This window comes from Coregonus clupeaformis, unplaced genomic scaffold (assembly GCF_020615455.1).
Source record: "Coregonus clupeaformis isolate EN_2021a unplaced genomic scaffold, ASM2061545v1 scaf0726, whole genome shotgun sequence".
Lineage (NCBI taxonomy): Eukaryota > Metazoa > Chordata > Actinopteri > Salmoniformes > Salmonidae > Coregonus > Coregonus clupeaformis.
This window is the reverse complement of record NW_025534181.1, coordinates 88,912-161,000: the sequence shown is the minus strand read 5'-3', so window position 1 is coordinate 161,000 and position 72,089 is coordinate 88,912. Positions and strand designations below refer to the sequence as shown.

Genomic DNA, 72,089 nt, shown 5'->3' with positions numbered 1-72,089 from the left:
GTGCTGGATGTTTAGATTATGCTGTAAACAGAGTGGCTGGCTGTAGTCAATATGAGGTCAGAGCTACAGAGGGAAGAATACAGTTAAGAAGATACATACTCAGTTGTTGGACCTTACAGGATATCCACGGTGGAATGAGGTAAGATTTTTTTCTCTATTTATATTTTGCTACTTCAAAAAGGTTGTTTACTCTACAATAAATTCAAGTCAAGTTCGTTTTTTCGTCATATACACATGATATACTGTAGGCCTACATGGAGTACACAGTGCAATGAAATGCTTACTTGCATGTTCACCTCTCGACAATGCAACAACAATAGAAAAAAATAAGTAAGTGAATACAAAGAGTAGTAAAATAAAAACTCAATGAAGTAAAAATAGAATAGTAATTTAGGAAAAATATAATACATAAGGTACTCATTAATTGAAGTCGGATATTTACACATGTACAGGACTGGGTAATTGTGCAATAGATAAGAAATGTCAATAATAAATAGACATTGTGCAGTAATAATAAATAGTATTCCAGTAGCAGCAGTCATGGAGTGTGTGTGTGTTTGAGTGTGTGTGTGTGTGCGTGTGTGCGTAGCCGTGGGAAGTAGTTTAGGAATAGGGGTGCTGAGATTTCTTTCGTTATTTTTTAAATTCTGATTTTTCAGGGGGTGCTGCAGCACCCTCAGCACGCCTACTTCCCACGGGTATGTATGTGTTTGAGTTTGAGCTTATGTATAAGCATGTGTGGTAAGGTGCAGAGAGTCAGTGCAAGAGACTGTTTGTGTTCCAGCGGTCAGTCCCAGTCACAGTAGAACGAAATACTGTAGCTATCTATGGTAGAAAAAGTACAAAACCATGTAAAGAGTTGGCAAAGAGATCAGTGAGTTCTTTGACTTGCTGGCAATCCTTCACTGTCATCATGTCTGCCAGTAAAAGTGTGAGTGAGGAATTTCCCATACGTACAGTATATTAGTCAGTCATTGGTCAATACAAGGAAGTAATGTTCGTTTAACTTTCTCCTACGGTCATGCCTTACCTACCTACCTTATTATACTGACTTTGATTTGATGCTGGAAGTACATGGAGGGTAAAATAATAAGATATCTTAGTATTAGTTTTTCTTAGCTCAGTTCAGTGCGGACACACTATGATAACTCTCTTGAATGCTTGACCTGAGTAGTGACAGCCTCATGGTAAGGGCTACTCAGTCCCTGGTTGTGGTAGAATGAGTTAAAGCTTTTTCTTAATTGTGAGGTGTTGTGTTTATGACTTCCCTTTGATGATGTCAGAGATTGTTTAATCCATTGTTGACCTATTGGAGATGTTTAAGAACAGGAAATTAAAAGACTGTTGTACTAACTAGAATAATGAATGGTAGCAGCTAGGACCACGCATTACCCGTTTGTGGACATAAGCGCCAATATCTTTACAAGCTGTCCCGTGTTTGTGTGTATAAGAAGAACAGGTGTCCATCCAATGATAAGACAATATTATAAAGACGACACAAGAAGCAATAATGTAGTGTTGAGACAGTTTGTATACAGAACCATGTGCCAGACACACACATCCTGAGTCATCACATTAAACAAAACCCAGATGCTCATAAAATCAAAAGGTATACAGTCAGTTGCCAACAGACACTGACCATATTGCCTTTCCGAGTGTTTGGTTTTATTGTAGTTATGAACTCTATTTCATCTGCTAGTATTGTATTGTCATTATTGAGCACACAAATGTTCTGTTTCAATTACACCCTTCACTTGGCATACTTAAAAGGGGTAAGTAGTGAGTAACAGAAGGCAGAAACCGTAATGTGCCGTGTTGTAATCTCCTTCTATCCTCTCTTGTCAGCAGACTCTTGGAGTCCTTGAAGAGATGATGAGTTGGTTTTATTGTCTGGGACAGGAAAACCACGCTGTCTAACCGGGTTTGTTCCAGGCTGTTGACCCAAAAAGCAGCCTTCGCCTCTGAAGCCTCAGACTGTCTGACAGATCAAGCCCCTTGCGCTGCGACGCTTTCATCCCCCCCCAGACTGCACTGAGATGATGTGACAGATCTTGCTCCCCGTGCCTTCCAGTGACTGTACCCACCGCCGAGGCCACCATGCAGGAGTGCCACACTGCGTTGTGTCTGTCCGTCTACCTCATCACCTTTTTGATGGGCCTCCCGGCCAACGCTGTGGCCTTTTACACATTCAGCAAGAAGGTGAGGCAGAAAGCCAAGCCCATCGACATCCTGCTCCTCAACCTGACCATCTCGGACCTCCTCTTCCTGCTCTTCCTGCCCTTCAAGATGCAGGAAGTCACGGACGATATGACCTGGAGTCTACCCTACATCCTCTGTCCTTTATCTAGCTTCTTCTTCTACATGACCATCTACGTCAGCACCTTATTCCTGACAGCGGTCAGTGTGGAGCGCTACCTGGGCGTGGCCTTCCCCATCCAGCACACGCTGAAGCGCCGGCCCCTGTATGCCGTGTTGGCCAGTGTATTTATCTGGGCCTTCTCCGTCCTCCACCTGAGCATCGTCGTCATCATGCCCTACTACAACCCACCGCAAGACTCCCTCAGTTCCACAACCAACTCTTCCAACGTCTACGAATTCGCCAATGTCTCCAGCACGCCTCTTAGTGACGTTGACAACATTGTGTCTTCCAGGAATGTGTGCTATGAGGACTTCAGCGAGAAGCAACTGGCGATCCTCCTGCCTGTGCGTCTGGAGCTCTGCCTGGTTCTATTCTGTGTACCTTTCCTCATCTGCAGCTTCTGCTACATCAACTTCATCCGCATCCTCTCTGGCCTGCCCCACATCGGGCGCCGCAGACGCCTCCGTGCTATCGGCCTGGCTCTGGGGACACTGCTGGTGTTTGCCTTCTGCTTTGGCCCCTACAACGTCTCCCATATCGTGGGCTTCATAACCAGGAAGAACCCCGACTGGAGGGACATGGCCTTGCTCTGCAGCACCTTCAACGCCTGCATGGACCCCTTCATCTTCTACTTCTCCTCCTCGGCCGTCAGAGGGACCCTTGGTAGTATGCTGCAGGGGGCCAGAATCAGGCTGGCCAAGTATGTGTTCTGTGGCTGTCACATCCACTGGTCCTCTTGGAAGGGAACGAGTGAGCCTCAGAAAGATAAGGGACCCAAACAAGTGGAGATGAATGCTATCTGAAGCTAATTGAATAGGGCCTGTATTAACTGAAATGAGACGTTGTGCTCCTCATGCATAGAGGCAGGATATGAGTACTCTGATGTTTATGTTTTTACATGTGAGACGGGAGAGACTGTCATTTACTGTATCTGCGTCTCTGTTTGATCATTGGCGGGCAAACTTCCTTCTTAGATTAGAGACAGGATATGGGAGATACGGAGCCTGCCTTCCTTCCTCCTGAGAGACACAAAACAAGGGCTCACAATAGGGAGTTACTGCCTTACTGTCTTGCTGCAGTTAGCTGTAATCAAGTGCATCATTACCAATTATGTATTATAAGTACATACCTACTGTGACAGTGCATGAAAGAAGTTTGAGAGTTCATTTGTTGTATTGGGTTGCCTGACAAGATAGGCAAACAGAACAGAAAATGATAATTGATTAGCAGGTCAAATGTTTTTTTCAACATTGTTGAAAATTGTATTTCACAAGGTTGAAACCCGTTTACACAACTAGGAGCAGTTATGGTGATCTCAATTGTAGAGAACAATGACTCTAACATCTGAGAGACACATCAGAACAACATCTCTCAGCACTGAGAGATGAGCACCACAAACAAGTGTCACAGTATGATTGTATATGGTTGAAAAGGAACGATGATACAGTATGCGCTGTGTGTGCTAGCTATTCAACTGAATTTGAGCACTGAGCAGAGTTGGTGTGTGTGTGTGTGTGTGTGTGTGTGTGTGTGTGTGTGTGTGTGTGTGTGTGTGTGTATGCATGAGCACACATGCGTAAATGAGGGATTTTGTGTGTATGTGTGATTCATTGTGTCCACAGATTACTATTATTGGCTTCGTGAAATGAATGTGGACTCACTGTCCCATTTTGTATACAGCTCTAACATGGGACCGTCATTGTTTGATTGTGGAACCAAATAAAGATATTTATGTTGAAATAAAACCATGTTCATTTTGTGAATTACAGGAACAAAAATACTATAATAGTTCAACAGCATTGAATTGGTCACAAAATTACAAGCAAAAAGGTTGGCAATGGAATACTTTAACAGAATCAGGTTGTTGTGGCTCCTTGGTTCTTACTACTGTTTTGGAGTCATAACATGTTTAACATGATGACCATCCCTTCAGACATAATTCCTCATACAGTGTAACTCATGATAATTGATGAGCCTCTCAAATATTTACACAGAGACTATTTTCTCTGATTACGTATCATGGGTGGTGCATGTATACTATACAGCACGCTGCTGTACAGTACCTGTAACACGTGCAAGTAAAGCCCACTCCACCAACATAAACCCATAGATTCAATACTTTCATACCACACAGTAAAAAATGGGGTGTTAATATTTCAGAGTAAAGTTATTTTAACCCAGATAGAGTATTTTCAACATTTTTGAGAGTAAAGTTGCTCTATCAGTGGAGTTAAAAGTGAGTGTAAAAATCTGCAGATACGCAGTGACAATTTCAACTCTACAGCAGTGATGAATACCCGCCACTCTGCTTTGCTGAAGTTTGGCACGTACGTTGGTGGAGGAAGATTGCGAAGGAGTAGCTAGGCCACAGATATTGCTAGGTAAGTTACATCCCCGTTTTTTCAACACCAAACCGGTATTTTTTAACTTTACATAATTTTAGAGTTGTGCTGATGTCAAGGTCATATTTTAAGTTCACGAGTTCCATGCGGCGGTCCCCCTTGCAGTGACCTCGTCATCAGCCAGCTAAATTAGCTTGTAAGTTCAGATGGTTGACAGTAATAACTGTTATATGATATACCCATGGAATATGTTTGATATTTTTGTGAATGGCTTGCTGTTTCATATGGCTAAAAATAGGTAACGTTAACTTAGCTAATTAGTTCGTTTGAAGGACACCACCGTTTGGCATGAGCGCAGATTGTGCTTGTCATGCGGTTAGCTAGCTTGCAATCAGTATCGGTAACTGTCTTTCTTTGTGTTGCAATATTTTCACGAATGAAGTTTGTCAGAATGGTAAATACGTAAAATAACGTTCGCTAACAACAAAACATTTATACAGATAGTATTGTTAGCTAACGTTATTGTATAGCTTCCCAGGCTTCCTTACACTAACGTTAACTGTTTTTTATAAAGCTATATATAACGGTAATGTTAGCATGCTTCTGATAGTTAGCCAGCTAATGTTGGTGTTATAAAAGCGATAACTTAGATCACTGATTTGCATGACGGGTTTGTTTAACATTGCTTAACCATTTTAATGGTTAGCTACTGTTCGAACTAAAATGGCTAATGAGCTAGCTAACTTTGACACATAGCTAGTTATTTGGTAGCTAATGGGACAATGTGCCTCTAAACTTGAACTAGCCTACACCCATTTGCTGCAGAAAATGGCGGCTTAACGTTATATTCAACCAGCACAACTTTGTCTACTTCAGCCTTTGTAATTGCAGTGTAACGTCTAAGTAATGCATAGTGCATTGCGTAGCTAGTACTACTGAGATAAATGGATAGTTAGCTAACGCTTAGTTGAACCAGCACTAAATGATGATTTTGAATATATATTTTCTTTGTTAACAGAGGCAAAATGCTGTTGCGTGTTCAGCTCGGGGAAGAGCAGAAATACGTCAAGCTGTCTGAGCTGACATTCAATGCTTTCTTGAAAGAAGGTAGGTATAATAGGTTAAAGCAATACATATCACCCTAATGACAAAATAATACAGCATTAAGCTATTATCTTATGATATCTATTTAGGTCTATAGTCATTTCTGCTGTGCTTTATATTTTCAGTAACATAAAATCAGGTGCAGATCCTTGTCTTTCATCATTTTGTGAACACATGAGGCAACCTTAAGTATGAACTTGGATTCTTGTGAGAAGGGAATGCATGTTTTTTCTTTTTTTTCTTCTTTTTTTAACAGTGTGTCTAAAATTCAACATACCAGAAAGCAGAAAGCCAGACATTAAGGTGTATGACCAGTCTGACACAGAAGTTGACTCAGATGTTTTTGAAGAATTAGTAAAGGAGTCACCTGGAACTTTCAGAATCATGCTGGGCAATGGACTTGGTATTCATTCATTCAATTAGTTTTTTTAGTTTAAAGGCCAGAATGAGAACCTTTATTGTCTTAAAAATAACAGTTTATTGTAATATGTTTCTATGTTTTGCACAAATTTCATAATGAACAGATACCTCTCATTCATCATCATGCTCGGGTACATCTGATGACACCATCATTCTGAATTTCACTGTGTGTGACGATGTTGAAGAAGTAGCGGCTGGCGAAGGAAGCCAGCCTAAAAGGCCATGCCACATAAACTATGAGGCAAAAGCAGTAAGTGGTGAACATTGCTGTTAAGTCCAATCTGAATGTTGTTTCATCATGTGACAGCATTACATATTGTTTTACAATTACGGAAAGCACATTTCTTTCCACCTATAGCTGATTGAAAAAATCCTAACATCAAAGCCTGGTGGTGAACGCATTATGCAAGAGTACGGAAAAACCAAATCTCTGACAGATGCCACCAGAAGACAGATGATCAACATACTTGCTGCTGAGATGACAGAAACACATGGGTAAGCATTAAGCATATAGATGGGCTGTAAAGAAACATTGTTATTATTTTCCGGTTATTAATTATGTAAAATGTGTTGTGCAATATCAATTCAGTGTGATGTTAACTTTGAATTCATATGCTAGGACATCCCCCCCCAAAAGTGTCAGAGCACAGGGGATAGTAGCTTTGTTTCCCTATCTAGAAGACCCATACTCACAACATGGATATGTAAGTAAATGGGTTATTGCAACATTATGCACATATTCACTCTATGAAATGGGAATAGTACTCCTTTATAATTTATTTATAATAATATAGGATCATTACTACGATCCGGAGAGTGGTTCCGGATACCTTGCATGGCGATTGAAGACCATACAAAGAAAAACAGCAGAGGAAAGAGGTGCCTCAGTCAGCAAATCTCCTAAAGGTATGTTTTCTGATCAGTGACATGTAATTATAATGGTGACCTGTGAATTGTACAGAAAGGATTTCTTAACACTGTATTTTGTCTTAAGTTGGTGGGCCAGGCCGTGATCGTCAGCCCTTCACCTATGACAGAGAGCCATCTGATGAGGATGTGGAAGCAGCTATTGCTGTTTTGAGACACTCTGCTGATGAAAACACTGTCCGTGAGAAGATGAAAATGACCTTCATATATCGGCAAGCAATGGTCAACGATGAAGCCAAATCATCAGATGTCTTCTCGGTCTTCCCAAGATTTCTGGACACACCAGGACTGGTATGACAACTTAATTCACTGCATCACCAAAAATATCCAATGAAGAATAAGGTAACACTCATTATTTCTGTCTTTGTGTGTTACATTGCAGATAGAACAAGATTTCAGACTTCTGTTTGGTGAGGCCACAGCCAACAAATTCTTGGGGAAGTGGCCAACCACTTTCAAAGCAAAAGTAATAAAGGAAAGCCATGGACTTGTATCCACCACAGAACTCTTGGATTTGATGCGCAATGCTGAGTCAGCTGCTGAAGTTGAGAATGGTATGAATGAACTGTTTTACTTTTTATGTGGATAATGTAGGTGTGCATTATATGTCCATAATGGTGCAAGTTGTGAATAAGAATGTTATGCTACGGCACAATGTTAACCAGGTTTTTATTTACTTATTTGTAGGCTGGGACAGTGACATGTCTGCCATCTTGCTGCTGCTACATTTGCTACCACCATCTGCACAAGGTAGAAAGAGGCCGGGAAAGATGTCTGCATATCAAGCTGTAGATCAGCTCATCAGATTTCAAAGGTATGCTTAACAGTTGTTTAAAATATATATTCCATCATCTCAATCTTGTGCACAGTTTGAGGTGATCTTATCTATTGTCAGAGGTTAGTCACCAAAACAATTCTGTTGAATGTGTTTTTTTTGTAGGTTGGAACCAGTGTGCAGCAGCATCTTGACAACATCACCCAAAGCAGTCAGCCCTACCTTCTCGCCCAGGGATCCACACAGAGCAGCATTCACTCCTACTTCATTGTGGTTGACAAGCATGCTCTTCCATGCAAGGCAACAGGTTCAGTAGGAGCTTTTGACGAAGTCTTTAAAGCCCATTACGTATTTGGTACGTCATACAGTTCTTCCTTGAGCAGCTTTTTCACTTTTGTGCAAACAACCATCTATAACATCGACATGGGGGAAACAAAGGAGACTCCTAGAGTTGCTGAGTTGCGAGCAAGAATGGTGCGTTAGTTGAGATAAAACTATGAAGTGTTTTCTTTGCAAAAGTGACCATGGAAGTCCAAACAACCTTGTTAAGCACCTTAAGATAATTCATGGGCTATGTACAGGCAGGACTCTTTTTTCTGAAATGTGGTCAAGAAGGATGCTCACGTTCTTTTGGTAGCTTTTCTGGTTTTAGAAAACATCTTAACAAGTGCCACGGAGAAAGTTTAGTAGATTCTATAGAAGATGATCTTTCAGACCCTCAAAGTACCGTCAACACCAGTAATATTTCTCATGTTGAAGTGTCGACTGAATGTTTAGAGGCTGAGTCAGAGTTATCTTCGCCATACATTGTAAATAGTTGTGCAGCTGTTATTTCTGATCTAAAGGCAGCAGGTGTTGGTCAAAGTACAGTAAATACTGTAGTGATTTCCATGGAAGAGATTGTTCAAGATATTCATCAGCATGCTAAAGAAACAGTGATAAAGCATGTATTTAGTAATGAAAGAGAAACAGAAATGTGCAAGAAAGTTGAGGCGTGTTTTGAGGGTTAGAGAATCCTTTCACAGTTCTAAATTCGGAATACAAGCGATCAAAATTTATGACTGCCAAGTGGGAAATAGTAGAACCAGTTGAATGTGTGATTGGTTCAAGATTTGACACAAGACGAAATAAAAGACTGGAACATATGATCAGGTAGTAGTTCAAGATAAATTCATGTATATTCCAATTTTATCTACACTGCAGTCAATATTTAAAAGTCAGTATTTTGCAGAAATGTTGCAAAGCTCAGCTACCAGCAACTCTAGACTGAGAGATATTTGTGATGGATCTTTTTTTAAAAGTCACCCCCCTGTTCTCAACTGAGAAGCAGACAATACAGGTCCAGATGTTCTATGATGATTTTGAGGTCGCCAACCCATTGGGTTCCAAGCGAGGTATTCATAAATTGGGTGGAGTATATTTTACTTTAAGAAACTTCTCTCCAAAATGGAATTCTTTTTTGGCTAACATACACCTGTGCGCCTTATTTCATACTCAAGATGTTAAACGATATGGTTTTAGTGAAATTTTTGCTCCCATTGTTCGAGACATTAAAGTGTTAGAGAGCGATGGTATTGAGATTCCATTATACAGTGGTTATGTACGTGGCACTGTAGTACAGGTAACAGGTGATAATTTGGGTTTGCATAGTTTGTTTGGTCTGGTGGAGTCTTTCAGTGCAAGGTACTGTTGCAGGTTCTGTTTAGCAGAAAAGGAGGACTTTCAAACAGAATTCTCTGAAGATTCTTCCAAAATAGTTTTACGCACCAAAGATATGCATACTGCTCACTGTCAAGAAATGGCTTGTAATCCATCCCTTCCGTATGTTTTTGGTGTGAAAAGGTCATGCATATTAAATTCATTGAGGTATTTTCACACAACTGAGAACTTCTCAGTTGATGTGATGCATGATGTGTTAGAAGGGGTTGGCCAGTACGAATTGAAGTTATTATTTCTGTATTTGAATGAAAAACATGTTACATCAGGAGAAATACATTCAAGAATACAAAGTTTTGATTATGGTTTCACAGAGAGAAATAACAGGCCTGTGACTGTTAATTTAAGTGAAGGATCTAATGATCTGGGACTGAATGCAATTCAGTCCTGGTGCTACTTAGGAATGTTCCTCTTATCTTTGGAGATTTGGTAACTTCTACTGACCAACACTGGGGCCTGCTTCTTTTATTATTGCAAATAATTAACATTATATTCTCGCCCATGTTATCTCAAGGTCTATGTGTATATTTAAAACATTTGATTGTTGATCACCATACACTGTTTAAGAAGTTGTATCCTCAGAAAAAACTTTTACCAAAGCACCATTTTCTTATCCACTATCCCCGCTGCATCCAGAAAATAGGGCCTGTACTTCATAGTTGGTGTATGAGGTATGAAGGCAAACATAATTTTTTCAAAAAACAGCTTAAATCGTTTAAAAATATTACCAAAACGCTGGCAAAAAAGCATCAGAATCATATGGCATATAGTTGGCGAAGATCAACAACTTTTAGTCGGTTAGATATTGGTCCAGGAAAAATGGTGGCTTTAAATATGGTAAAAGGAGGTTCTGAAATTGCTTTGGCAATGCAAGTGCCCAGTAGCATTCAGGTTATGAAGGTTAATTGGGCTAAACATAATGGGTATGTTTATCGCCCACACTTGGTTATCTGTGGCGAAGTTGACTCTGAAGTGCCCTTGTTTTATCAGATTGAGTCAGTTCTGATAATGTGTGAAAAACTGTTACTACTCACAGTGCCTTTAGTTACAGTAACTTTTCAAGAACATTTCCATGCATATGAGGTGATCAGATCAAAGCATGATTTAGTTTTTTTCATGTCGACAACCTGCACTACCCTAGACCTTTTGACATACAAAGGTCATATGGAGGAAATGACACAGCTCTCCTTGTTGTGCCATATTGCTTTCTCTGGTGAACATTTTTATGATGTTATACTTCTGTCATAGACAAGGCAATGGGTGTACAATGTAAATTCACGGACATTGAAATTATACTTTTTTTTTTCAATAAATGTGGGTGCTCTCATCTTGTATTATTGTGCTTTGTTTTATTTGATAGTATTGATATTTCTATAATTCAGTAACACTACATCATATGATTTAAATTAAAAAAAAAAAACACTGTAGAGAAATGAAAAGTAAATATCATTACACTTTAAAGTGTCATTTTTTGAAGTAAAATTGTAGTTGACTTAACTCTATACAGTGTAATCATATTACTCTCAACAGTGTGATTAAACTACAGTGTTAAATATTTTGACACATTTCATTGTTATTTTTTACACAATATGGAGTAGAATTAACTCTAAAAGTTTTACACTGACCAAAGAGTACATTTTACACTGATTTTGAGTGGGACCAAATGTTATCTGAAACAGAGTTAAATTCAACTCGATAGGAGTTAAATTAACACTTCTGTTTTTACTGTGCAGGAAGTGCCTTCACTTTTTAAAATCTGGTTATTCAAGGATTATGCTCCAACAGAAGTTGAGTTGATTATTGCACATATCTATTTGACAGCCACACCATCCATGAGACATTAATTTTGACAGTAGAGTACAGTATGACTAATAAAAGCATTCAGCAGCACAGTAGCACTTGACACGATTGCAAAATGGTAGAAGAAGGATTCCGTTCAACATGCAACATAGACCTAAAGTTTCACATAGCATCAGTGTTGCATCATGATTGGGGGATATTACAGAATGTGTGAGCAGGGAAGAATATACATCAAGGGGGAAAAGTGAGAGAGAGTAGAGTTAGTTTTTAAAACAGTGCTGTGGCATGTGCTTATAGACAAAACTCCTGGTCCCCAAAGAAAGTCCCTCAGTAAAAACCCAGCATACTCATTGTCCTAAAAAGTGTGCCATCTGATCAGGAAATGTACCATGCAATAAAGATCAGTATAGAAGCTGTTGTGGGTAGCCTATTAATTAAGGAAGTGATTTAGCAGAAAATCGGATGCTCTTGGTGTGTTCAGATCCTTAGTTTTTTCCCTTTATTTGCTGGAAGACATTAATTTGGACAAATATGGATTGTGTGTTAGTGTTGACTTTTTCTCACAATGTTGGATAGCTAAACAGATAGAGCTGTAAACCAGAATGGGTGTATGAATGTGTGTGTGTGTGTGAGAGAGAGACTGAGTGAGTCTCGCTTCCGCATTGTCTCCGTGCTGCTGTGCTGTTTGTTGCTACTTGGCTACCTGCCAAACTATTCACGTTTTACTTTTAATAAACGTTTAATCAATCTCTGTGTTCAACAAATTTACCAACTTTTTAGTTTTGTCCTCACTCATCTTTTTTCGTTAAACTTTTTCACCCCGGACGTTTATCCCGAGGCAGAAGAGTCATTTTCCTGTGCGTTTTAGCTGCCAACTTTACGTTATTTTCCTTTTTTCCATCGCAACTTTTTTCCCTTATTCAACTTTTTCACTCCGGACGCTTTATCTGGACATGGTTCATCAACATCTTCAACAGCCGAAGCTAAGTAGTAACATTAACATGATGTCTTCTAATTGCAGTCGCTGTACTCATAATATACAGGAGAACGATCGCCTTACGGCGAGAATAGCTGTGCTACAAGCCCAGCTTCAGACGCAATCGTTAGGCAAGGGTAATCTCAGTGTAGGAAAGGAAGAAACAGCGTCTGTGCCACCAGTAAGTACAGACAGTAACGTTAGTATAAATCCCCCCGCACAGTCCCCGCAGCCGGACAACTTTCTCATGGCTTCTGGAGGGAAATACTGTTGGAATGCTCAACCGGTGTCGCTCATTCAGCCGACAGAAACCTTCAACCGGTTTTCCCCATTATGTAGCGAGTCGGAGTCTGAGTCTGAGTCTTCTCTAGTCTCTACTCCTCCCGTTACGGGGTTTGAGACGCCGAAGGCTCCCACCATTAGCTCTGACAAATTGAAAACCCTAGTCATTGGCGACTCCATTACCCGCAGTATTAGACTTAAAACGAATCACCCAGCGATCATACACTGTTTACCAGGGGGCAGGGCTACCGACGTTAAGGCTAATCTAAAGATGGTGCTGGCTAAAGCTAAAACTGGCGAGTGTAGAGAGTATAGAGATATTGTTATCCACGTCGGCACCAACGATGTTAGGATGAAACAGTCAGAGGTCACCAAGTGCAACATAGCTTCAGCGTGTAAATCAGCTAGAAAGATGTGTCGGCATCGAGTAATTGTCTCTGGCCCCCTCCCAGTTAGGGGAAGTGACGAGCTCTACAGCAGAGTCTCAGCACTTAATCGCTGGTTGAAAACTGTTTTCTGCCCCTCCCAAAAGATAACATTTGTGGATAATTGGCCCTCTTTCTGGGACTCACCCACAAACAGGACCAAGCCTGACCTGCTGAGGAGTGACGGACTCCATCCTAGCTGGAGGGGTGCTCTCCTCTTATCTACCAACATAGATAGGGCTCTAACTCCTCTAGCCCCACAGTGAAATAGGGTGCAGGCCAGGCAGCAGGCTGTTAGCCAACCTGCCAGCTTAGTGGAGTCTGCCAATAGCACAGTCAGTGTAGTCAGCTCAGCCATACCCATTGAGACTGTGTCTGTGCCTCGACCTAGGTTGGGCAAAACTAAACATGGCGGTGTTCACCCTAGCAATCTTATTAGGATAAAGACCTCCTCCATTCCTGCCATTATTGAAAGAGATCGTGATACCTCACATCTCAAAATAGGGTTACTTAATGTTAGATCCCTCACTTCAAAGGCAGTCATAGTCAATGAACTAATCACTGATCATAATCTTGATGTGATTGGCCTGACTGAAACATGGCTTAAGCCTGATGAATTTGCTGTGTTAAATGAGGCCTCACCTCCTGGTTACACTAGTGACCATATTCCCCGTGCATCCCGCAAAGGCGGAGGTGTTGCTAACATTTACGATAGCAAATTTCAATTTACAAAAAAAAAATGGCGTTTTCATCTTTTGAGCTTCTAGTCATGAAATCTATGCAGCCTACTCAATCACTTTTTATAGCTACTGTTTACAGGCCTCCTGGGCCATATACAGCGTTCCTCTCTGAGTTTCCTGAATTCCTATCAGACCTTGTAGTCATAGCAGATCATATTCTAATTTTTGGTGATTTTAATATTCACATGGAGAAGTCCACAGACCCACTCCAAAAGTCTTTCGGAGCCATTATCGACTCAGTGGGTTTTGTCCAACATGTCTCTGGACCTACTCACTGCCACAGTCATACTCTGGACCTAGTTTTGTCCCATGGAATAAATGTTGTAGATCTTAATGTTTTCCCACAAAATCCTGGACTATCGGACCACCATTTTATTACATTTGCAATCGCAACAAATAATCTGCTCAGACCCCAACCAAGGAGCATCAAAAGTCGTGCTATAAATTCTCAAACAACACAAAAATTCATTGATGCCCTTCCAGACTCCTTCTGCCTACCCAAGGACGTCAGAGGACAAAAATCAGTTAACCACTTAACTGAGGAACTCAATTTAACCTTGCGCAATACCCTAGATGCAGTTGCACCCCTAAAAACGAAAAACATTTGTCATAAGAAACTAGCTCCCTGGTATACAGAAAATACCCGAGCTTTGAAGCAAGCTTCCAGGAAATTGGAACGGAAATGGCGCCACACCAAACTGGAAGTCTTCCGACTAGCTTGGAAAGACAGTACCGTGCAGTACCGAAGAGCCCTCACTGCTGCTCGATCATCCTACTTTTCCAACTTAATCGAGGAAAATAAGAACAATCCAAAATTTCTTTTTGATACTGTTGCAAAGCTAACTAAAAAGCAGCATTCCCCAGAGAGGATGGCTTTCACTTCAGCAGTGATAAATTCATGAACTTCTTTGAGGAAAAGATCATGACCATTAGAAAGCAAATTACGGACTCCTCTTTGAATCTGCGTATTCCTCCAGGGCTTAGCTGTCCTGGATCTGCACAGCTCTGCGAGGGCCTGGGATCGGGAGAGACACTTAAGTGTTTTAGTACTATATCTCTTGACACAATGATGAAAATAATCATGGCCTCTAAACCTTCAAGCTGCATACTGGATCCTATTCCTACTAAACTGCTGAAGGAGCTGCTTCCTGTGCTTGGCCCTCCTATGTTGAACATAATAAACAGCTCTCTATCCACCGGATGTGTACCAAACTCACTAAAAGTGGCAGTGATAAAGCCTCTCTTGAAAAAGCCAAACCTTGACCCGGAAAATATAAAAAACTATCGGCCTATATCGAATCTTCCATTCCTCTCAAAAATTTTAGAAAAAGCTGTTGCGCAGCAACTTCACTGCCTTTCTGAAGACAAACAATGTATACGAAATGCTTCAGTCTGGTTTTAGACCCCATCATAGCACTGAGACTGCACTTGTGAAGGTGGTAAATGACCTTTTAATGGCGTCAGACCGAGGCTCTGCATCTGTCCTCGTGCTACTAGACCTTAGTGCTGCCTTTGACACCATCGATCACCACATTCTTTTGGAGAGACTGGAAACCCAAATTGGTCTACACGGACAAGTTCTGGCCTGGTTTAGATCCTACCTGTCGGAAAGATATCAGTTTGTCTCTGTGAATGGTCTGTCCTCCGACAAATCAACTGTACATTTCGGTGTTCCTCAAGGTTCCGTTTTAGGACCACTATTGTTTTCACTATATATTTTACCTCTTGGGGATGTTATTCGAAAACATAATGTTAACTTTCACTGCTATGCGGATGACACACAGCTGTACATTTCAATGAAACATGGTGAAGCCCCAAAATTGCCCTCGCTAGAAGCCTGTGTTTCAGACATAAGGAAGTGGATGGCTGAAAACTTTTTTACTTTTAAACTCGGACAAAACAGAGATGCTTGTTCTAGGTCCCAAGAAACAAAGAGATCTTCTGTTAAATCTGACAATTCATCTTGATGGTTGTAAAGTCGTCTCAAATAAAACTGTGAAGGACCTCGGCGTTACTCTTGACCCTGATCTCTCTTTTGACGAACATATTAAGACTGTTTCAAGGACAGCTTTTTTCCATCTACGTAACATTGCAAAAATCAGAAATTTTCTGTCCAAAAATGATGCAGAAAAATTAATCCATGCATTTGTTACTTCTAGGTTAGACTACTGCAATGCTCTATTTTCCGGCTACCCGGATAAAGCACTAAATAAACTTCAGTTAGTGCTAAATACGGCTGCTAGAATCCTGACTAGAACCAAGAAATTTGATCATATTACTCCAGTGCTAGCTTCCCTACACTGGCTTCCTGTTAAGGCAAGGGCTGATTTCAAGGTTTTACTGTTAACCTATAAAGCGTTACATGGGCTTGCTCCTACCTATCTTTCCGAGTTGGTCCTGCCGTACATACCAATACGTACGCTACGGTCACAAGACGCAGGCCTCCTAATTGTCCCTAGAATTTCTAAGCAAACAGCGGGAGGCAGGGCTTTCTCCTATAGATCTCCATTTTTATGGAACAGTCTGCCTACCCATGTGAGAGACGCAGACTCGGTCTCAACCTTTAAGTCTTTACTGAAGACTTATCTCTTCAGTAGGTCATATGATTGAGTGTAGTCTGGCCCAGGAGTGTGAAGGTGAACGGAAAGGCTGGAGCAACGAACAGCCCTTGCTGTCTCTGCCAGGCCGGTTCCCCTCTCCACTGGGGTTCTCTGCCTCTAACCCTGTTGCAGGGGCTGAGTCACTGGCTTGCTGGTGCTCTTTCATGCCGTCCCTGGGAGGGGTGCATCACTTGAGTGGGTTGAGTTACTGACGTGATCTTCCTGTCTGGGTTGGCGCCCCCCTTGGTTTGTGCTGTGGTGGAGACCTCTGTGGGCTATACTCGGCCTTGTCTCAGGATTGTAAGTTGGTGGTTGGGGATATCCCTCTAGTGGTGCGGGGGCTGTGCTTTGGCGGAGTGGGTGGGGTTATATCCTTCCTGTTTGGCCCTGTCCGGGGTTTCTTCGGATGGGGCCACAGTGTCTCCGGACCGCTCCTGTCTCAGCCTCCAGTATTTATGCTGCAGTAGTTTATGTGTCGGGGGGCTGGGGTTAGTTGGTTATACCTGGAGTACTTCTCCTGTCTTATCCAGTGTCCTGTGTGAATTTAAGTATGCTCTCTCTAATTCTCTCGTTCTCTCTTTCTCTCTGAGAACCTGAGCCCTAGGACCATACGTCAGGACTACCGGGCATGATGACACCTTGCTGTCCCCAGTCCGCCTGGCCTTGCTGCTATTCCAGTTTCAACTGTTCTGCCTGCGGTTATGGAACCCCTACCTGTCCCAGACCTGCTGTTTTAAACTCTTAATGATCGGCTATGAAAAGCCAACTGAGATTTATTCCTGATTATTATTTGACCATGCTTGTCACTTATGAACATTTTTGAACATCTTGGCATGGTTCTGTTATAATCTCCACCCGGCACAGCCAGAAGAGGACTGGCCACCCCTCATAGCCTGGTTCCTCTCTAGGTTTCTTCCTAGGTTTTCGCCTTTCTAGGGAGTTTTTCCTAGCCACCGTGCTTCTACACCTGCATTACTAGCTGTTTGGGGTTTTAGGCTGGGTTTCTGTACAGCACTTCGAGATATTAGCTGATGTAAGAAGGGCTATATAAAATAAAATTGATTGATTGATTGATGATTGTGTGTACTTACCGTACATAGGACACATGAGGTCTTTTTTTTCACACAAAATTGTGCTGTGGAGACAAAGACATGATCTAAAACATCTCAATTGACTGATGCTCAAGACATGGACCATACAATTATTTCCATGACTCCATTTCCCATGATCCTTGTGAGATCTTGTGAGTGTGACCATACAGTACTTACCTGCAATGGAAAACACCACAGTCACTCCACAGAGGACACAGATCTTAAGGATATTCTAGCATCCAATCACCTCATTGGCGGCTGCGTCTGTAAGCGTAGACAAAAAGGCAATGCAAACTTAACCTAGGGTTAAGGTATACAGTTATGGACCTCACACAATGATGACAGACCTGAGGGTGAATTCAATTTGCAGTCGTTAAAAGCCCATGATTGACTGAAGCTGTGTGTAGTGGAAGCACAGCTGTATAAAATTTGATAAGGAAAACCTTGACTTCACTCAAGTATGCCATGCAAGCTGTTGGCTGTGAATAGATATTTGAGCCATATGAGAAATAGCCTAGTGAAATACAGCCTCTCAGTAGTGTTAACTAAAGCTCACCCCAGGAGAAGGAGGCAGACAGGGATGAGTCCAGTGCAAGGTGATCCTGCACACTACAGGTGTAGGAGACCCCAGCATCCACAGACCCCCGCGGGGGGAGGGACAGCACACTGATTATGTACACTTCCTTTCTGGAGCTGTCCGTCACCTGGAAACACTCTCCCATCCAATTAGGAGTTGAGAGCTTTGGGATCAGGCTGTGTGATTGGTTGATTTGAATGGTGCAGTTGCTGCCAACAAAGCGGTGGGGGCTATCTTCTCCACCCTGGTGGGTCCAGGTTAGGGTGAGGTGGTGTGGGTGGAACCCACCAGTGACACAGAGGAGAGCCCATTGGTCAGTCTGGGGGTCCGAGGGGACCTGGAGGAGGAGTTGGGGCACAGAGGGGGGTGCTATTAGGGGCAGGAGGAGAAACGGGAAGGGGGTGATGCAATACCATCTATCTTATTACATTTTGTCATCATTTAGCAGATGCTCTTATCCAGAGCAATTTACAGGAGCAATTAGGATTAAGTGCCTTTCTCAAGGGCACAAAGACAGATTTTTCACCTAGTCAGCTCGGGGATTCAAACCAGCAACCTTTCGGTTACTGTCCCAACGCTCTCAACCACTAGGTTACCTGCCGCTCATTCGAAATATGTCAGATTGTTAACAATTAACCATAGTAGTTATACTGTATGTTATATTTCACTATTTTGACATATTCTATTCAGACCATGTTGGTAATACAGTTGTGGCAAAATGACACAGTCATGGTTCTGTAAATGGTGCAGGACTCTGTAACGTGCACCCCACTGGAGAAACGCTGGGAGGAACCTTCTCTTTCGCATGAGGGGTTTGCACATAATAATTTGACGATGCCTCTTTGCCTTGTTCTGTGGTGAGTTTCAATTCCCTGCAAAGATCAATAGAATCCACAATGCATTGTGCCGGGGTGATTGTATCTGGATCTGTCATGAAACCACTCAGGCAAAAAGATGAACGGAAAGGAAATTTCCACATGGCTAGAATTGTTATAGATTTGAGCTTGGTTAGGCCTCTTTATGGTGATGCATAGCCCACTGGTTTAAATGTAATTGCCTCCCTGCTAACCATTTGGGTTCAAACAAATGCTCTAAGGATACAAATGAGAGACAATTACAACAATGACAACAACAACAACAATACCTACAAAGACAGAAATAATGATGAGAAATTCTAATGAGTTACAAGAAGACATTCCAAGAATAAAGGCGGATGCATTTATTTCTTATCAGAGCTAGTTCTTAGCCTGGTTCCAGATGATTTTTAATGCTTAATCCTATGGTCATTATCATGCCAAGCAATGGCCATATGAGTTGTCAAGGTAGCACAAACAGATTTGGGACCAGGCTAATTTGTTTCTGTCTTACCCAGGACAATGAGCTTTGTGCCGTTCCCTCGCTCTGGATCTCTGTGTAGGACGTTGACCTCGCAGTAATACACACCGGCATCCTCCACGGACACCTCGGTTATCACCAGGGACGTCTGCCCAGCTGAATCTGGGATGGGGACCTTCTCGGCCCCCTCCATCTTGAACCAGTCCACCCCGTAGGACGTGGCCTCGAAACGACAGTACAGGTTGGCACTCTGACCCCGCATTACAGTGAAAGAAGGGGGCCACTGCCTCACCTTTAACCCCTCTGCTGTTACCATCCTTAACGGGGCTGAGTGAGTTCACAACCAGTGAATGCTTCTTCATCAAGGTAAGACAGAATATTTAATATGACAAAAAAAACAGCAAGACCTTCAGTTCAAAGGCATTTTCCACAAAGCTTTCCTCAGGCTACTCATACAGTACCAATGATGTTGAGGTGTATTTGGAGATGATCATAGTTTTTTATTCAAGTGAAAATGAGTGAGTTGGAGTGACTTTCTCCATGACTAATGAGTTTTACTCCTCTTATCTTGACAAACAAACTCATGACTCTATCCACTTCTGAAAATAATTAGATCAGTAGTGTTGTCAACAGTAGTCTTGTTATTGCAAGACTTGAAGCCAAAACAGAAAGACTTGAAGCCAAAACAGAAGGCAGAATTTATGTAATTAGGTAAATGTATATGTACTGTAATATCCTTAGGGACATTGTATAACACATTAATTATTACGGTGAATATGCTGAAGAAAATGCTATGCTCTATGTTCGTAATCATAAACACAGAAAAAATATATTTATTTGTGAGAATATTGGTAGCCTAGTATGATTGGAAGATACTAACCTGGTATTGGGCCTGCTATCAACAGAAGCACACACAGGTCCAGGATATTTGTCATGCTTTTGTTTCTCCAGTGGTGAAAGAACTGCTCGAACAGTGACTTTGAATGTCAAGCTTCCCTCCAAAGACAATGAGATGTCAGTTAGTTTTTTTGCTTCATTATGTTCCAATGTTTCATTAATAGGCCATGCTCCAAAACAAGACAAATCTCAGCGCCTGTTACGTCAAAGACGACACGAGTCTGTGTCTTAGCAGACAAATAGGCCTCGCTCTGGGTGTCTGCACAAACCGCAATGCAACAGTAAGCAAAATGCAGTCTATAGTAACAAACAAAGCAAAACCATCAGTCTATTTCACAATGATAAGGTGCTCATTGGACAGAATGTCAGCTAGCTAATTACTTAACAACAAAGTGGTTAATGTGTGAAGAATAAAATGTCAACATTTGAGATTCTCTCTCATTTCAAATAAATGTGTTTACTTTGAAATGGACTAGCAAACCATCATTAATTTTTTTTTTTTTAGGAACATTTTTGTAGAAGAATATGTACTGTAGAAGAGCAGTTTTTGTATGGTTTACATACAGTGAGGGAAAAAAGTTTTGTACATTAGCCCACTGACAAAAAAATGATCAGTCTATAATTTTAATGGTAGGTTTATTTGAACAGTGAGAGACAGAATAACAACAAAATAATCCAGAAAAATGCATGTCAAAAATGTTATAAATTGATTTGCATTTTAATGAGGGAAATAAGTATTTGACCCCCTCTCAATCAGAAAGATTTCTGTCTCCCACTCTTAAAGGGAGTGCTCCTAATCTCAGCTTGTTACCTGTATAAAAGACACCCGTCCACAGAAGCAATCAATCAATCAGATTCCAAACCCTCCACCATGGCCAAGACCAAAGAGCTCTCCTAGGATGTCAGGGACAAGATTGTACACAAGGCTGGAATGGGCTACAAGACCATCGGCAAGCAGCTTGGTGAGAAGGTGACAACAGTTGGTGCGATTATTTGCAAATGGAAGAAACACAAAAGAACTGTCAATCTCCCTCGGCCTGGGACTCCATGCAAGATCTCACCTCGTGGAGTTGCAATGATCATGAGAACGGTGAGGAATCAGCCCAGAACTACACGGGAGGATCTTGTCAATGATCTCAAGGCAGCTGGGACCATAGTCACCAAGAAAACAATTGGTAACACACTATGTCATGAAGGACTGAAATCCTGCAGCGCCCGCAAGGTCCCCCTGCTCAAGAAAGCACATATACAGGGCCGTCTGAATTTTGCCAATGAACATCTGAATGATTCAGAGGAGAACTGGGTGAAAGTGTTGTGGTCAGATGAGACCAAAATCGAGCTCTTTGGCATCAACTCAACTCGTTTTTCTGCTAAGGGAACAGGACAACTTCACCGCATCAAAGGGACGATGGACAGGGCCATGTACCGTCAAATCTTGGGTGAGAACCTCCTTCCCTCAGCCAGGGCATTGAAAATGGGTCGTGGATGGGTATTCCAGCATGACATTGACCCAAAACACACGGCCAAGGCAACAAAGGAGTGGCTCAAGAAGAAGCATATTAAGGTCCTGGAGTGGCCTAGCCAGTCTCCAGACCTTAATCCCATAGAAAATCTGTGGAGGGAGCTGAAGGTTCGAGTTGCCAAACGTCAGCCTCCAAACCTTAATGACTTGGAGAAGATCTGCAAAGAGGAGTGGAACAAAATCCCTCCTGAGATGTCTACAAACCTGGTGGCCAACTACAAGAAACGTCTGACCTCTGTGATTGCCAACAAGGGTTTTGCCACCAAGTACTAAGTCATTTTTTGCAGAGGGGTCAAATACATATTTCCCTCATTAAAATGCAAATCAATTTATAACATTTTTGACATGCGTTTTTCTGGATTTTTGTGTTGTTATTCTGTCTCTCACTGTTCAAATAAACCTACCATTAAAATTATCGACTGATCATGTCTTGGATCAGCTTAATATTGCAGATAGATTGTATCTTCTATCAATGTAATTGTCTGCATCACTTCCAATCCCCCATGTTTAAAAAAATATATATATACTCCCCTTTATTACTTTTCAACCCCACCATCCTTTCCCTACTTGGAGTAAATTAGTGAACAACAATGCCCAGGCCTCTACTTCCGGTCTATACGTACTATCTACACCTTATGGACAGAGTTAATTTTACAATAATTATATTATATATATATATATATATATATATATATATATATATATATATATTTTTATATTTTATTTTATATTTTTTGCTCCTGAACTTCTTCTACTCTCAACCTCTCCGATCATTTTCATGATGTCCATCCGGTTTGCTTCTATATGCCATATCTTTCTAACTGTGCTCTTTCCCAAAAGCTCCCAACATACAACCTATATACTTATTATGGACACAGTATGCTTACATTATTAGCTATCTTTGTTATTATTTGTTGTTATTTGTTATTAGTCCCATCCTTCAACTCTATTCAATACCTCCCATCTATCTCTTAACACCATCCATATAGGATTTCTATTTGCCATATATATTTCAACCGTACTGTGATGTTTTACAAAAGTTCTGAACCTTTCTATTCTCATTGCTTCTACAGATTGTGAATTAAAAATAAACATTTTTGCTAAAAGTATTATTATTATATAGACTGATCATGTCTTTCTCAGTGGGCAAACGTACAAAATCAGCAGGGGATCAAATACTTTTTTCCCTCACTGTATGTTCTGATGAATAAGAGAATAGTGCAGTATGTCATACTTCATGTATAGTAGTATATAGTATACTTCAGAATATGAGTGGTGTGACTCATCATCATCAGTCTAATGTTTAGGTAAAGCATTTAAAAACGATGCTCCGAGTATACTTTGCGTTTACTTTTGTTGACTCCAGTGTCTACTTAATTTTACCACAGCTTTTACCGTACCCAAAAGCTGACCCCCAAACCTGTACCACTCACAGCCAGAAGCAGAACAACAATTTAACTAAAATGGAAACAAACAGCCTAACCCTCTTACAGCCATTCCTCTGGATTAAATATGTTCCACATTCCCATAAACAAGAGAAGTGGGGACTGACCTACTCTGTGACCCTCAACAGAAACATTTGCATAACATTTGGCAACTGTTTCTGACAAGTGTTAATATACACCAGTTCCCACCCATCTCTCAGTGATCTTTACTCTCTTTGAAAGTGTGTAAATAATTTACAGCAATCTAATGGAACTATAAAGTCATATTTATTATGTACTACTTTTGTATTAGATTTTCAGCTGTCTGTTTTCCTCTGTATTGAGATATCCTCTTGATTTACTCCTATTCAAAAAGACAATGCACAACTTTGTAGTGGCATCAAGCAAAGGTGAAAAGTTTGACTCTGTTGCTGAAACCAAACTCAGGAAACCCAGCTCAACTAACCTCGCTTTCCAACCACAGGGGCTGAGAACACAACAACATATCACATTAAACAACGACAATCAACCACTCACACAGAGTTCTGTTAAAAACAAAATTCATTTTATTTTTTTTCTCCCTCTGATATATTTTATTTTTTTAACTCCACATCTTTAGAGTTGGAGAAAGAAAATGTCCACTCACATAAAAATGACAAAAACAGAGACAGAACAGAGATCAAACGAATCAAAAGAGTCATCATAATCATCATCGCTTCACTGCACAGAAATATGTCAAGATGGAAGAAGATGCTGTTTTTGTTCCTTTGTTTTGTTCAGTATGTTATATCGATGCAATCTTGAAAAGTCAACACAGACAGAAATAATAATGTTGGGGTGTGGGGGTAGATTGAAACCAACATGCCTGCCATGTGAAGGTCAGAAAATCCACATACACACACGGACACACACACTCACAAATCAATAATACAGAGGTACCAGGGTGGGAACCTGGCATACAGAGAGGTGGCAGGGCAGCAGGCAGCGGGATTGACATAGGGGGGTCACAGGTGGCAGGTTTTCTCCACAGAGAGGGAAAGGAGATGGAGGAGGGAGGAGGAAGTGGGCCAGAGGGGCAACGAGAGAGAGAGAGATGGGCATGACAACTCCATAAAATGTCCACAAACACTAACCAAGCATTCTAGAGTAGACTCATCCACTGGATTGCGTTAGACACCTAAGACACCCTAATATTTGTTACTAGTTCTCACACTGATAAAAATGACATTTGTCTTTGTGCATTGTTATTATCTGATTGTCATCGTTTTTCTGAAGTTTCCAAATTGCTCTGGTGAAACAACAGTATCATGACAACCCAATCTTATATTGTGTCATAAATTCAAATCTATACATCTCAAATTAATAGGACAGTTTCAGACAGTTTGCGACTTAATCACACCGTACAAGTTCTCTCCCATTTTATCCTATGAACACACGCCAGAACATCACTTGATGCTGTCATTCGACAAGAACATATTTAGTTCCATTGTCAGTTTTCGCCACGGCAACCAATATTTACCCAGTTGATTGACAGGCCAAATGGCAGGTCTGTGCTGGTGACTCACAAAGGCCAAGTATGGATATGTTAGGATATGTTAGGCAGGCTTTTAATGACTAAGGAGGCTGGCTGATGAGCGCCTCCATTGTTGCCTGGTAGTGTGCAAACTCTCTGTTGTTCCAGCAGTGGATGGACCAACACTGGTACACTGTTAATTAGCCACTAGTTACATTCTTAGAGAGGAGAGAGTGATTGACAAGCAACCATCTGTAGTCCCTGCCTGTCTGTCTGTGTGGATGGAGGTGGGAGTGAGTGACTGCTGCTCTCGCCTCTGTGGCTCGCAAGTTTTACTTTAACCCACTATCCACACAAACAAATACTGTCAATATTTTACATGAATAATGATATATCCTAATTAGAATTCAGAATAGAAACGATAAACTAACAAAACATCCACCTATCTACATAAATGTATCTATCGTTTTATCTATATATTCTGTCCTTGTGTATCTATCAATCCAACTACTACCAACTTACTATAGTACCTAGCTACCTCATTCAACTTCCAAGTTTATCCTTCAGTGAGTCAAAGCTAATATCACTTCCTCTGCTTGGCAACATGTAGTCAGCATGTTTACCCAATAATGACCTATTTTCATCATCTAGGTAACCTCAGTCCAGCATGTTGTGTATCGATGCACTCATTAGTATAGCTAATGGAAATCTACTGGAGCTTAAATACCCTCGCAACGTTGACTCTGCTCATAAGAATTGAACAGGCCTTTAGAATAGCTGGTAAACAATAGATCATTAGGATAAAACATTATTATCTAGCTAGTGGGCTATGGTATGAATGACAAAATATGGAGAGACCTGGCTGGTACTAAGGACATAATTTATATATCAATGAGTCTGTCCCTCAATAAGACATATCTTCTTATGTATAACTGATACATAGTACCGGTACTGAAAATCTGACATAATTCTGATAATTTATCATGTTAGTTGAATATTGACCTGATACTATCATGGCTACGGTTCTATCCCCCTTTATCTTATCTCGTTCTATTGTACATCCTATCGTTCTAGACTCTATTCCTATTAAAGAGTTGGCTGTGTTTGTCAGACATAAGCCTCTAGATACACAGTATCGATAGGTACTGACATTTCCAAAATTAACATTTGGTATCAATCATTTAATTGAGTACAGTAATAAAATATAATGTATAATAAGGTGCCATTATACAGACAATTGTTAGACATCTCATTATCAGAAAGAACAAAATGAACAAGATGCGCCTTAACTAGCTACTCTTTCAACTGACATGAAAATGAAACAAATGACTCATTCTTCATTGTCTGTTCCCTAAACACATAGTTACCTTAGTTGACGATATAGCTCGGCCAAATTGTTTAGGAGAAGGGGAGAAAATCAATGCGCAATTAGGGGTGTCTTGTATCAAGGCATGATAAATTATGCTCTCTATTTTAAGGCCTTACTATAGACACTTGACAATTCAGTCTTCGGGCCCTTGTAAAGTAAGCCTGGGAGAAATTGCTCTATTTCAAGCGATCCAGTCCAATGTATCGATTAACCATTGCATTTGGAACTGAAAGTGTGTTAAGGAACTGTTCAATGTGGTGGGACTGGAATATAGTGGTTATAGTGATTCTGGATCTAACACAGATACAGAACTTAAAAAACGAGTACATTCAAACAGTGACAGGGTGTATAGTTATCTAGCTTCTACTGCTACTCTACCACTGTATTTTCATATACTACTAGACTTGTCATTCATAAATAAAATATACACCACCCAAATATGGTTATAATTTTCTTAAAAACATTTAAATAATCTCATATATAAATTAAGCAAGTTAGTTTATATTATGTACAACAACAAAAAGTGCTGCTTAGCAATGCTCGAGTGGTGCCCGTAGAATTGGCATCGCCCCCCTGTGTTGGGAGTGATAAACTACATGTGAAGATGCCAATTACGTCCATTAGTATCATACAGTATGTCTCCGTGCTGTAATTACAGGTCATGCTATATGACACCACACCATATCATTAAAGTATAAACGCTCATTGATAGGCTAGCAGATAGCATTATGAAATGCTGTCTGTACACAGACAGTGTTTGCGATCAATGCAGTGCTAATGCTATTAATATTACATGGTGTAATCAAAAACAAGACTGTGGTATGCCTTCCCTCAAGAGGGACGACGCGGTGGTCATTTTAGGAATGCTATCTGAGCTGCTATCCTATCAAGTGTCTGCCCTGTCTTTTCTCGCTCTCCCCCATGGAGAGTTCACTGTCTGGTCAGAGTCATCCCATCTCCCTCTGCCTCAGAGCTTTGTCAGTACCAGTCTGGGCTTCCTCCCACTGTGTGTGGAGGGGTGCTTTCAAACAGGTCCTCTCACACCCACCCAGAAAGTGTATTCGCTGCATCCTTCCTTTTCCCATTTCCAGTCCTCTGCCTCTGCACCACACAGAGTCTGATTAACTTTGACATTTATGGAGACACTCAAACTCATTTGGGGTTATTACAAATGCCCACCATCCATATCGTCCTCCATTCCATGAATTTAAAAGCATATCCCCCAGCCTTTCCCCCAGCCTAAAGCCCAAACACAATATACAGCTTTTTGTTTGTCAAAATCCCCCCAAAATAAACATTTACATGCTTTTTTTTCAAACCCACATTGAGAAACATGACAGTATGTTTTTCCTTATTTTTTGTTCTTTTCTTTTAGTTGTTTTCTTCAAGGACAGAGTATATACATACAGAAGTTTATTCCACTGACAAAATTGAGCTGGGTGCTGACATGGGACAGATTATATGAAAGAGAGAAGACAGATAGAAAGACAGCATGAGTGAGAGAGGGGGATAGAAAACGACAAAGAAGGAAAAACAGAAGCACTGACCAAAACAACATGCTCTTGTGCTTGAAAATCGAAACCCATCAATGTCCTGTGAGACTGAGCAAAACAAGATGAACACAAGTGGGTCTGTGTGTTGCCCCTTCAGACACACCAATGACTGACTACATTGCATAGAGCAATGGGCATCAACAGAACACATCTCACACTATATTCTGTGAGACAAACAGGTTTTCATGCTAAAGGGGACATTCACTCTTGCTAGGGCTTCACATCTCTTCATACATTAGCACACTGCATACAATAGTATTACTAAAACAGTTCCATTCTTGAATAGATTGTTAGGGGCACCCTTAAATATTTAAAAATCATAGCACAGCTTAACCGGATTGGATGGCTCTCCTATATCAGAGTTAGCGGGTATGTTGCTGGTTAAAATTAAATCAAACAAAAAAAGACGACAGCCATTCGCAGAATACTGAATACAGATGCTGCATATTCCTGTAAGGTCACAGGAATTGTGGGTAGTCAGCTAGTTGCTAGTGTGAGCCCATCTCTCCATGCAGGTTGGTTCACTATGGGGGAGTTTGCATATAGACAGACATAGCAGGACGTGACAGAGAGACAGCGGTTGGGTGGTTGGGGTGTCACCGAGTGTCACAGTGCACGTCTCGGTGGTTGATCTGTGCAGGTAAAGTGGATGGATAATTGAGCCCTGGGGGGTTCAATCAGGGCCCAGGTGTGGTGGTTTGTGAGAACGCAGCACGTCTGCTTTACAGGGACGAGGGTGTCCTTGAAGAGGATCCTGTCAGGGCCAGGATTGAACGTGATTTATGGGGCCTGTCCATGGCTGGCGGGAGGGAAATGGGGGGAGGCGGGGAGGGTAGGCCCCGTCGCTCATCCAGCCACAGGTAATGGCTAATTACATCTTTATCTCCTGGTGTGCCTGTCCTGCCATACGGGGGCTGACTGACTTACAGGGACGCTGCTTTACATACATCGCTTTAGATCATTTATCTATTGAGCTGGTCTGTCTGGAGAGTGACACGTTATGAAAACCGGTTGAATATGTGGAAATACGCTATATGTGTAACATGTATTATACAGTTAACAGCATGAAAACAAAGGTATTAATACATACACGTTTACGAACGATATTACATGTCATTGACTGCGGACTCTTTTGGATGAAAAGACTCCCTCGGGATCAACTTCGATGTGTTTTTAAAATCCTTGTAAGCACAACTTGAAAACCTTCCAACTTCGTCTTTTGTCGTTGTCGTTCAATGAGTGTGATTTCTCCGAGTGATTAAGTACAAAATATTTTTCTCACACACAGCTCGTCATCAGCTCTGGAGTAGTATGTTTTCTTTTTTTTTTTAATGGAATTACTTTTCATATTTATTTATATACTTATTAACATCATCATCAGTATTATTATCAACACCAAAAAAGTAATAGCAGTTTAACCTTGCAGAGTAAAACGGACACAGGGGAGGAGGGGGAGTGGGAGGGAGGTTTCACCACAGGAACATCTCTAACCGGTACATGCTATCAACAAGTGACAAGGAAGGAGGACGACTGGTCAACGGCCTTCAAAGCAGGAGACACCATTGTTATTTCTACAGCCCCTTTCTGGTTATGAACACTGTAATAGAGGCTGATGGGTAATGCAGTTTAGTTGGATATTTTAGATTTTATTGGGATACACATGGGGGGGTGGGGGGGTGGGGGGTGGATAGACTGCATCTAGTCATGGCATGGCCTCTGTACTGCATTATATTTACACACGGGACAGAGCACAAACCACCTTAGCAATGGAGGGGGGACAGACAGAGGACGAGGGGTGGGGGGTGAATGGTGGGGGGGGGGTTAGGGTGTCTTCTCACGTGCTTTGTCTTGGTTGAGATCCCAAAAGGATGCACTAGAAGGGCAAAGACTATAAAGAACCCTCACCGCCCACCCTTTGTGTGTGTTTTGACATCATTCGTAGCAGCCGCGTCATATACACTGCCACACGGTTAAAAATGGAATAAAACGGTTCTTGATCAAAGGGTCAAATGTCACACGGCCAACGGGCCAATGGACAGCTTTCAACAAGGTCACCTGACCCTCATCATAATAACTAATTATCATTATTACAGAGTAGTTCCAACCGTAAATAGTAGTGTTGTTACTCCTAGTTTCCAAAATGTCCATGAGACCAACAGTAGTGTAGATCAGTCATCATTTAGATTTATAATAGTATCATCCTGGTGTTAAATATCTGTTTTCTAAATATTATCATCATCACAATTATCATCCTTAATAAACACATTATAGACATCACCATGGTGACCCTCATTGGAAACAGGATGAAGAGAGAGAGTGGTACGGTGATGGTAGCGATATAGGTAGCGAGGGGAGAGGTTGTGGGGTGAGGAAGAGGGGGGAGTTGGTGTGGGTATGTGATGCAATGTGTCAATGGCTCCTGGGATAATGCATATTATTTTTGTTTCACAGTGATGGGTTCGTAATTAAAGAAATTCCTTCTTCCTTCCACAGGCGGGATGGGACTTCCGGGAAAAGCTCTTAGACCTTCATCAGGAGAGAGACAGAGAGGCAGAGCCAGAAGCCGATGCCCGCACTCACCCCCACGTTGAGGGCCACGCCTCGCCCGTACACGGCTCCCGGCCCTGCATCAAGGGGCCCGGGAGAGAAGGACGTGCACCGGAAGGAGAGAGGAAACCGAGGGAAGAAAGAGTTGAGAAGAAAAGGAAACAACCAGAGAAAATTTAATGCAATGACAGGGGCAAAGCGTAAAACCATCCCTGAAGCTATCTGATATTAGTCAGATTGGTTCGCTTTTCGGTCTGTGTCCCATTCGTACAGACAGTTCAGACCCAGCTTGTTCTAATGAAGGAGGGGGAAGATTAGGCGAAAAGAGGAGAGGAGAAGGGCAGATGACGGAGAGATAAGACACGGAGGCCGACAGAGGAGAGAATGGAGGAAGGCGGCGCAGAAGGATGTATGAGACTGACTGGGGGTGAGTCATTGGAGGGAGACTTGTCGAGGAAATGGCAGAACGAGGGAATGAAAATGGAGAAAGGAAGGAGATGAAGATGGTAATGCCAAAGCGGGAGAGAGGGAGGGATCGAAGGAGAGAGAGAACACAGTGTTGGTGATCGCTCATTGGGGAGGGCTAATGCGAGACAGGAGGAGAGAGAAGGAGAGAAATGACAGCTTCCTCGGGTAACAGAACAGGACAGAACAGAGGGAGAAATGGAGGAGAAAAGCTCTTTGGCTTAATGGGGCGGCGAGTAAAGAGATGGAAAGATGGAAGGAGGGAGGGGGATGAGGAAATCCAGCACTGTGAGAAGGGAGACAAAGAGAGATGAGGATGGGGCAATGCAGTGTGTGACTAAGTGTGTGTTTGCATTGGTTTGCTTTTCTAAGTATGTGTGCATGCGCATGTGACTACTTGTGTGATTGAGTGAAGTAGATTGAGCTTAGACACATGGAAGTGTGTGTGTGTGTGTGTGTGTGTGTGTGTGTGTGTGTGTGTTGTGTGTGTGTGTGTGTGTGTGTGTGTGTGTGCGTGCATGTGTATGTACAGTATACAATGTGAGTCTGTGTGTGTATGCATCACAGGAGGCTGCTGAGGGGAGGACGGCTCATAATAATGGCCGGAATATAGAGCAAATGGAATGGCATCATGTATTTGATACCATTCCACTCATTCTTCTCCAGCCATTACCACAAGCCCGTCCTCCCCAATTCAGGTGCCACCAACATCCTGTGGTATGCATGCATGTGTGTGTGTCTGCATGTGGCTATCTGTGTGTACGTATGCATGCTTACGTATGTGTTTGTGTGTGTGAATGCTTAAAGAGACTCACGGAAGAGCAGCATGCTGGCGTTGGAGGCTCCCAGCCTGTTGGAGGCAAAACAGGTGTAGTTGCCAAAGTGTTTGTCCGTCACGTTGGTAAAGAGAAGCAGTGAACGCGTCTTCTCGTTCTTGATCCTCAGAGTGTTATCGCTCTCTACCGGCCTGATACAGAGAGAGAGAAGGGAGAGAGGGAGTGAGGTGGGTGAGATAGAGAGGGCGAGAGAGAGAGAGGGTGGAGGTAGATAGAGAGAGAGAGGGGTAGGGAGAGCGACAGACAGAGAGAGAGAGAGAACATAAAATCACACCTCCTTGCAGGAGATGCTGTTACTATATTATCTCCAGTGATCTCAGAATAACACATTCCCCCTCCTCTCTGTCACTACATCAGAAGCAAAACCTGACAATTCTAATAGTCAAAATCTAACAGCACTTAAATCTACAATACGGTCTGGTGTGCCCCATTAGGCTGTGTTCTCTCTCTCTCTCTCTCTCTCTCTCTCTCTCTCTCTCTCTCTCTCTCTCTCTCTCTCTCTCTCTCTCTCTCTCTCTCTCTCTCTCTCTCTCCCTCTCTCTCTCTCTCTCTCTCTCTCTCTCTCTCTCTCCCCCCTCTCTCTTTTTTCTGTGTTCTCGCTCTCTCTCGATAGCAAAGGATTGTATTGCAATTAGTAATATGGTAAAAGCTCAGCTCTGTATTGGTAACACTTACCAAGTCCTTTCAAATATAAACAAAGTGCCATGGGAGAGAGGGGGGGGGGGGGGAGAGAGAGAGAGATAACAGTATAATGGGGCACACCAGAAGGTATTGTAGATTTAAGTGCTGTTTGATTTTGACTATTAGAATTGTCAGGTGAGGTAGTGACAGAGAGGAGGGGGAATGTGTTTTTCGAGAGAGAGAGAGAACTTTGTTTATATCTGAAAGGATGTGTTAGCAATACAGGAAAAAATCTACCTAACCTATTAGAGAAAAAGAGAAGAAAAGGAGGAGGTATTTTTCTTACCTGCGGTCGTCTCTGTACCACTCAAAGGAGGCCGTAGGTACTGCCATGGCCTCACAGCGCAAAATGGCCGTCTTGCCAAGCTGGGCTGGCATGTTCTTCACGTCTGTGATCATGGGAGGGTCTGAAGAAGGAAGAAGGAGGGAGAAGTGAGAGAATTATTTAACATTTGTATACAACGATGGTGATTAGAAGTTAAGCTCAGACAAAGAAAGGCTCAGTGACCTTCAAGGTCGAGAAAGGTTGAGAACGATAAATACATGACATTATGTAAATACATGACTAACTGTGCCACTAGAGATCCTGGTTCGAATCCAGGCTCTGTCGCAGCCGGACGCGACCGGGAGACTCATGGGCGGCGCACAATTCGTCCAGGGTAGGGGAGGGAATGGCCGGCAGGGATGTAGCTCAGTTGATAGAGCATGGCGTTTGCAACGCCAGGGTTGTGGGTTCGATTCCCACGGGGGGCCAGTATAAAAAAAAAGATGTATTCACTAACTGTAAGTCGCTCTGGATAAGAGCGTCTGCTAAATGACTAAAATGTAAATGTAAAAATGTGCAACTTGTGCTGGGGACAATAAAAGGCCATTCTAAAATGTGCAGTTTTGTAACACAACACAATGCCACAGATGTCTCAATTGCAATTGGCATGCTGACTGCATGAATGTCCACCAGAGTTGTTGGCAGAGAATTATAGAGAATTTGGCAGTACGTCTAATCAGCCTCACAACTGCAGACAATGTGTATGGTGTCGTGTGGGCGAGTGGTTTGCTGATGTCAACATTGCGAACAGAGTGCCCCATGGATGCGGTGTGGTTATGGTATGGGCAGGCATAAGCCACGGACAACGAACACAATTGCATTTTATCGATTAGAAATTTGAATGCACAAAAATACCATGACAAAATCCTGAGGCCCATTGTGAGGCCCATTTATTTTTAAAGGTATCTGTAACCAGTCATGTGAAATCCATAGATTAGGGCCTAATGAAGTTATTTCAATTGACTGATTTCCTCATCTGAACTGTAACTCAGTAAAATCTTTGAAATTGTTGCATTCAGTATTGTGTTATCTTATGGGAGGTATAGTATGTGTGGGGTGGTGTGTGTGTGTGGTGTCCGTGTCTGTGACTGTGTCTGTGACTGTGTCTGTGTGTCTGTGTGTGTCTGTGAGTGCCTGCGTGTGTTTTGTGGTTTATAGGGACACTCACAGTTGACGGTGACCTTGACCTTGCGTATGTCGGGCTGCGTCACTCCGTTGTTGGTGATGCACTCAAACTCCTCCGCCTGATGCCGCTTGATCTCTGTTATGTCCAGGAACTCCCCCTCACTCATTAGACCATCTGATTGGACAAATGACAGGGTCAAAGGATAGAGGTCAGAGGTTATCACAGGCTGAGATGTGTGTTTGTTCAGGGTCGATTAAATAAATTAGTGTGAAAGTACCACATTTTGCCCACTAGATGCCGCTGTTGCTGCTACTGCAACCACACCCTTTTATCCATTTTGCTGGTTTATTAAATGTGACTCGTTTCAGGAAACTAGGCGTATGTCGCGCGTCACTACTTCACAGGAGAGGCATTTGAACGTAAACATAATTTTTATATCAAAATTTATTTTTTGGCAGAAATGCCTTCTGGAACATGTGAACTTTCATGTTCCTTAATAACAAACTTGCATGCCATCTGTAAATACGAATACAATTGTTAAATTACGAGCCCAGTTGGTTTAGCCACAGAAAAAGACAGGAACCTTCCCGCTAGCCATGATTGGCTGAGATAATGGATGGGCTGGACATGCCGAGAGATGAGTTTGGATTGGTCTGCCATGTATCATGCTTCTGTCTATAACAAAAGGCTGCTCAGTATGTGTAGGTAATCCTTTCTAACGCGGCTTTTTTGAAATAAATCATGAATAGCTACGAAAGTGTTGCTCTCCACTTTCTGGAGGACAACATTTTTAAATCAGTGGAATGCCCGGTGGAAGCAGAGTATGATAGCTAAGGAGATGGAGAAAATTCTGGTGTTTGATTGCTAATATGCGAAGGAAGTCGAAAAGAGAACACACAGAAGGCTGTTGAATAAAACATCTGTCTACAGATTATATCTTCAAACTAAGGGCAACCATGGCATCCGTGACAGAGAGGGAGAAGCATTCATCCATGTATATGAGTAAGAGAGTCTAGCTAGCTACATTTTCAGATATTATATACGTTTTTAATTTAATCAGAAAGTCGTTTTCATTGCTAGTTAAAGCGTACTATTAGCTAGCTAGCTAACGTTAGCTGGCTGGCTCTCTAGCTAACATTACATTCATGATCTGTGTAGTAATATTATTTGTGTCTCAGAGCCATTTGCATTGCTAGTTATAGCCTAATGTTAGCTAGCTAGCTAGCTAACATTGAATCTAGTTGGTTAGCTACCTGCAGGTTCATGCAGGGTAGTAACGTTATGAGTTGGGATTATGGTTCATTGTTTAGCTAGCTAGCTACATGTCTAAACAAAATACTCCACTATGCAAGGTACCATTTCCATGTACCGTTTACACCTTCTGTATCCTGTGCATGTGACAAATAAACTTTGATTAGATTTTATATAGTGTGTGTTTACCAGAGACGGTAATGTGAAGAACAACATGACCTGCATTAAAGTTAAATTAGGATATAACGTTAGGCCAACGAGTGTCACGGTTTCGGCCGAGGCTGCTCCTCCTCCTGGTTCGGGCAGGCTTCGGCGGTCGTCGTCCCCGGAGTACTAGCTGCCACCGATCTATGTTTCATGTTCGTTTGGTTTTGTCTTGATGTTGTACACCTGTGTCTAGTTAGTCCTCGTTAGTGTCCTATTTAAGTCTCGTTGTGTGTGTCTGTGTTTGTGTGTGATTGCTCTTCTGTTTTGGTGTTTGAGCTACGTACTTCCCTCCAGTGTTTGGAGAGGTTTTCGCACATGTTTGTGCGCCGTTTATTTGACGCCTGTGTGCGCCGTTATTTCGCCTCCGGGCTTATTGTGCTCATTTACTCCGTGAATAATTCACTAAAGTCTTTTGGACTGAGCTTCTGCGTCCTGCGCTTGATTCCTGCACCACACCCACCTTCAGCACCCCTTGACAGAATCACACACCAATTGAATGGAATCAGCAGGATCAACAGTCACGCCTGAGTCGCTCGAGGAGCATGTCCGCGGCCAGGATGACCAGATACGACAACTGGGGACCGCTCTACAGGACGTCATCAACACCCTGCACCGATGGGAGGCCAGAGGGGTACCGACACCTCCACCTACCCTGCCAACCCCATCGGCCGGTCCACCAGTCCCAGGTCCGGAACCCAGGGGGATTCGGCTCTCGCTCCCGAGGGCGTATGACGGAACAGCTGCCGGGTGTCAGGGGTTCCTCCTGCAGGTGGAGCTCTACCTGGCCACTGTACACCCGGTGCCCTCGGGACACGAGAGCGTTTCCGCCCTCATCTCCTGTCTCACGGGCAAGGCGTTGGAATGGGCCAACGCCGAGTGGAGGAAGATGGACGCCACCACCATCTCCTACGCCGAGTTCTCCCGTCGCTTCAAGGCCGTGTTCGACAATCCACCTGAGGGCAAAGCGGCGGGGGAGCGTCTAGTCCACCTGAGACAGGGGAGGAGGAGCGCACAGGCGTTTGCGCTGGAGTTCCGGACTCTAGCGGCGGACGCAGGGTGGAATGAACGGGCCCTCATCGACCATTTTCGATGTAGCCTACGGGAGGACGTTCAACGTGAGTTGGCCTGCAGGGATACCAATCTCACCTTCGACCAGTTGGTTGATATGTCCATCCGTCTGGACACCCTGCTGGCCACCCGTGGACGTCCCGAGGGGGGTCCGTCCATTCCGCCCTCCGGCACCTCCGAGCCGAGCCCTATGGAGCTCGGGGGTGCCGCGCTAGAGAAAGGAGGAGGAGGAGCCCGAGGGGGCCTGTCTCCTGCACCAAGTGCGGTCGTGGAGGGCACACTGCGGCCAGGTGCTGGGGAGGGTTCTCCGGGGGAGAAGACAACAGGCCACGCACTGGGGAGCCCTCCCAGGTGAGTAGACGCCCCACTTACCCAGAGCTCTCTGTTGCGCACTTTTGTATACCTGTTTGTTTTCCACAGGTTGCACCTCATTCCCAGCATAAGGCGCTAGTAGATTCAGGCGCAGCTGGGAATTTTGTTGATCGGACGTTTTGTTCAGATTTAGGGATCCCTCTCCTACCTGTTGACAAACCTTTTCCCGTTCATGCCTTAGATAGCCGCCCGTTGGGGTCGGGGTTGATTAAGGAGATCACAGCACCACTTAGGATGTGTGCGCAGGGGGGTCGTGAAGAGACTATACAGCTGTATCTGATCGACTCTCCTGCGTACCCAGTGGTGCTGGGTATTCCCTGGTTAAGCACCCATAACCCTGCTATTTCGTGGCAACAGAGGGCTCTCGATGGGTGGTCTGATCAGTGCGAGGGGCAATGTCTGGGTGTTTCCGTGGGGGCGACTTCGGTGGAAAGTCCAAACCAAGTGCCCGCACTGCACATTCCGCCTGAATATGGGGATTTAGCTCTCGTGTTTAGTAAGACTAGGGCGACGCAGTTGCCTCCTCATAGACAGGGGGATTGTGCGATTGATCTCCAGGCAGGAGCAGCGCTCCCACGGAGCCACGTGTATCCTTTGTCTCAAGAGGAGAGAAAAGCTATGGAGACTTACATAGCCGAATCTTTGAGACAGGGATACATTCGGCCCTCCACTTCTCCCGCCTCCTCGAGCTTCTTTTTTGTGAAGAAAAAATGGAGGGTTGCGCCCGTGCATTGATTACCGTGGTCTCAATCAGATTACTGTGAAATACAGTTATCCACTCCCTCTGATTGCGACCATGACGGAGTCATTGCATGGAGCGCGGTTTTTCACAAAACTGGATTTCAGGAGCGCGTATAACTTGGTGCGCATTAGGGAGGGCGGCGAATGGAAAACAGCGTTTAGTACCACGTCAGGTCATTTCGAGTATCTCGTCATGCCATATGGGTTGATGAATGCTCCATCAGTCTTCCAATCCTTCGTAGATGACATTTTCCGGGATAAGCAGGGGCAAGGGGTGGTCGTGTACATTGATGACATTCTGGTGTACTCGTCTACCCGAGCCAAGCATATAACCCTGGTGCGTCGTGTCTTGACTTGAGGAGGCTGTTGGAGCACGACCTATATGTCAAGGCAGAGAAATGTCTGTTTTTCCAGGAGTCGGTCTCCTTTTTGGGTTATCGGTTGTCCGCGTCAGGGGTGAGAATGGAGGTGGATCGTGTGTCCGCTGTGCGTAATTGGCAAACCCCAACCACTGTCAAAGAGGTGCAGCAGTTCTTGGGTTTTGTGAATTACTACCGGAGGTTTATCCGGGGTTTTGGACAGGTGGCAGCTCCCATCACGTCCCTTCTGAAAGGGGGTCCGGTGCGCCTGCAGTGGTCAGCTGATGCGGACGGGGCCTTTAGGAAACTGAAGGACCTGTTTACGTCGGCTCCGGTGCTGGCGCATCCGGATCCTGCATTACCCTTTCAGGTTGAGGTGGACGCGTCTGAGGTTGGTATAGGGGCCGTTCTCTCTCAACGGTCCGGCACGCCACCTAAACTCTGCCCCTGTGCTTTTTAATCAAAAAAGCTCAGCCCGGCGGAGCGTAATTATGACGTCGGGGACAGGGAGCTGTTAGCTGTAGTTCAGGCCCTTAAGGTGTGGAGGCATTGGCTTGAGGGGGCTCAACACCCTTTCCTAATTTTGACTGACCATCGGAACCTGGAGTACATCCGGGCAGCGAGGAGACTGAACCCTCGCCAGGCTCGATGGAGTATGTTTCTCACCAGGTTCGTATTTAAAATCACGTACATCCCTGGGTCCCAGAATGGTAAGGCAGATGCGCTGTCCCGGCGGTATGACACGGAGGAGAGGTCCGTTGAGCCTACTCCCATTCTACCGGAGTCTTGTCTTGTGGCACCGGTGGTGTGGGAGGTCGATGCCGAAATCGAGCGAGCGTTGCGTACCGACCCCAGCCCTCCACAGTGTCCTGAGGGTAAGAAGTACGTTCCGCTCGAGATTCGGGATCGACTCATTTACTGGGCTCACACGTCACCCTCCTCTGGACATCCGGGTATTGGCCGGACAGTGCATTGTCTTAGCACTAAATACTGGTGGCCTACGTTAGCCAGGGATGTGAGGGTTTATGTCTCCTCCTGCTCGGTGTGCGCCCAGTGTAAGGCGCCCAGACACCTGCCCAGGGGTAAGTTACAACCCCCTGCCCGTTCCACAACGACCATGGTCCCACCTCTCGGTGGATTTTGTGACAGACCTTCCCCTCTCTCAGGGGAATACCACCATCCTGGTCGTTGTGGACCGGTTCTCTAAGGCCTGTCGTCTTCTCCCTATGTCGGGTCTGCCTACTGCCCTACAAACCGCAGAGGCCCTATTTACCCACGTCTTCCGGCATTACGGGGTACCCGAGGATATAGTGTCTGATCGAGGCCCCCAGTTTACCTCCTGAGTTTGGAGAGCGTTCATGGAGCGTTTGGGGGTCTCGGTTAGCCTTACCTCAGGGTACCACCCGGAGAGTAACGGGCAGATAGAACGTGTCAACCAGGATGTGGGTAGGTTTCTGAGGTCGTATTGCCAGGACCGGCCTGAGGAGTGGGCTCGATACATTCCCTGGGCCGAGATGGCCCAGAACTCTCTCCGCCACTCCTCTACCAACCTAACCCCCTTCCAATGTGTGTTAGGTTACCAGCCGGTTCTGGTACCTTGGCAGCAGAGCCAGATCGAGGCCCCTGCGGTGGATGATTGGATGAGGCGCTCGGAGGAGACGTGGAACGCTGCCCACGTCCACCTGCAGCGGGCCATCCGTCGTCACAAGGCGAGCGCCCGATCTCCACCGCAGTGAGGGGCCGGTGTACGCACCCGGAGATCGAGTCTGGCTCTCTACCAGAAACCTACCCCTCCGCCTGCCCTGCCGGAAGCTGGGTCGGCGGTTTGTGGGGGCCTTTTAAAGTCCTGAGAAGATTGAACGAGGTGTGTTATAGGTTACATCTACCTGTTGAATATAAGAATATTAACCCCTCGTTCCATGTGTCTCTTCTCAGGCCGGTGGTAGCTGGTCCACTCCAGGAAGGTGAGATAGGAGAGACTCCTCCGCCCCCACTGGACATCGAGGGGGCTCCGGCGTACACCGTTCGGTCCATCTTGGACTCAAGGTGCCGGATGGGGGGTCTCCAGTATCTCGTGGAGTTGGAGGGGTACAGCCCGGAGGAGCGGTGCTGGGTGCCGCGGAGGGACATCCTAGACCCATCTCTCCTGTCGGAGTTCCACCGGGACCATCCCGCGTGCCCTGCTCCGCGTCCTCCTGGTCATCCCAGAGGCCGGGGTCGGTGCACGGCTGGAGCCGCGCGTCAAGGGGGGGGTACTGTCACGGTTTCGGCCGAGGCTGCTCCTCCTCCTGGTTCGGGCAGGCTTCGGCGGTCGTCGTCCCCGGAGTACTAGCTGCCACCGATCTATGTTTCATGTTCGTTTGGTTTTGTCTTGATGTTGTACACCTGTGTCTAGTTAGTCCTCGTTAGTGTCCTATTTAAGTCTTGTTGTGTGTGTCTGTGTTTGTGTGTGATTGCTCTTCTGTTTTGGTGTTTGAGCTACGTACTTCCCTCCAGTGTTTGGAGAGGTTTTCGCACATGTTTGTGCACCGTTTATTTGACGCCTGTGTGCGCCGTTATTTCGCCTCCGGGCTTATTGTGCTCATTTACTCCGTGAATAATTCACTAAAGTCTTTTGGACTGAGCTTCTGCGTCCTGCGCTTGATTCCTGCACCACACCCACCTTCAGCACCCCTTGACAACGAGACAGTGTCCAAGTTCTAAAATTATACGGTAGAATGCCCTGCTTTTATTTCATCACACTCTTTTCTGTAATTAGTTTACCATTAACTTGTAAATAATGATCGTGTTGTGAGTTTATTTTCCTGTAATAATGAATACAAATAAGCTCAAGTTAAGACGTTGTCAGCTATATGACGTGTTCATTATTTGAAATGGCTAGCCATCTAATGTAATGTTAGCTAGCTAGCTAATAAGCTAGAAACATTGTTTAGAAAGTTGCTTTAAATTGCATGGTTAGTAAATTCTTTTTTAAACTGATGGGTTTATTGGCATTAAGATACACCAGTTATGCTATTCTGGACCACCAGGCTGCTGATGTCATGCATGTGAATCCTTAAAGAGATGAGTGGGGCTAAGGCTTAAGAGGGTGTGAACCATGCGGAATGGGGGTAGACAAAGAAGAGCTCTCCAGTACGTGTACCAAAACATTCAAGGGCCATTTTCTTAAAAGTGGAGTTACAAGTTCATCAACATTCAAAGCAGCATTACTTTCCCATTGTTCCTCAACTGTAGTGTATGATATACCATTTGCTAGCTCTGAGTCTCTACAAAACTTTTGCTACATAAGACCGAATTGAGCCGGTCGGTCACAAATGGGATCACAATATCTTCTTTGCAACTTTGGATAGAAAACCAATAGCTTTTGCTCATGATGAGATGAAAAGGGTGTGGTGGCAGCAGCAGGAACAGTGGCATCGAGTGGGAAAAACTTGGTACTTTCACACTAATTTATGGTAAAGAATGCAAGCAACTTCAATAGCTAATTTCTCTGAACAGGGGAATAAAACCATCAACAGATTCACAGGGAATACTTTACAAAGGTTGAAGAAGCAAAACTCCAAGCAGCAGCTCCATACTACTTGTCAGACATAGAAAACTGATACTGTATACTGGTTGTTGGGGTGGGATCGGTGTGGGGTGTGGGAGGTCTGTGGGTGGCTGTTGATCTTTTTATTGGAATCCTCATGTGTTTCTCATTGTTAGGAAGAATTATGGTCCAAATTGGATGTTAGGTACTATATTTATTGAATATTATATGAATCCTATAAATTAAAATGGCAATTTGGGTGCAATCAATCAGCTTAATTTCTCAGGGATCAAATTATATTTATTCAATTTGGTGCCTAATGAACACTACCCAGGTGTAGAATAAAGTTTCCCTAGATGCTGATTTATGGTCAGGGTCAGTTTGGGGGTTTTGCCAGGTTAGGATTGGAGGAGGTGGAAGCTGATCCTAGATCTGTGTTGGAGTTACTGTATGTCCATGAGCAACAGAGCCAAAGCAGATACTGAAGCTAAGGACTGAGGCTTGACCATAATGTTACATCACTACTTCACAAAGCCTCTACAGAAATAAATAGGTATTTATTTTTAAACGTTGGCCACACCAAACTCGACAGGGGTAACAGCGTGTGCGTCACTATGCAGTAAAAACAATATGGGGCTGTTATTTGGTGTTGACAAAACTCCCTAGTGCCCTCTGGCGACGCGGCGGCAAAAGTCTTTACTGAGTCGGGGAGAAAGGCAGGCAAGAAGATATTGGCTTTATACAGTGAGGGAAAAAAGTATTTGATCCCCTGCTGATTTTGTACGTTTGCCCACTGACAAAGAAATGATCAGTCTATAATTTTAATGGTAGGTTTATTTGAACAGTGTGAGACAGTATAACAACAAAAAAATCCAGAAAACGCATGTCAAAAATGTTATAAATTGATTTGCATTTTAATGAGGGGAATAAGTATTTGACCCCTCTGCAAAACATTACTTAGCACTTGGTGGCAAAACCCTTGTTGGCAATCACAGAGGTCAGACGTTTCTTGTAGTTGGCCACCAGGTTTGCACACATCTCAGGAGGGATTTTGTCCCACTCCTCTTTGCAGATCTTCTCCAAGTCATTAAGGTTTCGAGGCTGACGTTTGGAACTCGAACCTTCAGCTCCCTCCACAGATTTTCTATGGGATTAAGGTCTGGAGACTGGCTAGGCCACTCCAGGACCTTAATGTGCTTCTTCTTGAGGCACTCCTTTGTTGCCTTGGCCATGTGTTTTGGATCTTTGTCATGCTGGAATAGCCATCCACGACCCATTTTCAATGCCCTGGCTGAGGGAGGGAGGTTCTTGTAGTATCTGAACATTTATAGCTTTGGCTGAGATTTTCATATTGTTGGTTAAATGGACTTTGCTCTGCTGTGCTGAAACATCTGGAAAGTATTACTATAGGGGCCCCCTAAAACAGTGGACATGGGAATATGTGGAGGCCAGGGATTGGTCTATTCAAAACCATTTTGTGTTACATAGGATATATACCATGTTTGAACAAAGGGACGAGGAGAATAATCATATTTGAGATTGGGTTAGTTGTTCTCCAGATTCTCCAGAAATCTGTAAATTGACGCTGAAATCTTTTGATATAATAAACCTTTATAATCAAAGTACAGTGTCAGCGGATTCCTTGTCAACACAGCATTACAGCATCGTTGTTCGGCCACCACAGAAATTGGCGACGAGGATTTTGGGACGTGTTGCGTCTATTTCAGCGTTTCATCATGGGCTCTGAGCTGACTCTCGCTCCAGAGTCGGGCAGATAAGGGTGAGCTTTCTCACAACTTTGGGCGCTGGTCAGTTCGTGTGACTGTGTGTGCGTTGGGGGGACGCACCGTGAAGAATCTGTGTGTGCCGTGCTGTTTGCTGTGTGATGAGTTTCCGTTCAAAATTTCTAAATTTGTTTGCATTGGAAACAACGCAAACAGGGGGGAGTGTGTATATAATACAAGATCTAAGGAAAAAATGAATTGATAACACTGGGCCCAGGGAAATTTGGCTTGAATAAAATTAAAGGGAAAAGGAATAAAATAACGGAATAGAATGGAAAAGGAACTAAGGAGATATGTATACTGTTAGGACGTCGCTGATCTACGGAAGCCCTCAAACGAGGCGATCATTAGATGGGCCGCAAATCCTGAAGAGTCACTAGGTGGATTTTTCGGGTCAGTCCAAGGGACTGGAGATTGTAGAATACAAATTCAATTGTATGTTACCTCTCGGTATATAGTTGACGAGGTATATGTCCGAAGGAGCCTCTCATTGAATATCTGCAACTCAAGGTAGCAAAAATTTAGGAAGGAAAATAAGGAATAGGAGCGACGGAAGCATGCTTTTAGATATTGTATGAATGGATGCATTCTTGTTGATTATGTGTGTGCGAGAGAAAGAGAGTGTGTGTATGTGGAAATAAAGAGGTCTCTGCTGTGTTTCAGCTGTGTGTCGACTCATGCTATGATAAGATTTATGTTAGAGATATATACATATATTTGTTTTGGTTGAGAACAGGGGTTTTAGTTTTTGTAAGGAAATATGTTAATTACGGTTAAAACCTTATGAGTCTCCATTTGAGAGAACGTTTTCAAAATTGTTAAAATCTATAAGCCCCCGGGAGGACGTTGTGATTGTATAGTGAGGATTTGTAATGGATAAGAAAATAACTATAAATCTTCAGATTAGAGTAGAATGGGTGAAGAAAGAGGAGAGAGAAAATAGACTAAAGTAAAGTTAAGAAACTTCGAAGTAGGATTGTGTTCTATGTTTTGTGTTGGTTTGTGCGTTTTGTTCAGTGTTACTGTTTGTCTGTGTTGGAAAGAACGGAGGGACAGCTGGCCCGTCTGCTGTTTGACTTAGAGAAAAGTTACTTGTGGGAGAGCTCCTCTCACCTTGAAATCGCACTAGTAAATGAGCTGCGCATGTGTGGGATTTTATGAGTTTAGAGTTACACAGAGCAAATATGCCACTCCCCTGCCTGCACTGAGCTGATGGGAGACGCAGACTTGTTTGTTAAGTGGCTGTTGCTTAACTATGAAACTATTTGATTGAGATCCATTGAATTTATAAATGAGAGCTATGTTGACGGATTAAAAATAAAAATAAATAAATAAAATAAAATATTATTGCGCTATTTATAATATTCCTGAGTTAAGCTGTTTGCTTATTTCTTAGCGCGAATGGAACATAGGTATGTCTAAAAGGGTATTGTATGGTTGAAATAACCCAGTGAGTGCATAAAATACTAAAATATTGTCTGTTTCTTTTGTTCTCCTGTGATGTGAGAGACGAGAAGGAGGAGACAGAGAGAGAGGAGGTGCTGACCAGTGCGTCACGCGACAGCGTGTGCTGCCCCGGATCCAGTCCAATTAAGGCCAGTACTGTTCTATCCACAGACTTACTTCCCCTTACAGGATATTATAGATGAAGGGCATTTATCTGTTTGTGTATGCCTAAAATATTTCATGTTGTGACCATTTGACAGGGACTTGGCAACAGACTGATCAATTGATGTAATTGAGAATTGCACATTGAAGTTTTTTTGTGCATGGGTTATTTTGATTAGAGTTGTGTTGGAAATCCAGCACTGAGATTATTCTGTAAAATTAAGGTGACTGGATGCTTATTAAGCAATTGGTTTGTGGGTGCTGTAGTGTTACTGGATTACTTGTCTTTCTTTTTTGATTGCTCTGAAGTTGACTAGTTTCCTTTACTTTTTTTTATCGGATGTGGTAAGATTGCCACTAATCAATAATTTGGTAGAAAAAATAAAATAAAATAAAATAAAATAATAAAAAATTAATAAATAAAATAATAATAAAAAATTAAAAATAAAAAAGGAGGGAAAGATAAGCTACATAGCTTAAAGTATTTTTTGGTTTACAAATTAATTAGTTTAAAATAATAATAATAATAAAATAATTCACAATAAAGGAAGATAAAATAGTTGTTACAATGGGGAAAAAGGACATCAAAACTATGAAAGTAATTACTCCTGTTGATGTAGTACAAAATAGTAACCCTTTAGTTAATGGTATTGCAAGGTTATCTGGAAAATGGAATAAACGTTGGCCTGACATTGAACAACCATGGCCAGCGGAAGGGACTCTTAACCCAGAAGTAATTAAAATAATGCAAGTGCTTGTGTCGACGTATAAGACAGAACAAAAGAAGGGGGGAAAAGGGGAACAACGTAAAGAAAAGAGACAAAGAGAGCTGGGTGTTCTTAAGTTGTTTGAAAATGAGGGACAAAAACTGATAAAAGATACAAAAGATAAAAGAGACAGAGGTATAGAGAAAATGGCAAAAGAGGCGAAGGTAACAGAAAAACTAATGGCAGAAGTCAATACACCTTTCTCACATACGGATTCAGCAAAGAGGCCCCCACCTTACGAGGAAGAAGTAGAGTTTAAGGACGTCTATCCTCAGCTTCCAATGATCATTCAGGAGGGTGATTATTGCATCAGAGATGAAGATGAACGAATAATAGAGAGAGGACAAGCAGAAACGACCATAAAGATGAATCCGAACTCCAAAAGTAAGAAGAAAACAACATGTCTGGAAACTAAGGGTAGAGTGAGGTTCAGGAAGATGGAATTTGAAGAAGATGATGATGATGATCAGAGTGATTCAGAAGAGATCATGGGTGGATATGACCCTGTGATCAGACGGAGGTTGGCTAGAGCGGAAAGAAGGGGTGATGGAAGTTGGAAGAAGAAGGATACAGGAGATTCGATCTCTGATGAAAGTGAAGATGGAGACAGCGATGAAAATTTGGAGATTAAAGGTGCTTCATGTTCAAGAGGATTTTATCCTACAATTACTAGCACAGAAGAAATAGAAAGAGATATGGATCGATGCATATCATGCTTGGATAAGGTGAATAATTTAGAAGAAGTAAGTGAATTGGAAGAACAACTCAAGAAGCTGAAGGTACAGAAGGAAAAACTGCTGAAAAAATAATCCCAAAAATTGGAGAGGAAGTATACATTGCAACCAAGAAAAGGGAGCACAAGTAAGAATATGATGCCAGTGATAATTCGAGGACAAAACTTGGAGTATAAGCCTTTGCAGAATACCGATATGTCAGATATACTTGAGAAGCTGCCTACTCTTCAAGATGGAGCATATCCTTGGATTTCTAAATTGGAAGAAATTACGGTGGGAACACAATCTGCCATAGGAGACATTAAGATACTTTGGCTAATCTCTTTGGGATTCCAGGTATGGAAGACATTTTTCAGAGAGCTGGACTTAATCGATATGTGGGGACTGCGGTGAATGATCCTTAGTTGTTAGCTGCAAGTAGAAATAGACTGTGGAGAGCACTGAAAGATACGTTTCCAACAAATGTGCATCCTGACAACATTCTGATTGACCCACTAGGACAACAAGAAAATCAGAGAGCCTATGTGTCAAGAGCTCATCAAGTGTGGAGAAATATTACCGGAAATGATCCAGATGTGAGTCAAATAGAGCAGTCAATTTTGTGAGCTAAACTGCAGATGGGGCTGCCCTCACCAGTAAGGAGCAAACTGGCAGAGGTGGTTGGACTTGGAAGCATGACAAAAAGGTGTCTATACAGATCATATAGCCCATCAAGTGGATCTATACAGGAAAAAGGAACACAACCAGAAAGAACAGGACCAAGAAACTCTCAGAAAACTCAATCAAATACAACTGGTGGAGAATAAGAAGAAGGAGAAGAAATAGGCTTTGGTTATGCAGAATCAGTGTTCACCAAATCAACAATCACTGCTACAGCTTCAACCGAACCAGTTCCAACTGCAATTGTCCTAGCCACCACTAGTGGTACCAGTTGTTTCATATCCATAGCCAGTTTACAGACAGACACAGAATTGGAGAGGAAGAGGACGAGAAGGCTTAGGAAGAGGAAGAGGAGGAAGATTTAAGCCATACTTCCAGCAATCTTCAGAAGTGTGTTATACGTAATTGTGGACAGGTTGGTCACTTTGCCCGTGAGTGTAATGGGCCAGGAGGAAACACCAGAGGGAATTTCAGAGGAAGATACAGGGGCCAGTCAAGATCATTTGGAGGACCGGTGAACCCTTATAGGGGCCCGGAGCTAGGATTCTAGAGGTGCCCAGAAGATCCGAAAGGGGGGTGTCAACTGGTAGCATCAGGACTGGAAAAAGATCCAACAATTGAGGTGAAAGTAAACAACCGACCATTGGAAGTGATGGCGGATAGCGGAGCTGCTTTCACCTGTGTTCGGCCTGAAGATGCTACACATCTCACTATGTCCAATCAACTGATTTGGACAATTGGATTTGAGGGAGTGAAACAGCTGATTCCTCTTACGGAACCAATTATGCTCTGCTATAAAAATCAGAAAACCACAATACCCATACTGGTATAGGAACATACACCTATTGCATTGTTGGGAAGAGATGCATTGTGTAGATTGAATTGTACAATAAAATGTACGCCAGACGGCAGTCTGGTAGAAGTGCCAAAAGAAACGGTTACCTTTGAGAGCTATGGTTAAAGATACTGGGAATGGTCAACTCCATAGCAATCTTTCCTGGACACAAGAAGGCCTTGTGGCATTTGAAACGATCAAACAGAGGTTACAAGAGGCACCAACACTCACACTACCAGACTACTCTAAGAATGTTTTGCTATATGTGTCTACTTCTACTGGAGGTAAATATGCATGTGCAGTTCTCTGTCAGCCGACAGGTACAGGGACGAATCCTCAACCTATTTCCTACTACTCTACTGCCTATTCAGAAGTAGAACTAGGGCTACCACTGTGCTACAGAGCAATGGTGGGAGTATATTCAATGTTTGACAAAGCATAATCTGTTACGATGGGTTACCCAGTAACAATCCTTAACCATCATAGTCTCAGAAATCTTCTGAACTATGGAAAATATACATTGACTATGCCTAGGCTTAGAGACTATCATAGGCTCTTAGAGCAGGAAGATGTCACCCTAGTGAGGTGTGATACGGTGAATCCAGCCGAGAATTTGCCAACTTCAGAGGATGGTGAGCCACATGATTGTGTTCAAGAAGCAGAGAAATACTCGAGGCTTAGATCAGATTTGCAAGCCCTTCCATTATGTGAGGCAGACCTGGAGTATTGGACTGATGGGTTTTGTTATCGTGTGGGAGATAAATTGTGTGCTGGCTATGCAGTAGTTAAAGCCCAAGGAACTGGATTTGTTGTTGAAAAGGCTGAAGTAATACCACAGCCTGCGTCCGCACAACTTGCTGAACTTGTGGGGCTAACAGAAGTGTGTTTGTTAGCAGAAGGAAAGCGAGTGACAATATATACTGATTCTGCATATGCACATAGTGTATGTCATTTGTTTGGAGCAGTGTGGAAAGGTCGAGGGTTTAAGAAAACGGATGGTTCTCTGATACAACATCACGCGCAAATAATGAAATTGTTGCATGCTATGATGAAGCCTAAAGAGATAGCGATAGCTAAGTGTGCAGCTCATAAAACAGATGTGTTAAAAGTAACACAAGGGAACAAAGTTGCTGATGAAGCTGCAAAAGCCATCACAGGAGCGGACAAATTGGGCAAGGTTTTTCTGGTCACTCATGGAGTGGACTTGGAAGACAAAATTACGCTTAAGGATGTGATTTTGATGCAGGAAGCTGCTTCTACGATTGACAAACAGTTATGGCTAGACCGAGGTGCTGTCAAAGATGCTACTGGTCTTTGGAGAAACCATGAGGGGTTGATAGTAGCGCCTCTAGACCTATTAGGCCTGATGATTCAGGAAGCACATGGGTTAGCTAATGTTGCAAGGGGGGAGGTTAGGAGAAAGATCACAAAGGAGTATGGTTTTTGGGCACCATATTTGCTTGAAAAGGTTGACTATGTCATAGGCAGGTGCACAATCTGTCTGAAAAATAATGTTTGCAGAGGTGTGACTGTTCTTCCTGGTTACATTCCAACACTGAGAGGTCCTATGCGTGAGTTGGTTATCGAATTTGTTGATATGATAAAACCAATTGAAGGGAAAAGATATATGCTGGTGGTTGTAGATAGATTTTCACGATGGCCGGAGGCATGTCCAACCAAGCGAAAAGAAGCTCAGTCGGTTGCAAAGTTTTTGTGTAAAGAAGTCATAAAGAGTGGGGATTTCCCGATCGAATATCCTCAGATAATGGGACAGAGTTTTGTGGATAAATCAGTGAAATTGATTTTTCAAAAATTGGGAAAAAAGTCAGACCAAAATGTTACGAAAACTAGGGTTGAAGTAACTCTAGAACATTTTTAATATCTGATTGTGCGATAATTTTCACATTTCTTTGCATATTGTTGTGATATTTAGTGTTTTCTTATGAATCAAAGGGGGGTAATGGAATGTGATTCATTTATATATATAATTTTTATATATTATTTTGGATATTGATGTTTTAATTTTAATGTGTTGCTTTGCAAAATATACTGGTTCGTGTTTTATTTTCTTCCAGAAGCATATGGGGGAATGTGTAGAGTGGGATTCAAATACTCAAACATGGACAATATGAATGAACTGGAGAAAGTTGAACAAGGAAGGTGTGGAAATGTTCAGATTCCATCATCGACGTTGCATTGAAAGTCGACACTGCTGAGGAGCTGCAATGTAGTGGACTACATTCCAGTGTCTGCAATGATTTATATACATATTTGCATGTGTAATACATAATTTGTGTCATATTCTTTCTGTATTAATTTTTGAAGAATGATGTTTTCTGTTGTTGGGTACATGTGGGGACCTCAGATATTTTGGTTTCTTTGACGCTTAGGGATATTGGGTCTAGGCAGGGACAGAGAGAATCCACAGGAGGGTCCGATGGGTCGACCAGCCTGAATGTGGAGGGGTATTTGATTATATTTTGTTTTCTGAGGCTTTCATGTGTATTTGATTGCACCATAGCTTAAAATGCATTGATAAAGATTTATAAATTGATCTGGAGTACTTAGGTGGTCGCCTGAGGCAGAGGGGCCATGAGAGAATTTTACTGTCTTGATTGATTGATGGATATTTGGAAAGAAAGCTGCCAGACAGGTTTTTCGCTCTTACACTCCATAACAATTTGTTTACACTTCATAAAAATGTGTTCACACTCCATAAACTTGGTTTTATTGCTAAAGTTACACAATATTTGTCATAATCCTATTATTTTTGTTTTCGAGTCTTAATTAGTCTCGAAGGGGGGAAATATGTAGTATCTGAACATTTATAGCTTTGGCTGAGGTTTTCATATTGTTGGGCAAATGGACTTTGCTCTGCTGTGCTGAAACATCTGGAAAGTATTACTATAGGGGCCCCCTAAAACAGTGGACATGGGGATATGTGGAGGCCAGGGATTGGTCTATTCAAAACACGCCATTTTGTGTTACATAGGATATATACCATGTTTGAACAAAGGGACGAGGAGAATAATCATATTTGAGATTGGGTTAGTTGTTCTCCAGATTCTGCAGAAATCTGTAAATTGACGCTGAAATCTTTTGATATAATAAACCTTTATAATCAAAGTACAGTGTCAGCGGATTCCTTGTCAACACAGCATTACAGCATTGTTGTTCAGCCACCACATTCTCTCCCAAGATTTGACGGTACATGGCCCCGTCCATCGTCCCTTTGATGCAGTGAAGTTGTCCTGTCCCCTTAGCAGAAAAACACCCACAAAGCATAATGGTTCCACCTCCATGTTTGACGGTGGGGATGGTGTTCTTGGGGTCATAGGCAGCATTCCTCCTCCTCCAAACACGGCGAGTTGAGTTGATGCCAAAGAGCTCCATTTTGGTCTCATCTGACCACAACACTTTCACCCAGTTCTCCTCTGAATCATTCAGATGTTCATTGGCAAACTTCAGACGGCCCTGTATATGTGCTTTCTTGAGCAGGGGGACCTTGCGGGCGCTGCAGGATTTCAGTCCTTCACGGCGTAGTGTGTTACCAATTGTTTTCTTGGTGACTATGGTCCCAGCTGCCTTGAGATCATTGACAAGATCCTCCCGTGTAGTTCTGGGCTGATTCCTCACCGTTCTCATGATAATTGCAACTCCACGAGGTGAGATCTTGCATGGAGCCCCAGGCCGAGAGAGATTGACAGTTCTTTTGTGTTTCTTCCATTTGCGAATAATCGCACCAACTGTTGTCACCTTCTCACCAAGTTGCTTGGCGATGGTCTTGTAGCCCATTCCAGCCTTGTGTAGGTCTACAATCTTGACCCTGACATCCTTGGAGAGCTCTTTGGTCTTGGCCACGGTGGAGAGTTTGGAATCTGATTGATTGATTGCTTCTGTGGACAGGTGTCTTTTATACAGGTAACAAGCTGAGATTAGGAGCACTCCCTTTAAGAGTGTTCTCCTAATCTCAGCTCGTTACCTGTATAAAAGACACCTGGGAGCCAGAAAACTTTCTGATTGAGATGGGGTCAAATACTTATTTCCCTCATTAAAATGCAAATCAATTTATAACATTTTTGACATGCGTTTTTCTGGATTTTTTTGTTGTTATTCTGTCTCTCACTGTCCAAATAAACCTACCATTAAAATTATAGACTGATCATTTCTTTGTCAGTGGGCAAACGTACAAAATCAGCAGGGGATCAAATACTTTTTTCCCTCACGGTACGTGTAAGGGAATGGATGTAGAGGTGTTATTAGAAGGACAGTGACGAGAGGGAACGTTGAGGGAACATTGCCCCACTGTGTGTCTCCACACAGCCAGCTGTCTGGTAGCCTCCAAGCTCCAACACCATTAAGCTTTTCTCCAATTTTCCCCATGAAAGAAGTCAGGCTATGGAACATGACATAATACATAATCCGTCTGCTAAAAAGGAAATCCACAGTTTAAATTGCTGCTCAGTTTTCATTTAAAAAAAACACCAAAAGCCAGTCAGTCATTGGACCCCTGGTGTCCATACACACACACACACACGTGCCTGCACCCGCGTAGCAACTGACGCAAGACACACTAAACGTTAGCGATAATTCCTGTTAGAGATTAGCGCGGCGGTTCCAATTGAAGATTATACTGGAGGATTATTAGCTGCGGCTACTGAGCTGGAGATGATTATCTGCAGCTGCTGCAGCGGCGGTACAGCCTGCTGCCCGCCACCCTGTAGCGAGTAGTGGCAGCGGTGACGAGACGCGTTGGGGGTTTATGGCAATGTTATTCACTCATTACATTAGCCTAATAAATTTGGCTCCCCTGTGACTTCTGCGTCAACGCTGGATGAGCACCCAACTCTGCCCCCAGGGAAGAAGGGAAGGCAAGGGAAGGGAAAGAAGCCAGAGAGCCAAATCGCTGAGACACAACCAGGGCTGCTGAAGACATTTTTAAAGAGACAGGCCTAATATATTATAGACAGCTTCTAGAAAGGAGGGAGGGAGAGAGAGAGAAAGAGAGAGAGAGAGAGAGAGAGAAAGCGAGAGAGAGAGAGAGAGAGAGAGAGAGAGAGAGAGAGAGAGAGAGAGAGAGAGAGAGAGAGAGAGAGAGAGAGAGAGAGAGAGAGAGAGAGAGAGAGAGAGAGAGAGAAAGAAAGCAGAAGAGAGAGAGAGAGAGAGAGAGCGAGAAAGCAGAAGAGAGAGAGAGACAGAGAGAAAGCAGAAGAGAGACAAAGAGAGAAAAGGAAATGAGAGAATAGAAAGAGAGAGATGGCGAGAAAGAGGAAGACAAAAACAAATAGAGAAAGAGAGAAACGGAGAGACAAAAAAAGACAAAGAGAATGAGTGGTCAAAATCTAAATAAAGAGAAAGGGACATTCGGTTGGGGTATTTCATGTGCAGCTGAGAGGTTGGCTGGCGCTTTTGTGGCTAGTTTCATTCTCAGCAGTTGTGTGTTGTAATGTGTCAGTGACGCTGTGCACTGACACATTACATCACATTACACCCTACCCCTCCCTTCATTTACTGCTTCCCTCCCTGGAGATATCTCTGACCGTTCCTCCACAGGGAGATCATATCAGGGAAATAGTCGTCCTCCAGTGAATCCTCATAGCTCTCACAATGGCCTGTAAAATACTACAGCTCCATCAGACACTACTGGAGGAAGACCTAGGGCTGCCTCAGAAACAGTACCTTATTCCCTATTTAATGCATTACTTTGACTAGGACCCAGAGGACTCCCATAGGGCTCTGATTAAAAGTAGTGCCCTATATAAAATAGGGGGTGCTTATATTTGTAGTATGAAATGGAAATGTGTTTTTTGCTTATCCCACTCCCCCTGAGAGTGGGGTCACGGATCAGCCATTACTGACAGCGACCCTGAAGCAATTCGCATTAAGTGCCTTGCTCAAGAGCAGATCAACAGATTTTTTCACCTAGTTGGCTTGGGGATTCAAACAAGCAATCTTTCAGTTACTGGACAAATGATCTAACCGCTAGGCTACCTGCCACCCTACAATGACTGAAAGGTTGCTTGTTCGAATCCTCGAGCCGACTAGGTGAAAAAAATCTGTCGATCTGCTCTTGAGCAAGGCATGGCGCCAGGGTCGCTGTCAATAATGGACGTCCCTTTCTCTTTATTTAGATTTCGACCACTCGTTCTCTTTCTCTTTTTTTGTCTCTCCTTTTCTCTCTTTCTCTGTTTATTTTTGTCTTCCTCTTTCTCGCCATCTCTCTCTTTCTATTCTCTAATTTCCTTTTCTCTCTCTCTCTCTCTCTCTCTCTCTCTCTCTCTCTCTCTCTCTCTCTCTCTCTCTCTCTCTCTCTCTCTCTCTCTCTCTCTCTCTCTCTCTCTCTCTCTCTCTCTCTCTCTCTCTCTCTCTCTCTCTCTCTCTCTCTCTCTCTCTCTCTCTCTCTCTCTCTCTCTCTCTCTCTCTCTCTCTCTCCCCCTCCCTCCCTCCTTTCTAGAAGCTGTCTACAATATATTAGGCCTGTCTCTTTAAATATGGCTTCAGTAGCCCTAATTGTGTCTCAGTGATTTGGATCTCTGGCTTCTTTCCCTTCCCTTGCTTTCCCTTCTTCCCCGGGGGCAGAGTTGGGTGCTCAGCCAGCGTCGACTGAGATTTGTGGTGGTGCCATTTAAGACGCAGCCCTGGACTCCCACCACCAACCAAACACTTAGATTAGACCTGAGAGGAAAAGAGGAAGCCAGACGGATGATTCAATGGAAAGAGGTCAAAGTTTAGATCTGCCCTGCAGTGAAACTGTAGTCCATTTCCCTATAGCAGTGTGTGTGTTTCTCTAGCAGAGGTGGTCTGGTTCTTTCTAGTTGTATCACAGTGGTGGAGCATCTGACAGACATTGTCTGTTTGACTGAGATCCATAGTAATGGAGTCTGATGCGATGGAGTGGCTGGGCCGGAGAGCATCAATGTGGCGTGCTGTTTCGCGATTAAGTGAGGAGTGTGTGAGTGAGTGCATTTGTCTGTGTTAATGTATGTGTGTGTGTGTGTGTTTGTGCGTCTTGTCTAATGGATGGGATGTCCAATGATAAGAGCTTGATGTCCCAGATTTAATGGGGGTTCAGGTGATGTCTGTGAAAGAGTGTGAATGGGAGATGGAGATGGTATCAGTGAGAGATAAAGTGGGCAGGAGCAATACTAGGAGCAGTGTGTACATGTCACAGACTCACTGTGGTACACGTCTGGGTTGTATTCATTAGGCATCCATTGGCAGAAAACAGAGAGAGACTACCTTCTGTTTTCTGTTGCAAAACGTTTTTAAACTATTTCTGTTGCCAGCTCATCTATCTCCCAATGCAGTGTCTGAATAAAGGGACAGGTGCATGGTGGATTGTCTTGAAGGTGTGTGTCCCGACTCCCTACACACAGGCGGGATAACCCCTACCACTTTGTCTCCCACCCACTGCCATGTCTGAATAGAGGGACAGATGGTTCGCAGCTTCTCACTGTTTCTCTAGGCTCTTCTTTCCCTCCCTCTCTCCTCCCCACCACCACTCCCCCAGCAGCCCATGGCTTCGCTGCAGTGACTCCCACAGAATAACAATGCTGCCCTATCTCACACTGCAAACTGAAGGGGTGTGTGTGAGGGAACGAGGGGGGGTATACTGCTGACAAGGAAGAAATGCTGTATGTCTGCCGACAAGCACAGCAAGTGGTTATAATGTACTTTCAGGGTGGGTGTGTGTATACTCAGGGCATAGAGAGGAGATGGAGCAGGACTCCCAGCTACTTCCAAGCTGTTGATATTACTGCACTGTTGGAGCTAGAAACACAAGCATTTCGCTACACCTGCAATAACAGCTGTTAAACGTGTGATTTGATTTGATTTGAAACCAATGTGATTTATTTGAATGATGATGGAAGATATAAATAGTGTTCTAATGATAAACACCATTATTAGCATTGTTGCCATGGTGAAGGCGGTGACAGTGAGGATGGTGACAGATGCTGATAATTGTGGCTGGCACGCGTTATTTGTGGATAATTATGTGTGATGTGATGTGATGTGTGGGTGTCTGTGTGTGTGTGTGTGTGTGTGTGATGTGTGTGAGAGGGAACTAGCAGCCACAGCCTGGGTGTGATGGAAATGGTAACAAGAGCAGGTGACAGAGACAGGTGTCAGTGGACATGGGACAAATAAAGGGACTGGGACAGAGGGTCAGGGACTATGACAGGAAACAAGGACAGAAACAGGGGACAGACAGGGGACAGAAACAAGGGACTGGGAACAGGGACTAGTTAGTATAGACTATGACAGGGCCAGAGGACAGGAGACAGAGACTGGGAAAGGGACAGGCAACTGGGAGAGGAGACATGAGGACTGGGTAGGGACGGGCGCCTTACATTTGTTCTCCTTCCAGGTGACAGTGGGTTCAGGTCGTCCCACCGCCAGACAGAAGAGGTATACGTTGCCCCCCTCGTTCACTGACACGTCTTGGGAGATGTTGACGATTCTGGCTGGCACTGCAAGACAAAAGAGTCGGGTTTTATTGACAGTCATGACTTGACAAAAAATAGGAACTAGACCTAAGCTGCCCTCTTTCCCCCTCACTGTTTGCACTAGCAATCGAACCCCTAGCTCCAAAAATAAGGTATTCAACAGAAATGACAAGCATACCAAAATACTACCAATGACAAACACTGATTTCTCTGACTACTATTATAATAAGACAAATCTATAGAATGTTCTTCACTTTGGTGTTGAATATAGGGATGGAAACCAGGTCTAGAAGTTTGTGTCTTTGGTAGTTGCTTTGTTTGTTTCTTTTCACAGCATGACCACCATCAAATGCTGTTTTGTTCTAAATTGCCATTCCAGAGCAGGCACTATACATATAGTTAGATAGATAACTAGATGACCCTCGAATTTAAATGGCCCATTATTGTTGCTTTTAATGAGCTTGGCTATGAGGCTGTTTTTCTGCGAGGCATCTAACTACAGGATCCCATTTTTAACTATCTGGCCAGTCGAAAATACTCTCGCGATAAAGCAAAGATTGGAGCCATCGCTACCCCACCATAGCCATCACTGTTTGATGCAGTGACTCTGGGGTGTAATTAGTTTGTGTGATATTGCTGCTAAGACTGAAATTTGAGGCGACTTGGAATCAAGGAAACATGGTCATCTGTGTGCCCATTTGCCCTGTAAATGCCTCTCCTTGGCGCCTGCACTGTGGGAACAGTCTGTTGGAGAGCGGCTGGCTTAGCCTTGTGGGTAATGCTGCCTGCACCTTGCCTATGTACACACACACACGCATGCACGTACTGTATACACACACACACTCACGCACACGCACACAGCTTGCTCTCTCTCTCTCCATCTCTGCAGCAGCATGGTGTGTGTGTGTGTATGTGTGTTGGCCAGTTAATATACAGTATACCCTAATATTTTTCATTTTTATTCCGCCAGTCTTGTATTACTGCGATATGCTAGTACACAAGATACAATATACATAACAACTGACACATGCAGGGGGAAAAGGTCTGCAATCCATCAGCCGAGCAGCCGGGCGCCAATAAATCACGTCACTCAGGATCAGTCAAACTCTCACTCACTCCACTGTTGCCTTGACGATAGACCCAGCCCTGGTCCTGCACTGTCAATTATTCAGTCAGGCAGTTGGACAGCCCCCATATCGTCTTACCCACTTACCCCAGGATCTACCCACCCCTCTCAGTTCTGAGGTAAGCTTGCATCAGTGCTAATGTATTGGCTCGAGGCACAGTTGCTAAGGACTCGGTTGGCTGCTTTCTTTGCTCAGTCCCAGGCTCCATCCACTGCACAACACTAGCAAAGGCCTTGAATCACTTTAAAGTTTTTTTGTAAACTAAACTAAAGTAAAAGTAAAGTTGTGTTTACAATTGCTGGACTAAAACCCAGAGGTGAATATAATCCTGTAAATAATGTTCAAAGTGGTACATGCCCATTATAGAACCAAGTACAGTGTGTACTGTAAACACGTTAAAATATAACAAATTAAAGGGCTAATACACCTAAATACATATTTGTTTCCTTACCCTGTAAACAGTCTTTGGACAAAGAGATAGATAAACCCATGCTTTCTTTTGTTTTTCCTTGGCTGCTGTCACCAATCGTAACCCCAAATTAGCATGTTTGAAATATCCATTGACAAATTCATTGATATACACAACCAATGTCAGACACTTTGGGATGATTTGGGCATGAGATTTAAAACATGCACATTTTTTATTCTACCCCATCTTTCCCCCCACCCAGATGTCCCCAGGGACTCACCTTGGACGATGAGGAAGACGTGGGCTATGCGGGGCTTGTTGCTGGCCTGGAAGCTGCAGGTGTACAGCCCCTCGTCAGCCACCTCCACTTTCTCTATCTGGATGGAGAAGTCACTAGTGTTACTGTTGACCAGCGACACCCGTCTGTCCAGCGACCACTTGTCTGTCCCCGCAAACAGGATGTTTGAGCGGTTCAACCACGCCTTGTGGGTCACGTCCTCGTCGATTTTACACCTTCGAGATAGAGGGGTAGAAAACAGCGGACAAGACAAGACCCAGATAATTTAATAATAATCATTTATTTAACTTGTATACCGCTTTTCATTACAGAAAATAATCTCAAAGTGCATAAAAAGCAAAACTAACAAACAACACATTTAAATTTAGATGGTAGAGATGGATATTGAATGTCTCTATTTGGCTTATGATGAAAGGCTGGGAGTTGAGGCAGTTTGGATTGGAAAGGCAGTGTAGCTTCAGCGGAGGGAGGGGGCATCGATGGTACAGCCAGAGAGAAACAAAGACGGTCTGACAAACAGGCCCGGAGCGCTTCATCAGTGCACTACATCTGCTTCTCCTCCATAGGACCTGCCCCTCCGTAGGTACTGGTCCTCCATTGCCTGGGTGATGCCACAGCTGCTGAAAAGTGCACGAAAAGCCACCACATCTTGGCAGTGGTTAAGAACAGTCCCTGAGCCTCTTCTGCCATCTCTGGACACACCATCCAGTACTTGTTGTGATTCTTCCTGACAGATGAAGCAATAAAGCCGGGGCTGCATTATTTGAATTCAAACAGCCAGTTAGCTAGCTAACTATAAGACAAAAAGATGACTTTTCATCCCAATTCTGCAACTCTGAGAGTCAAGACCACGAGATGTAAGTGATCAACCCCCACAGCAGACAAACCCAAAAATAAAAAATAAATAAATGCAACAAAAATTACAAAATGATGTACAATATTTACAGAGCTCTCTGCCTAGGCAACCTCACGGCGCCATGGCAACTATGGAACATACATACCTTGAGGTGAGTCTGTATGTGCTTATGTATGAACAAAGATAGCATAGACATTTTTGAGGAGGAGCGGAAGTGAACCCTGGAACCCCAAAGAACTTCTGGTGCGTTTGTAAACAGCTGTTCCATCGCGGCTGTAAACGTCTAGCTAGATAAGCTAGCTAACTTAGTCTAGTTGTTTTCTCAAGGTCAAATTTACGACCGGGGACAAATCTATTTTTGAAAATGAATGTTTACAGATTTCCCAAAGAAACATCACAGCGGGCTGCATTGCCTGCATGGAAAGTAACATTAGCAGCAGGAGGAGGCGGCTCCAGGATGATGTGTAGCACAGGGGTAAGTTGTTTATTAAGTTAACCATCTATTCTAGGTAACGTCAGCTAGCTAGCTACATATACATAGGATAGAGAGCCAACCAAAATATATGTTTTTTTAATGACTCAAACCAGTGTTGTGTTCGAGATGATTCAAGACCAAGACCGGAGCAAATCGAGTCCAAGTCAAGACCAAGACCGGAAGGCGGGCGAGATCGAGTCAAGACCGAGACTGGGAGGGGGACAAGGGGTCCGAGAACGAGTCAAGACTGAGACCAGAAAAATGCGAGTTCAATTCAAGACCATGATTGTAATTTTGTCAAATCGCCACCATAATAAGAGTTCAAAATGTCCAGTATTTCTGTGTTCATATTTCAGAAGAACATATGGATTCTTTAGACATTCAGAATGGTGAAAAGATGCATGCTGAGGGCAAATGGAGCCACTCTACAAATTATTACTAACCCAAACACAGTGGGGAACAATGAGGGCCTTCTTATAAAATAATAATAATTATGATTCTAATTATATTATTCTTTTCATTGATGTTCTGATTTAATCTCTTCAGTTTTTGTTGGAAAGGGTTATCACTGAAGATAAATAAAGATCCAATCAGGATTTTTCTTTGGTGGTCTCTGGGGAAATCTAGCTAGCTAAGTCAGCCATTGGCTAGGTCATCAGAAGCTAGACAGAAGGCATCTGCCATTCAACTGTATTAGGGCAACATTTTGGAGTGACAGTGGAATCAACCAATCACATTTTGACTTGGGTGGGACCGATTTTACAAAAACAACAAATGGAGACTTCTGCCTTCTCAAAGGCCAACAGGTCACTGCGCAATAGCGAACAGTAGTTTTCCCACAGTCTTGCTAGCTATCTTTTGTTGTAGGCTAGTTTACAGCGGCTGCAGCAGATGTTATCGAAGATGATGCTGTTGCAAATTTGTTAGCTTCTCCCTTTTCAATAATAACTTTCAACAAGAAGTTAACCTTTTACTGCAGTGGGCTAAATCAGGGTCACACAGAGTGATCCTTGGTAGTCTTAAACAAATCTACTTTCAAACAAAAGTATACACCTCACACACATGGTTATGGGCTTTAAAAAAGACACCTGTACCATGTCAGATATAGAGTTGAAATGTATACATTTTTTTGTTTGCATCCCAATATTGCACTTTATATACATCACAGAAGATTGAAATATAACACAACTGTTTGACATAGAAACACCGGATTTTCTTTTTTTTTCGTCGTTCATATTATGAAAAATATGAAAACATTCCACCCATGAGGCCAAAGAGGGCACTTTTGGTAATTGACTGCAGGAAAGGGTTGTTTCAAATGATCATCATCTGGTGAGTGGAACTGTATTTTTTGTAATAATGTATTTTTTGTTTGTTTTTGCTCAATAGATTGGGTGGGCCTGGCAAGGCCTGGCTCCCCAGTGGGTGGGCCTGTGTCCACCCAGGCCCACTCATGCCTACGCCCCTGATGCAAACAGCAGATGATGACTGAATTGCAAGTCACAAATAGCCTACTAACCAAGATTTTGGACCAAACTTTTTCAATACCTGCTTTGCATACCCATTGTTGCCTTAGTTAGCATTTACTGGTAGAAATCATAAATTAAAACGTCTTTCCTACCTACCCTACTGGCTACTGATGACATTCTTCTGTGAGCTGCTCCAAGCCAAAACCAGTTGAGAGCTGTGCGCTCTTGCTGCCTGTAGATGATATTCAGCTGAAACTAGGCTATGTGGACAGTGCATGTAAATATACTTCACATGCTTTGCGATTGTGTAGGCTACTTTGTGCATGATTTCACTATTGTACTACATAATTGATAAGTCGTATACCTCCACTACACTACTTTGATACGCATCAGTGGGAATTAAGAAGTGAGTATACTGAAAGAAAAGTGGGTATAAGGCATATACCTGCGTATAGCCTCCACTAAACCACTGGCCCTCTGTGTTTTACAAAAAGTGCACTCCTAAATGAGTGTGCTGGTATTACTGTTGCTGCCTTTTCAGCATCATTATCCTGTCACACACTGAAGGCCTAGGTCCAATAAGTTCGCCACTGCGCAAATATGTCGATATTACAGTCCATTCGGAAAGTATTCAGGTCCCTTCAATTTTTTGAGATGTTTCTAAGACTTGATTGGAGTCCACCTGTGGTACATTCAATTGATTGGACATGATTTGGAAAGGCACACACCTGTATATGTAAGGTCCCACAGTTGACAGTGCATGTCAAAGCAAAAACCAAGCCATGAGGTCGAGGGACTTGTCCGTAGAGCTCTGAGACAGGATTGGGTCGAGGCACAAATCTGGGGAAGGGTCCCAACAAATTTCTGCAGCATTGAAGGTCCCGAAGAACACAGTGGCCTCCATCATTCTTAAATGGAGGAAGTTTGGAACCACCAAGACTATTCCTAGAGCTGGCTGCCCAGCCAAACTGAGCAATCGGGGGAGAAGGGCCTTGGTCAGGGAGGTGACCAAGAACCCGATTGTCACTCTGACAGAGCTCCAGAGTTCCTCTGTGGAAATGGGAGAACCTTCCAGAAGGACAACCATCTCTGCAGCACTCCACCAATCAGGTCTTTATGGTAAAGTGGCCAGACGGAAGCCACTCCTCAGTAAAAGGCACATGACAGCCCACTTGGAGTTTGCCAAAAGGGATGTAAAGGACTCTCAGACCATGAGAAATAAGATTATCTGGTCTGATGAAACCAAGATTGAAGTCTTTTGCCTGAATGCCAAGTGTCACGTCTGGAGGAAACCTGGTACCATCCTTACGTTGAAGCATGGTGGTGGCAGCATCATTCTGTGGGGATGTTTTTCAGTGGCAGGGACTGAGAGAATAGTCAGGAATGAGGGAAAGATGAACGGAGCAAAGTACAGAGAGATCCTTGATGAAAACCTTGCTCCAGACCAGTCAGGACCTCAGACTGGGGTGAAGGTTCGCCTTCCAACAGGACAACGGCCCTAAGCACACAGCCAAGACAATGCAGGAGTGGCTTCGGGACTAGTCTCTCACAATGTCCTTGAGTGGCCCAGCCAGAGTCTGGACTTAAACCCGATCTAACATCTTTGGAGAGACCTGAAAAAAGCTGTGTAGCGACACTCCCCATCCAACCTGACAGAGCTTGAGAGGATCTGCAGAGAAGAATGGGAGAAACTCCCCAAATACAGGTGTGCCAAGCTTGTAGCGTCATACGCAAGAATACTCGAGGCTGTAATCGCTGCCAAAGGTGCTTCAACAAAGTACTGAGTAATGGGTTTGAATACTTATTTAAATGTGATATTTTTTTATATTTTTCTATTAATTTGCTCAAATGTCCTCACTGTCCGAGACCGAGCCAAGACTGAGTACAAATGTATCTGACAATAAGACAAGACCGAGACACTCAAAATGTGGTCTCGAGACCGTTAGCTTGATCTGCTAAAAACAACAAATACACCGTTAAATTATTTACCTATTTTTTTGTATTTTTTTTATGTGAACTGTTTGTGAATACGTTTTTGCCACTGGGCCTGGGCATTAGACTCCAGAGCCCTTTATTGCAGAGTTGGATCACTGAGGTGGTCGGTTTTCAATTTGCTAACACTCATCATGAGGTTTGTGCAGGCTGAAATATGGTGAGTTGGGATGTTATCGGAAACATTGACATTTGAAGCAAGCACGGTAACAAGCATTCGTTGTTAAATCCCTGTAATTACAGACTGCAATTACCACCAGTTACATGTTGTTAATACAGTGTAACTATGAATTATTACAATTAATTAGAATACTTGTTACAGTGTAATAAAATATGTAATTACACTTTAATAAGGACCCCTTAAAATTAAGTGCTACCTTCTTTTTCATTAGACATTAGTTACATGCATCATGAAATCGATTAGTGCAAGCCCTACCCTTGTAATGAAGGTGGGCCTTAAAGTTGCAATATACAGAAATTGCACCGCCGTTTTCTGGTTGCTAAAATTCTAATAGTTCTCCTCATTTCAGTTTATGTGACAAAACAAACCGTATAGTGAATCATTGTACCTTCTAAACCATTGTGAAATATCTTTTCAATAACCAAAAATATTATATTTTCAGCTTTTTGAAGTTGGTGTACAAAACCGAAAGTAAAAGACGCAAAAATGACTAAACATAAGAACGGGATAAATACGTATTTGGTCACCTACAAACAAGCAAGATTTCTGGCTCTCACAGACCTCTAACTTCTTCTTTAAGAGGCTCCTCTGTCCTCCACTCGTTACCTGTATTAATGGCATCTGTTTGAACTTGTTATCAGTATAAAATACACCTGTCCACAACCTCAAACAGTCACACTCCAAACTCCACTATGGCCAAGACCAAAGAGCTGTCAAAGGACACCAGAAACAAAATTGTAGACCTGCACCAGGCTGGGAAGACTGAATCTGCAATAGGTAAGCAGATTGGTTTGAAGAAATCAACTGTGGGAGCAATTATTAGGAAATGAAAGACATACAAGACCACTGATAATCTCCCTCGATCTGGGGCTCCACGCAAGATCTCACCCCGTGGGGTCAGAATGATCACAAGAACGGTGAGCAAAAATCCCAGAACCACACGGGGGGACCTAGTGAATGACCTGCAGAGAGCTGGGACCAAAGTAACAAAGCCTACCATCAGTAACACACTACGTCCCCAGGGACTCAAATCCTGCAGTGCCAGACGTGTCCCCCTGCTTAAGCCAGTACATGTCCAGGCCCGTCTGAAGTTTGCTAGAGTGCATTTGGATGATCCAGAAGAGGATTGGGAGAATGTCATATGGTCAGATGAAACCAAAATATAACTTTTTGGTAAAAACTCAACTCGTCGTGTTTGGAGGACAAAGAATGCTGAGTTGCATCCAAAGAACACCATACCTACTGTGAAGCATGGGGGTGGAAACATCATGCTTTGGGGCTGTTTTTCTGCAAAGGGACCAGGACGACTGATCCGTGTAAAAGGAAATAATGAATGGGGCCATGTATCGTGAGATTTTGAGTGAAAACCTCCTTCCATCAGCAAGGGCATTGAAGATGAAACGTGGCTGGGTCTTTCAGCATGACAATGATCCCAAACACACCGCCCGGGCAACGAAGGAGTGGCTTCGTAAGAAGCATTTCAAGGTCCTGGAGTGGCCTAGCCAGTCTCCAGATCTCAACCCCATAGAAAATCTTTGGAGGGAGTTGAAAGTCTGTGTTGCCCAACGACAGCCCCAAAACATCACTGCTCTAGAGGAGATCTGCATGGAGGAATGGGCCAAAATAGTGTGTGAAAACCTTGTGGAAGACTTACAGAAAACGTTTGACCTGTGTCATTGCCAACAAAGGGTATATAACAAAGTATTGAGAAACTTTTGTTATTGACCAAATACTTATTTTCCACCATAATTTGCAAATAAATTCATTAAAAATCCTACAATGTGATTTTCTGGATTTTATTTTCTCATTTTGTCTGTCATAGTTGACGTGTACCTATGATGAAAATTACAGGCCTCTCTCATCTTTTTAAGTGGGAGAACTTGCACAATTGGTGGCTGATTAAATACTTTTTTTTCCCCACTGTATAAATAGCGCACATACAGTAGACCAGATATACCGCTTCTTAGACTTTCAATGAGAATGACAGATATATAACTCAAATTTCTATGTGAATTTCTTCAGGTCGCCAAAAAGTTACATATTGCAGGTTTAAGGATGACATGCACAGGAGAGAGACATTACTAGCAAATATCACTATCATGAGGGTGTGAAGAAAGGAATATTTTACGGTTCATTTGATTTAAATTCAAAATACATGTTGATCATCCTGTTGTAATGTGCAGTTCAATATTATCACCAAGTGTCAGCGCTAGCATTTGTATTATAGTTTCGTTTTACTACATGTAAACAAACCACTAGCTATGTCTTGTAATGTAACGTTGATAATACATACCTAGCACAAGGTAGCGGTTCATTCAAAATACAGTATGTTTCTTAATTGAAGCTAACTGGGCAATACACCTGGGTAAAATATAGTTCAGTTTGGAGGAAGCAGGTGAAGAGCTACGAGAGACAGGTTGGTGAGGGGGGAGAGAGGGGCTGATAGTGGTAATTACTGCTGCTACCTAACTTTTGATGTTTACAATGTGACCTTCAATCATTGGACTCGTATGCTAGCTACATTTAGTTTAGTTATATTGTTGGCTGTCGTGAGAGAAATTCATCTATCTAACTGGCTATCAAGGTATGCTGATCTTTCTCTACCTTCACATCACGCTAGCTCTGTGGTTATTTGCTGTGCTAGCCAAATGTAGCTAACACCACCAGAGCAAATGGATAATAAACAGGAAATAAATGTTGTTTGACGATTTTGTTTTGTGGATCTGGTAGCAACAAGTCAATGTGTGTTTATAACTCATTTGTTCAGTTTTTTGGTTTGATCAAGAAATATGAACTTGTCATTTTGTGCTAGCTAGTCAATTAACTAGCTAGCTATCAATTATGGCGTGCTGCAGTGCAGGATCCCACTATGCAGATGTCAATTCAACGTCTATTCCAAGTATAATTTAAATGACGTGGAAACAACGTTGATTCAACCAGTTTTTGCCCAGTGGGATGTTTCTGGGGAACCTCTTGGTTGCGCGTGCACATATAATGTGGTATTGTTTTAACATTTGAAAAGGTCTAGAGTAGATTAGTAATAGTTTTTCAGAACTGTCTGGTATAAGCTCAAGCAGTTTAGACTGGGCAAGTTCATTCCAAGTGAAATCTCCACCTACAGTGGGGAAAAAAAGTATTTAGTCAGCCACCAATTGTGCAAGTTCTCCCACTTAAAAAGATGAGAGAGGCCTGTAATTTTCATCATAGGTACACGTCAACTATGACAGACAAATTAAGAAAAAAAATTCCTGAAAATCACACTGTAGGATTTTTTATGAATTTATTTGCAAATTATGGTGGAAAATAAGTATTTGGTCACCTACAAACAAGCAAGATTTCTGGCTCTCACAGACCTGTAACTTCTTCTTTAAGAGGCTCCTCTGTCCTCCACTCGTTACCTGTATTAATAGCACCTGTTTGAACTTGTTATCAGTATAAAAGACACCTGTCCACAACCTCAAACAGTCACACTCCAAACTCCACTATGGCCAAGACCAAAGAGCTGTCAAAGGACACCAGAAACAAAATTGTAGACCTGCACCAGGCTGGGAAGACTGAATCTGCAATAGGTGAGCAGCTTGGTTTGAAGAAATCAACTGTGGGAGCAATTATTAGGAAATGGAAGACATACAAGTCCACTGATAATCTCCCTCGATCTGGGGCTCCACGCAAGATCTCACCCGTGAGGTCAAAATGATCACAAGAACGGTGAGCAAAAATCCCAGAACCACACAGGGGGACCTAGTGAATGACCTGCAGAGAGCTGGGACCAAAGTAACAAAGCCTACCATCAGTAACACACTACGCCGCCAGGGACTCAAATCCTGCAGTTCCAGACGTGTCCCCCTGCTTAAGCCAGTACATGTCCAGGCCCGTCTGAAGTTTGCTAGAGTGCATTTGGATGATCCAGAAGAGGATTGGGAGAATGTCATATGGTCAGATGAAACCAAAATATAACTTTTTGGTAAAAACTCAACTCGTCGTGTTTGGAGGACAAAGAATGCTGAGTTGCATCCAAAGAACACCATACCTACTGTGAAGCATGGGGGTGGAAACATCATGCTTTGGGGCTGTTTTTCTGCAAAGGGACCAGGACGACTGATCCGTGTAAAGGAAAGAATGAATGGGGCCATGTATCGTGAGATTTTGAGTGAAAACCTCCTTCCATCAGCAAGGGCATTGAAGATGAAACGTGGCTGGGTCTTTCAGCATGACAATGATCCCAAACACACTGCCCGGGCAATGAAGGAGTGGCTTCGTAAGAAGCATTTCAAGGTCCTGGAGTGGCCTAGCCAGTCTCCAGATCACAACCCCATAGAAAATGTTTGAGGGAGTTGAAAGTCCGTGTTGCCCAGCGACAGCCCCAAAACATCACTGCTCTAGAGGAGATCTGCATGGAGGAATGGGCCAAAATAGTGTGTGAAAACCTTGTGAAGACTTACAGAAAACGTTTGACCTGTGTCATTGCCAACAAAGGGTATATAACAAAGTATTGAGAAACTTTTGTTATTGACCAAATACTTATTTTCCACCATCATTTGCAAATAAATTCATAAAAAATCCTACAATGTGATTTTCTGGATTTTCTTTTCTCATTTTGTCTGTCATAGTTGACGTGTACCTATGATGAAAATTAAAGGCCTCTCTCATCTTTTTAAGTGGGAGAACTTGCACAATTGGTGGCTGACTAAATACTTTTTTTCCCCACTGTACATGTACCCCAGGCACCGTGTAATGGAAAACAAACTCGCCCACTCTTTTGACTACTATCCTTTCTTTAATATACTATTACCTCACAAGACCATCTTGAAAACCAGATTTTATCTCAATGCAACTAACCTGGATATATACACTGAGTGTACAAAACATTAGGAACACATTTAAGTCATTTAGCTGATGCTCTTATCCAGAGCGACTTACAGTTAGTGAGTGCATACATTTTTCATACTGGCCCCCTGTAGGAAACGAACCCACAACCCTGGCGTTGCAAGCGCCATTCTCTACCAACTGAGCTACAGGGAACACCTTCCTAATATTGAGTTGCACACCCTTTTGCCCTCAGAACAGTATGAAAATGTATGCACTCACTAACTGTAAGTCGCTCGGGATAAGAGCGTCTGCTAAAATGACTAAAAAATCAAAAAAAATGGAAACAAGGTGTCAAAAGCATTCCACAGGGATGCTGGCCCATGTTGACTCCAATGCTTACCACAGTTGTGTCAAGTTGGCTGGATGTCCTTTGGGTGGTGGACTATTCTTGATACACACGGGAAATTGTTTAGCGTGAAAAACCCAGCAGTGTTGCAGTTCTTGACACACTCAAACCGGTGAGCCTGGCACCTACTACCATACCCCGTTCAAAGGCATTTAGATATTTTGTGTTGCCCATTCACCCTCTGAATGGCACACATACACAATCCATGTCTCAATTGTCTCAAGGCTTAAATATCCTTCTTTAACCTGTCTCCTCCCCTTCAGCTACACTGATTGAAGCAGATTTAACAAGTTACATCAATAAGGGATCATAGCTTTCACCTGGATTCACCTGGTCAGTCTGTCATGGAAAGAGCAGGTGTTCCTAATGTTTTGTACACTCAGTCTATATGTACATATCAATACAAATATTATTTTGAGTTTGGAATGTAATTTCTCTCAGTTTCTGAACTAGAAATGTTTGGTGACATTATGACTGAAGTACTGTCCTTCACCACTAGATGTCCTTACAAGCTTCAGCTGGGGACAAGGCCAGGAGAGGATAAGCCTGAGTGCTTATGTTTAATTGATGTGGCCAGGGTAAAAAAATATCTGTGAGGTAGATCACACGGCCACCAGTGAATAAGCCTCATCTGTGCCAGTGATATTACCTTTAATCGCCCATGCAATGAATAGGTGAGCCTGTAAGTATGAAAGGGCATCATATATCAACTAAAGGAGCCTGTGGCGGTCTATGGTTCTAGGGCTAGGTAATATGAGGTGACAGTGATGGTGACCAGATTTGGAATGACACCTGACAGCGGGTTTAATAGTTCAAATGTTCATATACAGTAGGCCTTTATGAAGGCCTCAAAGTCCAGGATATTGACAAAATGGCTATTTTGCTGAGGAACATTTTTCAACCTAGTTGGGGTATACCTCATGGGGTTTCTATGACAGTGAATTGGCAATTAAGTCAGCATGATGACAGGTTAATAAAAAAACAATTTGAACATGTAATTAGTAGGTGCAGGTGTAGGATCAAAGAGTTACCTCAGAATGACGCTCTCTCCTTCCAGCACTGTAATGTTGTCGGGCAGGTGGCCGAATTCGGCTCCGTGCACACTTGGCCCTGCCAAGGAAAATGAGAGAAGAGAGGGAGGAGGGTGAGCATAATGCCGTTATAACAACAACAGACGGTCCATTCACATTCTCAATCCCCCAATCCCCTGGTTGGCATCTCAGCCACCGCGGTGCTGAGTACCTCATTGATCCAGGTCAGGCTGGATGTGTTTAGCGGTTTACTTAGTTATTTGTGACGGGAAAGTCATAAATATACAAACACAGGTGTTGTAACGTATTCACTGACCCCCTGTATTATTTAAATAATGATATGGTTTTGCCCCCCCCCCACCCCGGTTGTGTGTTTGTGTGAGTGTGTATGTGTGTCTCATTGAACAGTGTTGATAATGAGCCGGGGGAAGAGGAGGATTCACGCAGGGGCGTCAGAGCGTGAAATGAAGGTACACCAACGGCAACAGGAGGGATGCGTATAGTGAGGTTCATCCTGCTTACAAATATGTGTGGGGCATCGTCTGTCTATGAAAATGCCCTTTTTGTTACAAATGTAACCAGAACCATGCATAATACACATTCACTAATAATGACTAACTTTAACTTTATAGAAAATAAAGTTACATAAACAATCTCTCAAGCACAAGCCCACGTGCTAGTGAGTAGCCAGCTAATCTTTATATTTCAAGTTTAGCCAACTTGGATCTATTTGCTAGATAACAAGGAAGAACAGTTGAATGGTTATGAACACATCATTCTGTCCGCCTCCAACTGTTTGAACAGCATGCTAGCGTGTCCACTTTGTTCAGATAGTGAAATCAAGTGGCCTACCTTATTTCTCAGAATGTGAACGAGTTTCCAATTCCTTATATAATTGTGTTTTATGCTTATTGCACAATTATAAAACACAGACTAGACAGCTAGTATTACAGTCTTTGGCTAAAATGCTACTAGGGGTACATGGTACCGCAATGCCACGCGTGACAAACTGAGCATTGATTTTCCAGAATCAATGTTCATTGTACTCCCGTTTTAGTAGTGTCAGCTCTGCACGCAATTTGAGGAGTTGAGACCTAAAAAGGGAATCATTAGAAAGGTTAACTTCTCTTCTATTACAGTAAAATAATGTCTCAATGTGTTTTGGTGTCCATATGACTGATTCTGTGGACCAACCCTCAAATGCAAATAGCGAGTTGAAAAAATAGTGTGTGATTGCAGCCAGCAATTCGGGGCATTCTTGCATGTGGAACGCCTCGAGCATCCCACTGGTTCCTGCAATCGAGCAAGCCATCTTTATGCTTGTGTGACACTTTTGATATTCTGGATTTCCCCTGATTGTCTATGTGATTAAAATGTGGGTCAAGAGGGAAATAAAATTATTATCTGAATACTTCGGGGGCGAAGGACACTGTCTACCGATGTCCTAGCTAGCTAGCTACCGGCGTCGCCCCCACTTCCCGCCTGCTGTGTACTGGAGTCCTCCTAGCTAAATAGCTAGCACACAGTGTCCTTTGCTCCCACTCGCCGAAGACCTGCCCTCGCAGTCGTTAACAGAACTGTGGGAAAGCAGTGCCTGACATGTGGGGTCGAAGGACACTGTCTACCGGTGTCCTAGCTATTGTTAGCCAGCTAGCTACCTATCCAGCCTGCTGTGTACTGGAGTCCTAGCAAAATAATGTACCAATAGAAGTACAAAGAGGAGTTCCTGCAGATGCAGGAATTAGGTTGGGGCGGTATACCATATATACCGTATATCGGACTGGGGTATTTGTTTGGAAATTTGCCACAGGATGGTTTTCCAATACCGTCAATAACTTTGAAACTATTTCTTAGAAGTTTTTCTATACATTTTAATATTTGTAGCTACTTCCTAAGTAAATACTTGTGTGTGTGATTGCAGCCAGCAATTCGGGGCATTCCTGCATGTGGAACGCCTCGAGCATCCCACTGGTTCCTGCAATCGAGCACGCCATCTTTATGCTTGTGTGACACTTTTGATATTCTGGATTCAAGTCAACTTGTGCAATATGTTAGAAGATAAAGCAGATTGCGTTCTTCATTTCACCTGTCACATTATTTTATTTTACATTATGAAGCTTACCATAGTTCCTCAGAACAGTTGAGCCAATCACATGTTTGTTTGTAAATACAACAAATGGAGAAAGTGGGAGCAGGTGAGTCCAGCTGTGTGTTGACAGCGGTAGCATTTTATATTGAAAGTCAACAGTGTTTTTTTGCTTCAGTGATCAGGGACGTGCAACTACAGTTTTCCTTCACAGAAAATACATTAGTGCAACACATTCGGCAGAAAATAGCCTCATTTTCATCAGATGACAACAGAAGTGCAACACTATTTGGCTGGCAGCTACACAAGTAGGCTAAATGAGCTTACAAGGAAAAAGCCATGTATTTTTGCTGAAACTATGCATGGCCATCACATGTCTGTTTATCATAGAAAGAATGTAGCCAGCTACATTTCCTAATGTTTTTCTTAAAGTTAATCTTGCATTTTACTGGAGAAAAGTAGGCTGGCTACACCTAGAAAAGTACCGGAGAAAAGTAGCTAAACATCAGTGCTGTCTGCTGATAGAATGTCAGTGAATTCTCATCTGATTGGAGAAGTGCAACTGAAGCACAAAATTAGTCTGATGCCGAGCAGAAATTCCAATAAGAAGCATTTTAGATCTGCATTTACAAAACGCAGCAAGATATTTCTTATGCATTGTATATTTTTTTTCCTGCGTGAAAAACAAATAATTCTGCATTAACACGACCCCTAAGTTTAACTTGCTAGTTATCTAAGTAAGTGGCTGAATTAATAAGGTGACAGGGCATCATATTATGTTGGCTTTCTGCTGTGTTGGAGAAGTCAGAGCCCTTTGGATGAGTTATCTGTACAGCTGCCACTGCTATTTTTTGATTTCCT

The 72,089-nt window shown here is 43.0% G+C and overlaps 3 protein-coding genes and 1 long non-coding RNA gene across 4 annotated transcripts; 3 read left to right on the top strand and 1 right to left on the bottom strand.

Moving 5' to 3' along the window:
- Positions 1–1,857: 1,857 nt before the first annotated feature.
- On the top strand, positions 1,858–4,065 carry LOC121558148 (free fatty acid receptor 2-like). The gene has a single exon (XM_041871621.2). The coding sequence runs from the start codon at positions 2,098–2,100 to the stop codon at positions 3,160–3,162; it is 1,065 nt and encodes a 354-aa protein (XP_041727555.1). The 5' UTR covers positions 1,858–2,097; the 3' UTR covers positions 3,163–4,065.
- A 435-nt stretch (positions 4,066–4,500) lies between these two features.
- On the top strand, positions 4,501–7,976 carry LOC121558142. Its single transcript, XM_045216503.1, has 10 exons — positions 4,501–4,740; positions 5,720–5,808; positions 6,062–6,208; positions 6,330–6,475; positions 6,584–6,720; positions 6,845–6,929; positions 7,020–7,131; positions 7,220–7,443; positions 7,535–7,706; positions 7,840–7,976. The coding sequence occupies exons 2-10, from the start codon at positions 5,727–5,729 to the stop codon at positions 7,974–7,976; spliced, it is 1,242 nt and encodes a 413-aa protein (XP_045072438.1). The 5' UTR covers positions 4,501–4,740; positions 5,720–5,726.
- Positions 7,977–29,906: 21,930 nt separating this feature from the next.
- On the bottom strand, positions 29,907–71,136 carry LOC121558159 (igLON family member 5). The gene is made up of 8 exons (XM_045216507.1): positions 71,046–71,136; positions 69,143–69,221; positions 57,906–58,138; positions 55,994–56,113; positions 33,770–33,901; positions 32,563–32,683; positions 31,575–31,726; positions 29,907–30,371 (listed from the first exon to the last, which is right to left on the bottom strand). Exons 1-8 carry the CDS (start codon positions 71,134–71,136, stop codon positions 30,268–30,270), a joined length of 1,032 nt encoding a protein of 343 aa, XP_045072442.1. The 3' UTR covers positions 29,907–30,267.
- Positions 58,971–59,400, top strand: LOC121558160. Its single transcript, XR_005998479.1, has 3 exons — positions 58,971–59,022; positions 59,158–59,254; positions 59,368–59,400. It is a non-coding gene; the product is annotated as an uncharacterized LOC121558160 (long non-coding RNA).
- Positions 71,137–72,089: the final 953 nt, after the last annotated feature.

Bases quoted from the DNA above. Each gene is read 5' to 3' on its own strand.
- LOC121558148 (XM_041871621.2), top strand. From the start codon at position 2,098: ATGCAGGAGTGCCACACTGCGTTGTGTCTGTCCGTCTACCTCATCACC.
- LOC121558142 (XM_045216503.1), top strand. From the start codon at position 5,727: ATGCTGTTGCGTGTTCAGCTCGGGGAAGAGCAGAAATACGTCAAGCTG. The intron at 5,809-6,061 runs GTAGGTATAATA...TTTTTTTAACAG, and splicing joins CAATGCTTTCTTGAAAGAAG to TGTGTCTAAAATTCAACATA. The intron at 7,707-7,839 runs GTATGAATGAAC...ACTTATTTGTAG, and splicing joins AGCTGCTGAAGTTGAGAATG to GCTGGGACAGTGACATGTCT.
- LOC121558159 (XM_045216507.1), bottom strand. From the start codon at position 71,136: ATGGCGTGCTCGATTGCAGGAACCAGTGGGATGCTCGAGGCGTTCCAC. The intron at 58,139-69,142 runs GTAACTCTTTGA...TCTATCTCGAAG, and splicing joins GGAGAGAGCGTCATTCTGAG to GTGTAAAATCGACGAGGACG. The intron at 30,372-31,574 runs GTGAGTCTCTTT...CCCTTGATGCAG, and splicing joins CGCCAGCATGCTGCTCTTCC to GGCCGGGAGCCGTGTACGGG.